The sequence below is a fragment of the Pieris brassicae genome, chromosome 9 (genome assembly GCF_905147105.1).
Source record: "Pieris brassicae chromosome 9, ilPieBrab1.1, whole genome shotgun sequence".
Lineage (NCBI taxonomy): Eukaryota > Metazoa > Arthropoda > Insecta > Lepidoptera > Pieridae > Pieris > Pieris brassicae.
This window is the reverse complement of record NC_059673.1, coordinates 11,082,589-11,154,677: the sequence shown is the minus strand read 5'-3', so window position 1 is coordinate 11,154,677 and position 72,089 is coordinate 11,082,589. Positions and strand designations below refer to the sequence as shown.

Below are 72,089 nucleotides of genomic sequence, written 5' to 3'. Positions count from 1 at the left end.
ATTTTGGAAATAGGTAACACGGATCTCTTAGCTGCTTTTCCAGACTCGAGGGCGATCGTCAACATACGCATCTACTAAACTAATGTAAGGTTGAAGCAAACTTTATTATTATTTATCTGACCAACTTCACAGTTTAAGGAACGTCATGCTCACTTGCTTGCATTGCTTGTGGTAGCGTCCACTAGTCGAGCCTTGGTTTGTTGGCCATGCGTCGAACTCTAGAACTCTGGACTTGTGGTGACTGGTTGGACATGGATTAGTGTATATGTTGTAGGTGTTGCGCCTATATATTGATTAACCTCTACCTTCAACCTTTATTAGTAAGCGCATGAACCGTGCCTTGGTAATAAAGTAAAAAGTTCGAATCTCTTATTAATTTAATCAATTTCTTTTTCATATAACTATATAGAAATAGTTATCTGCTTTAACATGTGTATTATGTAAAGGAAACATTTTGGAAAATAAAATCTTGCCAATTTAAAACAGTCACGGAGAGTTTATTGCTAAATCTTCTCGTCTGTTCTACGGCCTTCATTTGACAACTGATAGTAAATGTTTATATTAGGTCCTTACATATGATATTGGCGTTTTGGAACAAGAAGTTCCTTTTTAATAGAATGTATTTAATTAATCAAATATGTACCATTGCTATGTATGGCACTTTTGCCATTTTATAGGTAGTTCATTGATCTGTCTTGTAAAGGACGGTTTAGATTTTAATTTTTTACCTTGCAAGAATTCGAATTTCAAAAAATTATAATCTGTTGGAGCAAGGTCCAGGGAGTACGGTGGTGTTATTCCAATTGAAGCTCCTCGAATTTGAAAGCAGCCTATTGTGCAGTGTGTGGCCTAGCGTTGTCGTGAAGCGACAGTGGCCTAGAGCGAGCCAGCCTTGGTTGTTTGGCAAACTTTTCCATCATGGTTTCGTAATCATCTGGCCAGATTTAAGAAGGTTATAGTGAACGACCGGCACTAGTCCACCAAATGTCAGTTTTTGCTTGGAGCACGATTTGGCTGGTTCAGCTGAGTTCAGCCATTGCGATGAGAATTTCCGATTATCGTACAGGATGCTTTTTTCATCACAGGTTCTCAAAATCCCTGTAAAGCAGTCGACGCGTGTTTGTCAATATTCTTTACTCAATTCGTGAGGTACCTTCCCAATTTGCTTCAAGTGGATTAATATAGTTTTATAATTAACAGTGGTGTGTGGTGCCACGGTGGAACTCGTACTCGTAAATAACGCAATATTTCACTCATTCAATATTGTTTTTCATTTTATAAAGTAACGAGAGTGACGCAAAAAAAAAATTAATGGGAAAATGAAATGAATCATGGTTTTCAAAAAACGAATACACGAGTTACATATTTGGACCTAATATTTTTTTTTACATAAAATAAAGATTAACCTACTAAACGATTATTTCGAAACTAACATATTTTTAATCGGCTACACAAATATTTTAAAGATCCAAATTAAACGTTAAAATATAAGCCTGAAACTCGTAAATCAATACTGTACTTGTCTAAGAAATGTTTCCGCTTGCTACACACCGGTGACTCTCATCGTTCAATTAACCGTAATGGACTTACGATACGTTCGTACAGAAATAACCTTATATCATTAGTATAAGCTTTTTGTGACTCTGACAACTGTAGGAAATGTAAGGCACGACAGACATGTATCATTTAAAGGAAGAACGTAAGGCGGAATGAAGATATAAAACACATTTTAATGTTACTGTTTTAACTGTTATATAAGCTTTTATTTATGTACGTTAATACGAGTGCTTTTCTCTCTTTCGCTGACTGCATAAGTATTCGAAACATCATCAACATCATCAGTATCATGATTCACACTTTGAAACCTCCAATGGCGAATAAAATAAATAAATAAATCATAGGCGCTACATATACAACCTTTTTAGGTCTGGGTCTCAGATTTCTGTATCTGCTTCATGATCGTGTGTAAATTGAATAGGCAAGTAGGTGATCAGCCTTCTGTGCCTGACACACGCCGTCGACTTTTTGGGTCTAAGGCAAGCCGGTTTCCTCACGATATTTTCCTTCACCGTTCGAGCTAATGTTAAATGTACACATAGAAAGAAATCCATTGGTGCACAGCCGGGCACCAAACCTACAACCTCAGGGTTGAGCGTAGCACGCTAAAGCCACTAGGCCAACACTGCTCTTTCTGTAGTTCTATTACTGGTACTATATCTGGGGGCACGGCAGTATGCTTGCCAAGTCAAGCATTAAAGCGACTGGAACGGCCGTACCATTCCTTTAATATAATTACTTAGACGACGCGCTAATGTGTTATTTATTATATTGCGCTGTACCAAAACTTGTCATGAAGTTGGGATCGCAATTGCCTCGTGGTAGGATACCTCGTGATTCGTGACGATACTCGCACGTCTAAGATTTAACAATGGACAGCGACTGTTACAAGTACGCAGAATACTGACTGCCTACTTGCTTATTAAAAAAAAATAACAAGAAAACAAACACAAAACCGCATACGAAATATCCAAAAGCGAGTACGAGTATGTAAACATAAGAATTATCTCATTTGTCCCGAGCCTAAGAGGAACTTTGTTACAAGAGGTGTTCGTAAAATAACAAGATAAGGATAATATAGGCATACAATAGAATATAAATTCTAGATAAAATGGTTCATTTCAACATCATACACAATTTATACAAACTTTAAATATTAACATATTTGTCAGGGAAAAATAAGTAATCTCAATTTCTAAATTCATCGAAACATTGATTTAGATTTTTGATGGGATTTGTTTTGTTACTAATCAATTGTTTCATAGTTGGAAATCATTAGTTAACGAAAAAAACGAAATCGTTACAACCAATTAGAGTAGAGCAAATGCCTCGAGTGAAGTTGATGCGCCATCTTGACTTTTACAGTGCGTCCTTTCTACGCCTTTGATTTGAGAATTGGCAGAAAATATAAAATTAGAACGTTCATAAGTGTAAACTGTGTTATCTAAATTAATAAATGATTTTGACTTTCGCTTTAGTACTGATTGAGTATTCAGTGGAGAATTGCGTGACTAGACGTTGGACCGAGTTAGTCCGCTCAATCAATCTAAATTAAATATTGTTATTAAATAATTGATTGCTTAGTTTGTGCTTACACTTCTTGACGCTCTCTAAACCCGCTAATAAAAAATAAAGTAAATCGATGGCGCTACAACCTTTTTAGGTCTGGGCCTCAGATTCTGTAACTGTTTCACGATCATTTGTTAATCGAATTGGCAAGTAAGTGATCAGCATTCTGTGCCTGACGCACGCCGTCGACTTTTTAGGTCTAAGACAAGCCGGTTTCCTCACGATGTTTTCCTTCACCGTTGGAGCTAATGTTAAAGCCGCACATAGAAAGAAAATCCAATTGGTTCCAGCCGGGGATCGAACCTACGACCTCAGGGAGGAGAGTCGCATGCTGAAGCCACTAGGCCAACACTGCTCTCGTAAACCCGCTAATATCGATGAAGTGACGATTTTTCTTCGACATATTGTACGATTAACTGTAGTATGAACTTAACGTAAACTTTGGAAATTTTGACCAAGAACAAGAACTACTTTGGTTAACGCAGCTTTTATTTTTTAATACATGATGATGATGTTCCATGATGTCTGACTAAAGACATTACGATCTAGCGTAACTCAACGCTAATAAGTAATTTTAGTGTAACCTAATTAACTAATGTTATACCTTACATAAGTAAGTGTCCTATTAAAAAAAGGCACTCCGTTCTTGAGCCATTTTTTCACTTACTACTGTTTAGCACTTAATACTAACGTGTACTAACATTAATTGACTAATTCAATAGGATTTGTCGTTTTCAGTCTTCTTATTAGGCCCGTGATGTGAAGTAGGGGAATACACTCGACATTCATATGGTATGGGGGCCTATAATCGTGAGCTCCAGTAGTCTTTTTTATCATTGTAGCGACGTCCTCCGCCTTTTAAGATCCCGATGGAGGTCGTTATTGCGGATGCAAGGAGGGGAGCACTATGTTTTGGAATCGTTGTATTCCTTGGATGTGGCTATTACTGGTACAGTACCACAGCTGGCTACCATTAGTCTACACAGGTGTCAGGACTTGTTTGTAGATAAATAATTTATTTTGTACTGATAACGTGGAATGCCTTCGAGCAACCAGTATAATCTTCTGTTATGAAGATTTCTTCGCTTTTCTTTTTAACATGCACCTTTCATCGGAGTTTGGTATCCAGTGTCATACCTAAGTACTTGTACAGTTAAACTTTATATGTATTGAATGTTAGGCGTATCTGTATAGTATATGTAATGTATGTATAAGCAAGCTGCACTAAATAACTAAATGTATGAGAGGGTGAGATGTAAGAACCTAACAACCCTACGGATCCCTAAGCCCTACAGATGTACCCTAACACATAAATAGTGAATAAATAAATAAGTACGGGATGTCTGCACCAAGAGACCTAAGGTAACAGACGGAGCCCTACGGGTAGGATCAAATGTTCCAGGTGGTGGGATTATCTCAAAGCTATCGGGCAGGCTCACCACGATAATTAAGGGATTGAAGTCTTTGCCACTTTGTGAGGAAGCGAGAAATGAATACGACAGAGCAATATTCAAATCTGATTTATTGATCAAACACAATATTTTAAATACTACTTACACCTATTCACAAATACATGATGTTATTTAAATGAGCTGTCGGTGTATTGCGCAACTTCAGCTATTAACATTTTGGAACAAACGTGAGTCGTGTCAGCAATTGGTCAATATTTAAATAAAATATAATTAAAATCTGAACAGTACCGAATAGCTGAAATTTGTATTGGCATTCTGACATTATCAATATACACTGGCTGGTTATTAGGTTATCAGACTGTTAGAAATTCTAATAAAACTTATTTGATATACAACAAATATATTTAACAAAATTATAGTCGAACCAAAACTATTTTTACAAGCTTTTAAAAAATATCCATCTTCTCTGCTACATAAAAAAACATTGTAACTGACAACCAAATAATTATCGTATGAATCTTCAACTCTATGATAAATTTCCTTTAGCTAATTCAAAGTCAAACGTATGTAGGTTAAGATAATACGTATCGTAAAGGACAGGCCTCAATGTGTAATCCAAGTATAAACTATGGGTGTCGTTAGAAGGATCCCAGCCTTAATAGACGTTCTTTGTCGCTAATGTGACCCTCAGCTCATAGGAACCCGTGAAATTGGGCTGAAATCTAAATGAGGAACTATTATTTATTTTATATGCATCTTACAACAATGTTTTTGTGTATCTCTCGAGCTTGTACGTTCAACAGATTTCACTAATTAATTAAATTATATAAGTAAATGGTTATTTATGGGCAAATTTCAACAAAAAATATTACAAATCTTTTATATAACTAATCCACCTTTACAAAATCCACAGAAAACGTTTTGCTATCCATTAATCATCTCTAAGTATGCCCTTAAATCATAATATCCCCATACGCTTTACAAATAGGTCGCTTTCCAGCGAAGAAACGAGGAAACCATTAAGCATTCTCGTCTCAAAACTCAAAACTATTGACGTTTGACCACTGTACAGTGCGAGTCGAATGAACAGTAAAAAGGTTATGTTTCCGGCAGCGGTGATACTTGTGCGGACCGTATACGTACAGTCTCATTATGTATGTAATTACTTGATTACACAGATAGAAACGGGTTCAGTCAGGCACAAAGGTCGATCAGTAGGACCTAACCCGGAGGGTCGGTTCTTTGTTATTCCGGATATAAAGATAATTATACTGAAAGTATAACAGTTGTTATATATTTTGTAGAAAACAGCAGCTCTTTTAAGGTTTACGTATATCTTGTAAACAAAACAGCGAGCTTATACTATAAAAAAGAGTCTCACTTAAGTCCCAACCAATACCGGATATATTACCATTTTGCTCCCAAATTTAATAAATATAAGCAACTTAAATAATTTAACTTGTAAAACACAGATCGATAGAAACAATCTTCATCGTGGGTGCGATGAAGATGTACGCGATAATCTTACTTAATTAAATTATTTAAATTTGTAAGAGTTTTTTTAGAAAGGTTTTTTGATACAAAGTTTAATTCTGGCACACTAACTTAATACTCTACAGGAGCATACCATTTTAATAATTGAATCTCGATTAAAATCTGCACGGTTAATAACCGGTACATCGTTAGTGCTCTAGGAGGCACTCACGTCTGTGTTAAAATTTTTACTTTTATATAAAATTTAAAACAGTATTTTGTTTTATGGATTGGAAATCTAGAACCATTTTGTATTAAGTTATATTTTTTGCGTACTCTTCCTAATTCACCTATAACAATTGATATACTCGTTTAATAAGATAGTTATAGATAAATTAAAGTTAAATTATTCAAATCCAATATTGTCAATATAAATCCTATCGGATTTGGATGATTTGCATACAATGTTTAGGGATTTGGCTTATCAAAATGCTAATGACATTTTTGTTGTGCAGTAGATGAAATAAATTATTTTAATTCTTATTTTTTTGTTTCACATCACACCATGTATTTGTATATCTATATTAACACTGTTTACGTGCTAATGACAATATAAATAAAAAAAACAAGACGTTATGCGACAGAATTGCCACTAAACGAATACATCAACCAAGAGCGTGTATTTTTCTCGATCTCCCTTACTCTCTCTTTCGATATTTCTTACTTGTTTGCTCCCTACTCTCGCTCCATAGCTTTCTCACTCTCTTTTAATCGGTCTCAATCGCTTTCTTAGTTTTCTTCGACAAAACGCCGCATATCTTCGTGACGCAAATAACATAATTATTGCGTTTCAAATTTACCCTCATGCGTCTAAAGAAGTTTCACTTCAAAAATAATAATTACGCTGCTTTAGTATGACACCACCAAACGTCGTTTTTGTAAATGTCGAGTTAGGTTGTACTTTATTAGAAGCTTACAATAAATTACCTAAGAATATTAAGCAGTACTAGTACTGCTGGCTGGCTGGAATTTTGAGCGTGCAGGTTTTATCCCTGACGTTCAAATTCTGCAATATTAGACGTTTGAAAATGAGAATAACAATTAAAAGCAACGCTATTTGGCAACCATATTTTTTTTATTTCCAACCCTATGTCCAAATAATTGAAAATATAAAATACCCCATTATTTTAGATGGTCTCGCCCTAGATTTTGGCTTAAAACTTCTAGATCATATTTCTTTGATAGATCTGTCGTCTGTGCCTACCCTTTTAAGTTAATGGCTTAAATATTTTAAACGGCTCCAGCTTTTCATCACTGATGAACAAGAATCCATGGCACGTATAAAATCATATCGCCGAGCTTCAAACGCAGTTAGGGTTAAGAGTTGTAGACATAATAGCGGGGCTACAAAAACAGTATAGAGTCATTTTACATTATTAAAAAAAAATATTTCCAATCTAAAATCAGTAAAACATTTCTTTTGAGTTATAAGAAGTTATAATCAGGAACGTAAAAGTTTCGGATCTGATAAAACTTTTGAACGATAAAAGGTAAATGTTAGCTATTCCATTAAAGATTGGGATGTCCAAGCTGATTATTCAGTTTTGGTTTTTCTTCTCGTCGTTTTGAGAGAAAGTTTGTTGATAATTTCCTAACCTTTCAATAAATGCAAGAGATATTGTAGGTTTGTAGGCTATTTTTCACATCCGAGATGGAAATGCATTTCCGCTGCCCTGCCCCAAAAGTTGCAGGGGTATGTGGGACTCGACGCACACCAAAATCTGCTATTCAGAGACTGGGTGAGAAATACCCACTAAAACCACTCGAGTAGTTCCTACAAAGCCGCGTTACAGAGGCTCCTGGGACGCTGTCGCATTCTACCGGGACCTCAACGGCATGTTACACTCAATCCTATTTACTACTCGTCTTCTACCCCTAGCATTCGTCCTAAAGCGCTGCGTTTCTCGTTCTAGTCTCTGGCTATAGTATTATTTGCTCACAGAAGAAAACCACTGCATTCCATACCTCGTCACTGTCGACCATTTTTTGGACAACACATGGCAAAGCAAGTTTATCACCCACCACAGAATAAAGATTATGACGTTACTAAGACCACTGTGGACAATCCACCAACTTATGGTGCGAGTATCACGTCCCTAGTAAAACATCTCCTTTACCAATATTAAAGAGGAAACATTGATGAGGGATGAACGATATATATCTAATTTTAGGTGAAAGATACCAGTAATATTTTGTATACATATTTTAAGTTTATTAGTAGGAATTAGTAAATAAATCGGTTCAGAAGTGCTTACAATATATTATTGTTTAGTTTATTTTATTATAAAACAAACGGGGGGCAAACGGGCAGGTGGCTCACTTGATGTTAAGCGATACCCATGGACACTGTCAATGCCAGAGGTCTCGCGAGTGCGTTGCCGGCCTTCTAAGAATTGATTCGCTATTTTCTTCTTCGGTCTTGAAGCACCCTTAGTCGTATAGGAAAGAATTTAATCGTCGGTTAGGAAATACTTTAATGGGCAGCTGGTTAAAAAAACATATTGGCGATGCGCGGCAAGAACTGCCTTAAATCCTTCTTAAAAGGATTAATATTGTAATATTGATGGGGTTTAATATTAATCTTATAAATTACTCTAAACTTTACAACTTTATGAAAATACCTTTAAGACAATATACTATCGTGAAATATATAAAAAACCTTACCGTTAATTAAAGAAAAAAATAGTTTGGAAACACAATAAAATAATATTAATTCTCTTGCAACCAGTTTTATAATCTCAAAACAGACTAATATATAAACAAATTGAATACACAATTGAGTTGATTTTCGGCAACACGGTTGATTTTCTGCTATTCCCTGTTGCAAGCGCCATCGCAGCGGATATCACTTTATTTAAAGTGATCCTGTTTGTTTATCTCCTGTCCCATAACAATAAATCATTACTTATGGTCCTAAATTTTATGTAAATTTGAAAACGTCAGGGATCTGTAGCGCAGCCTAATTTTAAGTGTCAATGAAGTTAGTAGTCGTTGAACATTGGCCTTGCTTTGAGATACTTATATATGTTAGTTAAAAGTTTTTAAATACCGTTTGCATGTAAAAAAGTAATAAAATTAAGAAACATCGTGTGATTTAAAAGTGGGTCATATTTTTATTTATACTCCCTTTAAGCCTCAGAAGCTTCAACTAGAATCTGAATACTGGAACGAAGAGCAATTTAAATCGTCAACGACTAGTCACTTCCCGTGCAGCTTGATCCATTGTCATTGCGTAGAGATGTAGGGTCTCTCTGCATCTTCTACCGCATTTACCATGTATAGTGTTCAGAGGAGTTGTTCGGACTAATCCTGCAGTTCCATCATCGGCTGTCAAGACAGACTACAAATTACCTTCCGTATCACCTCGACGTCCGTCGATTACGAATTTATACTTTTTCTATGATTCGTTTTTTACTACTACAAATTTGTTTAAAAAATATATATGCGCCACCACAGTTACAACTTAGGGTCCTTCGAGAGAAAAGCGTATGATTTGCAACTCCCGGTGATGCAGATTACGATGATATCGTATGGCTGTCTCATAAAAATCTCTTTCTTTGTTGGTCATATTAATGCTATCAATTTACCAAATATATCATAACACCGCTCCCAAATAACGTGGAATAAAAATCTGAGTAACTAGGTTACAGGTGGCAGTTTTTAAAGGCGAACGTTACTTAAGGCCGTTAAAAAAATATGCCGCACAGCTTTAAACGTGATTTATAAATCATAAATTGTAGAAATGCAAACTATACCGTGGTGGTGTACAAAGCTAGCACTAAGTTACTATTTCTTTTCTATACAAACCATATTACTTTATAGGAGTCATAATATGAAATATAGTTAAATCTGCATACATAATATAACTAGTATGTTTATTATTAATAGTATACCCATTTTTAATGCCAGCCTTTGAGGGAGGAGTATACTCTTTCTTCAAACAATTGATTGGTCGTATCTCTGAGGGAAGACCCCCACCGGGATTGGAGTCCACAGTTCGTTAGTTTGTAAAAGATAGTGTCTTGTGAAGCGAACCATGGATGACATATTGTCATAAAGGCTAATTATTTTTTTAATTAATGCGGCTAGAACGATATTGGAACTAGGCAGGAGGGATCAAACCAAACAACTCTTCAGAACACTCTCCATACTACACTTTGTATAATAGGTATAGACACGCTATGTTTCTGTGTAGAGAGAGGGAATCAAGCCGATACTAGTAATAAAATTATTCGTTTTAAATAAAGATACACCATCAAACTAACGTACTGTATTTCATCATGATGGATATTGATTAACCTATATAACATAAATAAGAGATTAATGGATTAATTCGTTTATTATCAAACGAATTCTCTTACTTTTCGTATCTCTATGTTACCAATTATTTATGTGTCAAGAAAAACACTCAACATAAAAATGTAAGCTTATCGAATGGGGTTGTGGGGTTAGAGAGCCGTCCCCTTCGACGTAAACTCGTGTACTTTAGCCATTGTTAATAATGAGAAAAATAACGAGTCGATTACACTTTTCATTATTTTATTAGCGAAGTAATTTCGTATCTTCTGATGAACAGCGAGTAATATTGTTTATTATATTTTATTTATTTATACTTTGTTACCATAATATACATAATTATACAAACCAAAAACAAAAAGTAAGTAGGTTACATAAGTTATTAGGCAACAGGCGGCCTTATCGCTAACAAGCGATTTCTTCCAGGCAACCCTAATATGGCAGAATAAAAAAAGAAACACCTATAGAGGGTAAAGTACAAGATAGTGCATAATTGCATAATTAACTAACAAACAAAAAAACTGGAAATAACATGCAACTATAACTAAAATTATATGATATATATACCTTCGTTATGTTTTCAGGATATAAAATGTTTACGTTAGAGAGCATGAAAATTTTATTTTTATCATTTCTGTAAGCCAATTACAATCTTGTATCAGTTATTAAAAAAGGAGCTGTTCACAGAGGTTTTAGCCGCATTAAGATGTATATACCTAGGTAGAACTGAAAATGTTTAGAAAATGAAAAACGAGTTAATGTTGAAAGTTGAAAGTATATTTATTGTTTTTCGAAGTAATCTCCGTTCCTCTCTACATATCGTCGCATTCGATGGAACCACTGGGTAAAGCAGTGGGCCGATTCTTCCTTAGGGGTATAAACGTATAAACCAATTGTAAATAATGGCACGAGATGGGGCTTCATTAAGAAATGCTAATCGCAGCCTATCATAGCTTTGTTGAGTAAGCCCACAACGAAAGTCATAATAAATCATTGACCGAAAATTTTCTCGCGTTACGTTAATTTTTATGTGTAACAAGAGTTTTAGATTTGCCAATTTACAAAATCATCTGAATGCAATATACCACATTAGGTTTCCAAAGAGTTCTAAAATTGAAATTCAAAAAAGTTTTCATTATCAACGTTTCTAACTGGCTAAAATCAACCATTATTTCAAGGTTATTTTAACATCCATGACATCTCATAAGATATTAATTTATTTAATTTTGTGCATTTACACAGGAATTGGCAGCTCCCGATTACGACTTATTTATGTTTTTGAATAATGGTAGTAGCGTAATATTACGAAGCTTATTAATACATACATATAACTGGTATGTAGATACTGTTACATAAAAACTTTTATCTCTTTCAACTTTTTAATCATTTTGAATTTGGAACACGTTTATTATATACAAACTTATCGTGAGAATTGGAGATTCCCGCAAGGACTCTGTGGCGTATTATAAAACAAGACCTGAACTGACTGGCTTGGTGCTTATCGTCGGTACAGGATATGCCTCAATCAATCTTTAAAATTAAAGAGGGCGGATCGATCCAAACGCCTTCTGTCGCGAAATGCAGGTGAAAAGCAAAGAAATATCCTCTTTACCGATGAAAAATATTTCACGACTGAAGAATACCACAATCAGCAAAATGATAAATAATTGTATGCTCACAGTTCTAAAGAAGCTGCCCAAGTGGTCGGAAAGGTACAACACAAGGTTTAGTGGGACATGTCTTATCATGGAGACACAAAACTACATCTTTGTGAAAAAGGACTGAAAACTACAGTCTTGGATCATGTTGTGAACCTTCTCAGGAATACACTTTTTAAAAACAGAATTCTTCTGCACCTGATCACAAGGCACGAACTACCCAAGCCTGGCTTGAAACCAAGGTTTCGGATTTTATAAGAGCTGACGCCTGGCCCTCATCTAGTCTACACTATCGGTACACAATCTAGAGGTCTACACCTAAACCCTTTAGACTTCAAATTATGATCAGTTTTAGAGACATGGCCTGCTCTAAACGACACGGTTATATTGAGTCTCTTAAAAAATCTTTGTAGGAAACAGTGGCGAAATTTCCTTTAGAAACAGCGTGTAAATCCATAGATTCGTGGTCAAACAGATGAAAGGCCTGTAGTAAAGGCAAAGATGGCCATTTTTTATAGAATATTCTTATATTTTTTGCTGAGACTTTAATAAATATGACGATATAATATATTTTAATATTAATACATTACATCATTTAAAAACTATATATTAATAACATAATCTAAGCTAACATACTAACAAAAATCTATATTTTTGTTTACTGTAATATAGCAATATCGTTTATTTGCCAAGATAGTGGTACAGTGTTTAGATTGATCAACTACAAACTGCAGCCCTATATAAATAGGCATGCCAATATGATATAAATTGTTACAATGTCATATAATAAGTACATTCAACCGAAAAAAAAGCCTATTAAGCTTTCTAATTTAAGTATTGACTTACTGCTATAATGGAGAGAAGACTTAAATGAAATTGACAATTAAAAAGTTAAATCAATTAATAAGTCTTTATTTAAATATTTACCTTTTTGCACTTTAACCAAATTAATTACAGCAAAATGAGACAGTGAATCCTAAGGACGGAAATTTATCCGTCAGTCTACGATATCCCATAAAACTTTCAACAAAGTTATCTCAATGCAAGCAATTTCGACGTTCAAAAGTCAAGACTCCAAGAGACAATAAACACAATTTACACCTGAAAAAAATTAAACCAACTCGGAAACCCGCGGGTGCGTTTAAAAAACTTTACCGACCTTATTCGAGGCATTAATTAAGCGTAACGGGCCTAATTTCGGCCAACGCTTTTCGGAGTAATTGAAATAAATGTAGAATTTTAATCCGAGCAGGAACTGTTTAGTTTATTCATTTGAGGGAATTCCTCAATAACTTAGAGTTAAGACATAATTATGAGATAGTGTGGTTCTTTCTCTTTATTACTGTAGTACAGCTCGTTTGGATATATAGGTTTATACGGACGTATGTTGAAGTTTTAATTATGGTTGTTTTATTTAAAAACTAATAATACATTTACTCCACGGACACAGAAGTATAATATCATAAAGCATATACAGTAAAACAACGCTGTCACTTGGAGAAGGAGGATAAGGATCCCCTCTAGGCACAGAGATAAGAAGAAATGATACAATCGTTAATAATTTGTCGCAAAGAAACATTCTGAAACTCCTACACAATTAGTTTTGTGAAGGCTCTCAAGCGTACTTATATAAGCTTAAGCGTTTTAACAAAATTTTAATTGTAATAGAATGATTACTATCATTCTTAAACGACATGCTATCAGTACTCCGCTGGAGAAAGTACTCTTCGAATCAACCGTGGTAGGGACAAGAGAAGATGACGCGTAGCCGAAAAATGTGACGGAAAATTTATTTCCAATACCGATAAAGAAGTTTCACTTCAAAAACTAATAATAGTTATTAAAAAAATCAATAAGTTTAAATTGTTAAACTATCACAACAGTCTTGCATTTGAATCCTGGTGGAACACAACTTCTTGTATTGTTTGCTAACGTAAGGAAACCGGCATGTTGTATCGGACAACGTGACGCCGAAATATCATATATGATGATGCAGTAATAATGTCTGTCCCATGTGCAATTATGAGACATCAACAAAAGGAAATGCTAGGAAAATTCAAAAAATTCAATATTTATTCATATAGGTATACATTTTATGAACGTCAAAAATAGAAATGTATATGAAATGCTTCTAATTTTACATTTACTACCAGTTATCAAATTAAGGCGTAGAACGGAAGAGAAGAACTGGCAATAAACTCCCCGCCACTCTTTTTAATCGCCAAGTTTTTGTATTACACAACGTTTGTAAGGAGCTGCAACCATTACACCAAGCTCCACGTGACATCATTAGTAATTAATAATAATAAAATAAATTAATAACAAAGATTTGTCCTCTATCAGCAGGAATTATGGTGAAATACGAGCACGCACTTATTAAAACATATTAGCATTGGTCGTTTCTTAAATTTTATAATTCTCCGTTCTGTCTTATTCATTTGTATTGTGCTCTTGCTGAAAATAGAATATTGTACATCTGAGTATACATAGGTACTGCCCGATACTTCCTTGGTAGTGACGGAACGTGAAACAGCTAATGATATCGAAATATTGTTGATTTTACATACAGTTTCCAAAACATGTTTCTGTTTCTGCTCTTATTTGCAATCACCTCTAAGGCTATGAGCGAATCTGTGCTGTGGTGTTTTCATGTAGAGTGGCTTCCCATTGGAAGCATCTACTCATCCACTGCCATATGGTCAAGTTTTAGTCGACTCACATACTATTCTATGGTGAGTTGTCCAGTTTCGTTCTGGTGCAAGCTCCGCTCTTTGTTTTCAGCTGCCAGTCTCCGGATTTCCCCTTTGATTTACTCATTTCTAGGTATTCGTGAACTTCGTCATTGGTTATGTACCATGGTATTGATTTACAAAATGTATATAGGAGAATTGGGAAAATGTATACTAGGAATTTTAAGTAAGAGATTCATGTCATATTAACTTTAAAAACAAAACACAATTATGCCATTAATATGTACAAACGGTGCCCGTCATTACTCTTTCGTGGTACACATTTATAATGGTTAGTTAAATTAGACATAAGCACCAGACGAGGAGTTAAAGAAATCTTCTAAGCGTTGGTCATTTTCCCTGAAACGGTGAACTCAAAATTCAATGTTCGTACGAGAGGCCCATCCATTATCTGCCATTCACCTAACCTCGTGTACGTGTCAGTAAAACCCTTAAGCGAATTTTGATGAAATGTCACTGTAACAAATGTCTTTTGAATCGGTTTATGTGAACTTTGACCGAATTTGTCATATTATGCTGCCTATTTTTTTCTTATAGCACTTGGAGCCATTTCCAAAATCTAAATATATTCTTATAAGGAGTATAAAGTATTTTTCATATTGTACTACCAAATTGTGACACTTTTGCAACGGATATCAATATTACATACTGTTGTTTTTATTAGCTGAATATTTTTATTATTATTTTATATTCCATGACGTTAATAATTAAGTATCACATCAACTGCTTGATTATTGATTTCTATGTATCAATAACATAAATGATATTTCAAAAGTCATCTATTGCACATAAAAATTGTATTCCAAAAATCTACTAAACACAATAAAAGTAAAAAATCTTGTGTACCGTAAGACGTCTTACACGGTTACAGAACAAATTAGAAAACCCTTTGACCCATATTGGTGACTGCACCAGCCCAAAAAGCAAGTCATAATCAACCAATGTTAAAATAATTAAAGATATAATATATAAGTTTTATTACAAACTTGCACAAGTTATAAGCCGTTATATATTTAAATGTGCTTTGAAATCTGACGGTCGATTTTACACAGTTTATGTATGAAGCAATCACGTCGTAAGTGTGTGTGTGTTGTTGTATTCTGTTAGCGACAAGCAAATCGACTATGATTAATTGAAACGTACTGCATTAACGTAAACTACGAATAATTGAACATTTTGTTAATAAATGACTTCCGTTAGTTAATTCCTTTATATTACATTTATTACTAATGAATCGCTCGTGCTTGAATTTTAAAAAAGAAGATAATATGTTGTCACTTTTACCGTTTGAACGTTTGGATCTTCTCTCCCCTTCGTACTATTTTATTACTAAAAGTTGTCTGCTAACAATTTGAATTGTCAGGTTTCATGCGTTAGTCTAAAAAGCCTCTCGGTGGATGTAATGCTGATTCACTCCTGTACGTTCTGCAACCACTTCTTCCTTCTACCAGCCCATATCATGCCTTGAAATTTTCCCATCATTATAATCTGTAATAAGTTTTATCGATGACGCGAAACGTGTTCGAGATATGCAAATTTACTTATTTTAACAATCTACATAAACTTTCGGGTCGTCTGATTCGTTAAAGGTCTTTTTCACTGGTCTTTTACTGTCTTCTGAGGCGTGGGCTGACGGTAATCACATCCCAAAAGCTTCCAGACATCTTTTTGTATATTTTTTAATAGTTGGATATTTAATAACAAGTGGTTTAAAACAAAAACAGTTCAGTATGAGAAAGATTTTAGACTCCGTTTTCTATTTACCGCACAAAGGATTAATGTAAGTGAGTAGAGTAGAGTAGTAGTAGGTAATAAAGTAAGAAATTTATATATCATCTGATGTAAAATGCTATTGACGTATAACATGTAGGTGATGGATTCAGTTACTGGTTATTTAAGTAACTAAGTAAAAGGCCTAAAATAAGAAATGAAAAATATGCAGAGTTGTCCGTACCGTGCTCCATGGTTATAGAACTTCATTTATAAACAGGAATTAAACTCGCTTTTTAATTATTTTCAATAAAAAATGCTCCCTTGAAGTTCTTTTTGCCGACAATTTATCAAGACCCTTTGTTGTGTAATAATTATACAGTTAATTTAATCTTAGGCTGAGTCAGAAAGAAAGATGGTAGCTTATAAATTTCTAAATTAGTAAATAGCTTTAAGGGTGTTCTGTATTGCCGAAACGTTAAGAAATAAACTGAGGAAGAAAAGTGATGTTAAGTGCCTGTTGTGTATAGACGGGCTGGCAAAAACATATTCAGTCCCTGTGCAAAAGCAAGCTTGAAGACTGATTGATAAAATTGACTGACAGATAATTGATTGACGGATTCTGGCACTTCAATGTAGTTGTTACGGTCTCTTAATGTCTGTGCAGTGAGGCTATGAAATTCACTTCGTCTTCCTTTAAATCTCGACTGTTAAAAAATAACCTGTCTACACCGTATCCTTAACTTTTGTACTAACTGATGTGAGACTGACATAAAATTATGGTAATTCATGTGGACTTTTTATTTTTCATGTGTCATTTTTCTTCGTATAATTTTTGTTCCTGTTTTAGTTTTGTATTATGTTTTTTTGCACTTCTTGCTTACCTTATCTATTTTTTTCACAGTGGTTGCCTGAAAGACATCGCTTGAAGGTGATAAGGCCGCAATCTGCCCTTATTTTCATTTAATTATGTCAATTGTTTCTATATATATAATGTATATGTTTCTACAACAAATTGTTAATAAATACATTTTGGTTAGTGCACAACGACGCATGAGGTTCCTTTAGCTGACTAACGTTCCCAGAGTATGATATGTTTGCAGCAACGAAGCTTTGAGTTTAAATTTTAACCCAGGAATTGTTAAGACTAAATAAAGAGAAAATTGGCTAGCTACAATACATCATTCTGCATTATCCAGCAAGATGATTGAAGGTAGCCAACTGCAGTAAAAAACTCCTTTAAAAAACTAGAACCCACTCAATATCTACATAACGATAATAATATTTCTTATATATATTGGTCTTATCAAACAAATTAAATGTATAATATATGATTTATTCAGCTAAAATATCTACATACATAAAAAATACACTTCGAATGAAATGAAAAAATTCTCCTTCGGTTATTTGAAAATAAAAATAAATCAATGGCACTACAATCTTAAGACCTTAAGTCTCAGATTTCGGTATCTGTTGCATGATCATTTGTTATTCTAATAGGCAAGTAGCTATTCAGCCTTCTGTGCCTGACGCACTCCGTGGACTTTGAAAGGCAAACCAGTTTCCTCATGATGTTTTCCTTCACCGTTCGAGCGAATGTTAAATGCGCACAAAGAAAGAAAGTCCATTGGTGCACGGCCAGTCATCGAACCTACGACCTCGGAGATGAGAGTCGCACGCTGAAGCCACTAGGCCAACACTGCTCAGGTTGGTTCTACTTCAGTTATTTGAAGTAGGTTTTAAATTACACATGTATGTATTTGACACGCAATCAGCATCTAGAATATTTGTCTCACCCAAAGTCATATTAAAAAGTCATCTACAGAAGTCTTGTTCCCATAGATTATTGTTGTGGCTACAGAACGCTCAGTTGTGAAACGATTTTTTTTCTATTGTCTTCTGACAATAGAATAAGTGACCTATTCAGAAACATGAATTAGCGCGAAATCATCAATCTCCAATTCGATGTCCTCATCCAATTCCATTTTGTCGTACGGAATTCAGACTAATATAAACATTTTTAGAAGATTTTGCCTTTTTTGGCGCCATTATAGTCAGGATTTAAAAATTCTAAAAAGTAATAAATCAAAACAAAAAGCTCTCTGGCATACAATTTTTGTAACCCGTTGGGATAAAGAAAACTTATATTCTTTATAATCTTAACTTTGTAAGACCAGTTTCATTTGACGGTTCTTGTTAACTGGTCGGGGAGAATATGAAATATTCATAACGAATGTTTCAGAGAGCTCCCGATCGGTTTTATTAGCATTTAGGGTATCGCTTGTAATGCGAGCATTCTTCATATAACTAATCCTTTAGATTTTGGTGAGAAATACTGGGTTGAATTATCCTAGTAGTGTGGAATCATTTCTATTCACATGTGGATGATTTCATTCATCACTTGAAAACTAATTCTTAAGAAACAAGCAAACAAACAACAATTGAGGAGAAAATAATAGAACGTGAATATTATTTGCCATAATAGAAAATCAGTATACTTATTTTTTTAACAAATTATTGCTACATATTATAATAACCTATGAAATAATATACCGTTTAGAGATCAGTATTATCGCTATAAAGAATTTATTTAATATATACATTTTGACATCAATAATATTCATATTTTACAGTTTTACAAGACATAGGACACAAGGACAAGGCACAGTACATTCGAAATAGTTTTATAGAATCAGAACATTAAAAGTAAATAAAAAAATACTATTATATGCATTGATCACGGTCCTGATACAAACCTGCTATGATTACATTTATACAAACGACGGTGGTATTCTAATGTAATAAATTATGATTATTATATAATTAGGTAAAATAAATAAATTTAAAAAAATCTACAGTGTAGTTTCAGAGGTTACTTGGAACGACACTAAAGTCTTATTGATACATAAAATGAAAATAAAGTCGTCATGCAAACTCAACTATCGAAAATTCTATATTTTATTGGAAGAGTTTACGAAACACATTTACCTACCTGAACTCATTACACCTATTCAAAGGTGATAATGTGGAACGAAAACGTTGATATAATTCAGTGAAACGTAACAGCAAGGGACATATTGTTGATCGAAAGAAAGAGATTTAACGAACCAACATACTTTTGAGACACGTTTTTCTTCCGTATTTTCTTTTAATCTGGTTTGTATACGACAAATTACATGACTAACTTGACTTGTTGTGTATTCTTTGAAATGGGCGTTGCGTTCGACATCGTTTTCTATTTCAGCTTCACAGAAACATCTCTTCATTAATCCACATCGCAGCCAGGAGCGTCTACGTTTTCTCTTTTCTTGGAGAGTCAAGCTAAGAGCCTGATTGGAGCTTAGTTATGTCTCCTTCGAAGACATAAGACAGTATATTCGTTTAGAATATACACTAGATCAGGGTGGTCTGAGCGGGTGACTGACGACCGTGGAGTCCTTCAAATCGCGGCTGTGTAGCAATAGATTTCTCTAGTTTTGATAGTGTATGTCAAACAGTAATTTTAAAAGTGTAAAATGTATCTAAGTATGTTTTAATCTTTTGATTGTTGTTTGTTTGTAAAATAAATTTCGTGTGTATTCTTTTGTTTTTAAATTAAACCCGCTTCTGATAACTAATAATATTATGTATATATATATCGTTGAGGCTGCTGTTTAATATTAAAATATAATAATGTATAGCTATGTACTAAGTGCTTTTTATTTATCTGTTTTATAGAAGATTCTGTTAAGAAATAAATTTAAGAAGATCCTAGAACTTAGCTGTATTAATCAAACAAAACAAATGTATTAATAAAATACAGGCAAATTGCTGCGGGGCAGATTGGCAACCCGCTGGTGTGACCAAGTCGCGATTCTCACGGGTCTCACCATAACAGCTGCGCTAAGGAAATCTACAGACCGGACCAAGTGGAGAGATATCACTTGAAGGGTCGCATGCTACACGACCTTTAGCAATGAAGAAAACAAATTAAAAGAATAAATGTTTTAGCTACCTATAAGAATAACCCTCTATTATGTTAACTCACATAATTTATACTTAACAGATTATTCAGAAGAGTTGAGCAAAACAGTTAAAGTGAACTTTACCATTAAAATTGAATTTGTTGTTTGTACTTTACTTGATAAATAATTTAAACGTTCTAACGTAGCAACTTTAAAAGTTCTAAGATTACGTTCTATAATTTATATTTAAGTGCAGAATTAGTATTTATTTTTCGCAAGAGCTTTAATTATTTTGTATTTAATATTCTTCATACTTTAGTATTAAAGTGTTAAGTCAAGTACGATATTTAAATTGTTAAACGTATTGAAATATGAGCTTTGTCTATATATATTGCCACTAAATATAAATCATTTTAATCTACCGTATTGGTAATAATGCAGTGTGAGTTTTACCATGAGTTTCGTTTCATGCGTTCAAACTCCAGCTGCATCCATACATATTTTTTCTTTCAACTTATTGACATAACCTCGAACGGCGAAGGAAAAGGATTAAAAGAAACATATTTCCTTACAGTTGTTACATTTTTTTATTATTTATTTATTTATTAGTAATCTTACAGCTAACATATACTAATGTCAAAAACGAAAACATACAGACATAACACAAAGCCAACACAGATTACATTGATAAAAAATGTATATATGAAACAGATAACGTTAATAGACAAAAAGATAAAGAAAATTGAATTTAAACCCTAAACAAACGACAAATTATTATAAAAAATTTCAATTCTTAGAAATTATTCCTCCATATTATTTATGTTTTCATAATTTTGTTTGATTTAGTTTTTAGCGATTTTCTATGAAATGTGTGATAGTCGTGTGAATGAAAGACAATACATGGATTTCAATTTATTGAAAAAAACACTTGAACAATAAAAAAAATTTTACCCTAACTCAATGGTGGAAATTGTATAGCCTTTATTAGAAGTAACATTTGTTGCGGAAATTTAATAAAAGAGTCGATGACAACACAAAACGCTCATTCAATTTACGATATGGCACAAAATATTTGCTCACAGAATTCATATTAGAGAAAGCATCTAATGTTTACCTATTATCTTATTTCCATGCGCAAACAATGTTATCGATATATTTCCCTCTGTATGCCATTATTTTTAGTCTTCATGACAGCTAGTGAGAAATGCCCTTAAATTTGATCGTACGATTTAAAACCCTATTCAAATACCAGAAGGTCTATATGGATTTCTAAGTTCTTATGTCAAGGTCCCAGGTGTTGCCCTGAGCAAAAATTGAAGTGTAATATTCCGAGTTCCAAATTCAAATTCGGTATTCGTTCATTTTTAAACCTATATAGGTCGTGACTTATGCGTTACTGTGTTGCTCGCTTAATTATTGTTGCTCTCTTTACCTTTGTGGAGACAAAAATGTTAAAATGTTTCGGAAAGAGTATACTATTTGTAAGGTGTAAGGAAATTTATTGTTTCTAATAACATATTGATACTGAAAATTTAAAGGTAGCTTGCAGCTTCCGTTCTATAATTTCAATTAAGAGAAATGCTTCCGTACTAGTAGCTTTGACCTAGCGTATCGGTATATAATAAGTGACAAGGGTTATTTATTAATGAAGTGAAACTTCTTTGTCAGCGTTGGAAAAAAAAACCGTCACATTTTTCCGTTACGCGCCATCTTTTTCTTGTCTAACAAAAATATATAATAACGAGAACAATGATAGTAATAATTCTATTACAATTAATGAAAGTCTGTAATAATCTTTGTAGTGATATACTAAAATGAAATAATTGTATTATTTGTACTCATGTCTATGATAATAAAAGCCTTTTGTTCAACTTTATCTAATTTAACTTTATATAACCAATTTCTGTAAAGTTGCATATGAATAAAAAATGATATATTTTTCGAAAAAATAGGGTCATAAAGAAGTTTCAATTCTTACGTGTGTATACTAGTACACGCACACATTTTTACTATTATAATAATGTGTATAATAAGTCTAGTTACCGTTAATTAGTGTGAAATATTCGCACAATTAAACTTTATATATAAAAAATAATCCCTATTTTCCTTGGTCAGGGAATGAACGGCTGGACCGATTTCGCTAATTCTTTTTTTGTTGTGTTTGTTATCAGAAGGTTCTCACGAAAGAAAACATACCAAAATAGCCTGAAAAATTAGAAAATTTAAGAATACTTTACCACCATAAGTAATCATAAATTTTGTTCCACCAATTTTTTTTCAGCGCTTTTTCAATTCAAACTTCATGTAACCTTATGGCGTTTGACATAACATTGACAAAATGCGTGATTCAAATATCGTCAATGAGTTATTATATTTATAAAATACATATAAAATAATTACAGCCGCTAATTTTCTGTGGCATTAATCTCGGAAATCCATGTTTTTCGCATGTTTTTTTTTTCACTAGTTATATGTTGAGCCTGTTCCCGTGTCGGCATACCAACAAAACTATTTATATACGAGCTAGAAAAACAAACAAAGAATGTTGTATATCATAAAGAATTTTTTGGTAACTATAGTAATTCGAAATTAATATTAATAATTAAGACAGGACAACGTCTGTTCGGTCCGCTAGTTAAAAAAAAAGATTTCTCTATCTGCCTTGGTAACTCAGATATGACGTGACGTGGTCAGTGGTAAAGGGAGTTCTGGCGCGAATAACTGTGCTCCAAAAATTTCGGTCCCGTGCTTCTCGTCTTTGACTTGATTAGACCATCTTGTCCACCTTGTCTCCAGTTGGGAAATGTCCACACTATCTTTAGCCTTCGGTGTTGCCAATCATGAGATTCTTTTGGTTGAATTCTTCAATTTAACAATAACTAGATTACGTAACTGGCATTTCATGTAATTTTTATATACTAGGGTTCAAATGAGCATACATGACGCCCAAAAAGGGCAGTCATCGCAGCCGATAGACACCCATTTTACTGGGTGCGTTGTCGGCCTTTCAGAGAGGAGCTTATAAAGCTAAATATATTCAATGTTTAATTTAATTAACGAAAATTCTGCATGCTGTTTGTAATTTTTCAAATAGTTTTCGATACAACCTAATATTCGTAATAATGTTGTATGGAGTAAAAAAAATCTAAATCGTTTACGTAGATAATAAATACCTTTTCTTAATATCTTCACCCTAAAAGTTTCAACTCAACTAAACTCGTACATGTATAATGAGATTATTTACCAATAATAAAATAAATATATATATATCACCCCGATACCAATATTATAACTACTAGCTTCCAAACTATTTCAAAACTTACACTCTTTACAAACAAATTACGATATATTCGCAAAACGATTTAAAATTGGATATAAATGCTCGCGTCGATAAATCTAAGTGAACCGTTGAGAACATACAAAGTACTTTTGGACTGTTCGAATATCGGTTGAAACTAATACTAGAAATATCAAATGTATTCGAATACATTTTGAATATTTGGGATTTTGATTTTAATTCATGCATTATTATTTTATTTTACAGAATATAAGAAAATGTATTAAGTATATTATATTCATTGACGCGGCTATTAAACGGCGTTAACCATGGGGCCTAGTAAGAAGAATCAAAAGGACTTTCATTTAATAGAGACTGTAAGAGTTTTATTGGACATTTTCTTATGTTAAATATCCTTATTAGTAAATTAGATTATCAGAAAATAGAAAATTACTTATCAGTCTTATGTTAGCTCGATCATAATTGATTTGAGAACTGGCAGTAAATGTAAAATTAGAAGCATTTAATGTATATTTGTTTTTTATTGAAGTTCATAAGTGTACATTGTGGTACCTATATGAATAATTGTTATAATTGGTGACATGCGAAGAGACTGCGAAATATCGTTTTGTAGGTTATAAAAGAATACAAAGAATACTTGTGCAATTTATTTAAAAGTAATAATAAAAGAAACAAAACTTTCTACACATCAAAACGCCAAGAGTTCATATTAAAGCTAGGATATTTTTTAATGAGTGTATTTGTAATGAGTTCGTACCAACTACACTTTCAATCAATTGCGGAGTGACTCCGATAATGTTACCAAATAAATTTAAGAGTATTAATATTTAATATCATCACACAAAAACAATAAAAATAGACATTAGACAATTTTTAGTTTGTCCTTATCCTCACTATACAAAGTTACTTAACTAAAAAACAAATAAAAAAATGCCATACTGCCAAAATCGTTACAAAAAAATTCATTTTAAAAATAGCTTCTCAGCAAAAAATTTGTTTGATTACGGCAATTCCCAGTTGATTTCGTCATTGTATTCTTCGTTATCCTTTAATGGCTCCAAGAACGGCGCGCGGGCGAGAAATCCTGGAACAAAGGGAATTATTCAATGTATTTAAATAATTTAATAAGCTTAATAATACCTTTGCTATTAATGAAGCGAAAAAGGTGAACGATATTCGATTTTTCAAATTGTCATGTCAGAAATGATACTCCCAGAAGATTTCGCGTTAGGTACAGTTATGTACTAAAAAAAAATCAATGGCGCTACAACCTTTTTAGGTCTGGGCCTAAGACTTCAGTATCTGTTTCATGATAGTTTGTAAATTGTATAGGCAAGTAGGTGCCGCCTTGCCTTGATCAGCCTTCTGTGCCTGATGCACGCCGTCGACTTTTTGGGTCTAAGGCAAGTCGGTTTCCTCACGATGTTTTCCTTCACCGTTCGAGATAATGTTAAGTGCCGACATAGAAAGAAAATGCATTGGTGCGCAGCCGGGGATCGTACCTCGTACCGTACAGTTATATAACTAACTAGTATAATACTAGGTATGGCTATATAAATTTAAACTATAAATACAGTGTAGTGTACATTGTGCTGGATTTTGGTAAAGCTACTCGTGTGAATAAGCCGGTTTCGAATAAATCCCTCGCGCCTGTGTTGGTAACTTACATCGCTTTTAAATAAATTTGTGTATAAAAAATATTAAATTTTTGTACAGCGAAACATATACAGATATGTTCCTGCCCATGATTGGTGTATTTGCACCTCAATACCATACTTCAAATTGCCCGGTTTATTTTAAATCTTTAAAAAAATTGAAGACCACACATAGCGTGGTGCTTTTACGTACATTTCATTGCTGAATTCACGATTCAAAAATAATAGACGTAAGGTCTCAGGGCACCTCAATTGTATTAGTCTAAAGGGATTGTTATAATGAATTGATATTTTAAAAAAATTAGCAAACTTGTTTACTTTCGTAGCCTGTTGGATTTGTGACACGATCTAGTTAAACTGGATTTTAGTCCTACATCATAATAATAAAGTTAATCATCTTAACCTAGTTTTAAGATAGTGTTTATGAATTAAAATTTGATTTTAAAGTGGCTTTTTAAATGTTAATAAAATTCAATCGGTATAAAATAATAAAGCAAAAATAAATAAAAAATATCTACCAAATTAGTATGAATATATTTTTCTGTTAAGCTTTTAATTAAATAGTACCCTTTGATAGCAATTTGATTAAACAAAAGTTCACAATTTTGAATATTTAATACTGTATAGTAATTTCTTGTTTAATATTTTGGAAAAGGATTTTTGTTTATATATATAGGCTAAAAGTTGTTCAGCTTTCTGGCCGATCGGAGTATCAAGGTCGTCATCGACGGAGCATGTTCCGACCTTAAGCCGTGAACGCTGGGGTCCCACAAGGCTGTGTTCTATCCCCGACCCTGTTTTCTTCTGCATATCAATGATATGTTGCAACTTAGCAACATTAATTGACAACATAGAAAAATATAAAAAGCGGTGCCGTCCCTATAACATGTGGACACGAAAAATTGGCTTAATAACTATGTGTAATATGTATTTTTGCACTCCAAAAAATGTATTAAATATAAGGTATGCAACCTTATATGTAAAACTTTTTTTTCCTCTTCTCACAGTGATTTCCTGGAAGAGATCGCTCGATAGCGATAAGGCCGCCAGTTGCCCTCCTTTCAATTTAATTATGTTCACTTTTTATATTATATGCAACGTAGTATTAATAAATAAATAAATGAAAACACATGCACTTTTGTTCCAGATTCTACATTCTACAAGATTTATTACGCAACTTTCCCAACATCGATTTTCGATTCGATCCCTTCATTTAGTATTATCATCAAGTAAGAGCTCCTCAATCGGATTGAATGATATTGATGTTCGTATAAATGGCAGACGCCGAATTCCTTTAGATAAAATGTTCGGATTAGACGAGTGCGTAAAAACTTTTGTACGACGAAATGGTCCAGTTTATTTTGAGATTCTGTGTTGAAGATGTTATTTGACCTTGTGTTGTCAATTGTCGTGACGTAAAGATGATTTATGGTAATATGTAATCTGTATTTGTATGGTAATCAAGTAAAACTAATACTCGTAAAAATAATTATCATAAGCTTTCAAAGATCTCCTACTATAGTTTTTAAAAATTGAAAAAATTGAATATATAAAATATTACTTTCGGAAAAATGTATAATTTAATATATATAAATTACGTTCAATCACGTTGTTTGACTGTTATGGCCTCCTAAACTACTAAACTGATTTTAATCAAATTTGCACACCGTGTGCAGTTTAATCTAACTTAAAAGATAGGATAGATTACATATATATAATTCTACGCTACGGATGTATATCACTGAACTCCTCTTATACGCGCTGCAGTTTTTATACTTTGTTTAATAGCCTAATCGCTTGAAATATCATGCAGGATAACGTCTGTCGGGTCTGCTAGTGTAATGATGTAGTGATAAAATAATATAAGAATTGACTATAATGATATGATTAATAATGTAATATTTAACTTATATGTAAAATTCTACATACTAAGACAAATTTTCACGCCATCTGTATAAGAATATGCGGAGTTTAGATTATACCAACATAATATTTTTGTATCATATTCTTGAAAATAAATTATTAGTCTTTATAATTGAATATTGCTTGGTTAGCGTCTCGAGAGATAAAATAATATAAATGTTCTCTCAGTTTCCTTTATTTTAAAATCAAGATAAACGTAATACGATAGTGATATCATAAAATTAATAACCAATGGCAGATTTCAGATTTCTGTACCTGTGTCATTTGTCAACCTTTAACACGATTTTCTATGGATATCTTTAACCGTATACAGTCTTAAATACATGACTTTTTAAGAGCTTACAGTGGTCAGGTGAAGGCCGACCATTGGAATGTTATAATTTAGGTGTAATTTGTATTACTGGCTTAAACCAAAGCACTATTATATGCAGTTGTATATCGATACCTAGAGGTTTGATTGACGTATAGACCATTTCAGACTAATTGAATTAGATTTCCTCTTAGTGGGAGTGACAAGGCCTTCAAGCTTCCATCACATGGGCAGGCATGACAGGGGCGGTACCACTGTCTCTCAAAAAAACCAGCGTGAAGTGATGCAATATGTTTGCCTTAGATAACCGCGTTTCATGCCGTGACTGAGATTCTCGGAAATTATGGTGACCATTGAAGTATTTCAGAACCAATTCGACTTAGGGATAGATCTTCAAGAAAAGACTATGTACGAGCGAGTGTTCTTAAAAGCGGCAACGCACTTGTGAGGCCTTTGGTGAGTGAGTGAAAGTGAGACTGCCCGTTTGCCTTCTGTTAAATAACAAAATATACCGTATTATTCAGATTTTTACTAATATGAATTATGATTGACGTTATAATTAAGCTAAAGCTTAATTAGTTTTCAAAAGGTCGAAATTGTTTGTTAAAAGTTTATCTAAATTTGAATGAAAATATAGTGCGGCGTGGCCAATTATTTTACTGAAAAGAACAGCTGAAAACAAATGATAGCGCACTATCTATGGATAACGACTAATCAACAATATCTCCTAGCATTTTTAGATTCGTGATATTGGTAAAAGAACTTTTAAGTGTAACATTATAAAATGTTAAAAAAATTTAAGTTATTTTAATAGAAAATTAATAAGTTGAATGAACTGAAAATCACTATTAAAACTATCAAATGCGCGAACAAAAGCAATTGCTTCATTGAGCTTAATTTGCCCGGAATGAAAGCTTAAAGGAAAATAATTACAAATTGAATTCTGTACAAAGTAAGACAGATAGTTACTTTGTGTTTCAATTATAAATGAAAATTCTAATTGATAACATATTCTACGGTAAGATGTTACATTACCAAATTTAAAAAAAAATATATTACTAGTCATAAATATAGTTTATAAAAAATAAAAATATTCTTATGGCACCCTTTAAACCACACAGGTGCATCTTATTATGATAGGATCTATCCTACTATTATCTATTGTTATGTTTACAAAAGAATGAGCAAGAGACCCTTGTAGGTCTGGGACGTAGATCTCTGTGTATGTTTTATGACATTTTGAGTCTAAGGCGAGCCAGTTTCTCCACAATGTTTTCCTTCACCGTTCAAGCTAATGTAAAATGCGCTCATAGAAAGAAAATCCATTGTTGCATAGCCGGGCATCAAACATACGACATCAGGGATGAGAGTCGACGCTAAAGCTACTAGGCCAACACAGCTCTTAATATATAAAAGTTGTCCTAGGTCATTAAAGAAATATAAGCAATAACGACTTTACATCTGATTCACTTATTAGGTGAATTCAAAACTGAATCTAGTAAGCCTGTGTTATTTATTAGTTATATCTTATGTTTTAAAATTATTATTAGTCATAACTGTTAACGTTGTATGTTTTTGTAGTATGTAATTGTGTTAAGTAATTATTTATAGAATTTTACAAGAGTCAATGAAAATTAATTCAAAATGTTTCGCGAAAAAGCGCGATAAATACCGCAGTTGTTCAACAATAGAGAAATATATTGTTAAATAAAACTACATGATATTTCACCGAAATAAAGTGAGCAAATTCATTCTTTAGCGGTGTTATTCTCATCAACGTGAGAATATATATGTAAATTAAAAAAAATTGTTCGGCCGCAACTGCTATTAAAATACATAGCAATTACAACCAAATGGGAATAATTAACAACATTATTTGTAATTTCATACCTACATATATATATATCAATAAACAAGTATCATTTCATTTCTAAGAAACATTTGACGATTCAATTTTTCCCGCATTTTTCTGAATAATCATATCTGGGTGTAATTCCCGCAACTTCACACAAGTGAGCGGCTAAAAGCGGTTTAAATAATAAAAGAGGGTGAAGATAGATGGTCTACTCAGAGGCTTTTGTTTCGGCTCCCCCAGTGCGTATCAGCCCTAACGAAGTAAATTGATCCTCAAAGGTCAATAACAAAATGGTGTCAGATAAGGCATTCGTTGATTTACATTCGAATAGCTACTGGGTCCAGTTGTGTTCGAAATTTGAATGTATGTTTAAAATATATGTCTACATCCAATTTCTATTTATAAGATACCAGTCGTGACTAAAGTTTTCTATACACATTTATCTGCCGTTTTTTTATCCACCGATTTTTGTGTTACTAAGAGAAGAGAACTATTTTCGAAGACATTGAAAGTAAAACAAATATATCAAGAGGTTCATAATGTAATATTAAATATAGTTAATATTACAAAGGCAATATGTTTAAATTAATCTTTTATAAGAGGTGTTTTTTATTAACACACATGTTAAATACAGGTTTTTTGCACACATTTTAAATGCAGGTCAGGCTCACCTAATGTTAAGTGATACCGCCGCCAATGGAGTGTCCATTGGCGGCGGTATGACAGACTCAATGACAGAGCGCTCGCGAGTGCGTTGCCGGCCTTTTAAATGTGTTGTTTTGTGGTTATCAAATGTGTACTTATCAGATGTTTACTCGTCTTTTGCACCATAGATAAATAGTAAACATCTATGTATAACCCAAAGAATACTACAACACATTCCATTTGGAACACTTCAAAAAAAATTTCATAGCTACACTTTCGATTGACTTTGAACCCAATGGGCCAGTAACTGGCTCATGTTACATGTAAATTTTGCAAGCATTTATAAATTTCCCACTGAAGCCGACAAGTTTCGCGCTTTTATCTCGTTTCAGTTCGATTAGAATGAAATATCGGTCCGAGTTTCAGTATCAGATTCGAATAAGCGTTTTTTTGAGCGAGTGATTTGTCGATACAAAACTTGTTACCTATTGGGTGATTTATGCTTACTATATGCTAGACTATTTTTTTACGTGAGTTTAATATATTTTTCTTTGTTTTGACAAACGATATTGTTTGTATTTTTACACGATAAAATAGGGATATGTGATGGCCTATGAACGACTATTATACCTGATGTCGTAGGTTCGAACTACGACTGTGCACTAATGTACTTTCTTTTCCATGCGGGCAATTGACACTCGCTCGTACGGTGAAGGAAAATATTAGTCAGAGAAGGCACTACTTGCCTATTAGAACAGAAAACGATATCAAAGGCCAAAACTAAGGGGCGCCACTGGTGTCATTTTCTCTTTACACATAGTCCCACTGGTTTACGTACATGGCGTAAGATTATCTAAATTTCAAAAAATTACTATATGGGAAATATCAGAATACCTATACTTAATCGTTGATGAGTAATAATGTAGTACGTAATGAACAAAAGGAGAGTACCGCTACAAAAACCTGCAATGACGAAAAAGACATCGAGGTTAGATTGAAAAAAAGCAGCTAAAATACAAGACGAAGAATTTGGTGGAGACTCACTCATACCACTGTAATAATGAAAACTTACTGAATCTCAAACTATACAAGTTGAATAAAGTTACATTTTAAAAGTAATATTACACTCATTTTCGCTTTCATCTAAAATATTGCCTAATCTTCCCAACTTCTAAAGCATGAAATCTTAATAAATTAATTAATTCTTACAGTACTATAGGGACTAAATGCTAATCCTTATGCCAGGTCGCTAAACGGATAGTTAAAGTGATAATGATGAAGTTTATTAAGTAACATATTGCCCCTTTATATAATATCTCACGAACAAAGTATTGGTAAGGTACTAGTTTAGAATATAGCTGCGGGCACGTTTTAACATGAATCCGATTTTGATTTATCGATTATATTACTATAAGCGGATAATAGGATATTAGCTGGTTTTTGTCATGATATTATGATCTAAAGCTGTTTAATATTTAATTAACTTATGACGTTAATCTGACTACACGAAATAATCCTGTGTATATAAATGTGTATAGCGATCATATTTGATGTAAATAATTTTTGGGGTATAGTGTTTTTATACAAATGAATCCGCCCCCGAACAAGTATTTTTATAGTTGCCTTTAGCATTATTTAACCTTTGCATTCCTGAAACAAAGTGTTCATAGCAGGTGGCAAATCAAAGCTGCTAAAATAGCGAGACAGCTAAAATAAGGAGAGAAAAATAACATTTCAAGCTTGAATTGCTATATTGAGAGTTTATTCCAACTTTTAAAGAAATTAAAAATGTATGTATAGTACAAATCAAAGTAAATTTCTACCACTAAATATTGACGGACTATTATATATTATAGGGTAGTATTATTATATATTAAAAATAATAAATCAATGGCGCTTCAAACTTTTTAGGTCTGGGCCCCAGATTTGTATATCTGTTTCATAATCATTTGTCAATCTAATAGTCTACTAGGTGATCAGCCCTCGGTGCCTGACAGACGCCGTTGTCTTTTTGGGTCTAAGGCAAGCCGGTTTCCTTACGATGTTTTCCTTCACCGTTCGAGCGAATGTTAAATGCGCACACAGAAAGAAAGTCCATTGGTGCACAGCCGGAGCTTAACCTACGACCTCAGGGGTGAGCGTCGCACGCTAAAGCCACTATGCCAACGCTGCTCTATATTATATATCGGACGGGCTAATATCATGAACCAAAATAAACAAATCCTTCTCAAATCACAATACAACGTTGAACACCCAACTGTAATGAAGTCGGCCGCAGAACAACCGCCGGCCAGCGAAAGCTGACCGAGCGGGAAACTTTGGTTAAAATTATATGAAGTCGAGTCACGATCATAGACTTCATTAATGTTACTCAAAAGTTTCATTTAAAATAAATATTTGTTCTTTTAGAGGTCACCTCTGTTAATTAATTTTACTTGAGGTGTTTAATTGAACTTTGTAGCTATATCAAATATAAAAATATATATCTATAAAGATTTTAATAATCAAGAAGTAAATGCGTTCAGCGAATTCAGGGAGAAAGCTAAAACATTTTATCAGTTTATTTCACAGACCAATACTTAAGGGTATGTATGTGATAAGTCACGAACTTTTCATGACTGAATACGTTTGATACGAAAATGTCAGTTTCTGACAGCACATAGATATATGATCCATCATACAACATAATATTTGAACGATGTATTCGTTATTCCATTTGTTTCAAATATGCTTCTCAAGTATTCTATAAAGTGTGATAATATTATGAATGTCTCGTGTAATACGTAGTTTTTAGGTGATAATATGGGACATAGCAGTGGACCAGTTTCGAATACCCCTGCGAAGATTTTTGGTAGATGGACTCTAATGCAATAACAGCATACGACGGTGGCATGATATATTTTTACTTTTATTCACATTATTATATTTTTTCTAATGTAAATGACATTTTTTTTTAATAAAAATAAAGTCTTTAAACCTAATTCTATTTAATCACAGCATAAACATTTCACGGAAGGAGGTAAATCAGTACTTTTTAGGACCGGCAACGCACTTGCGAGCCTTCTGGCAATGTGAGTGTCCATGGGCGTTTGTATCACTTAACATCAGGTGAGCCTTCTGCCCGTTTGCATCCTCTGACATAAAAAAAAACTTTACGAGTGAATTTAGTGTGCTTTAGTATTTATTTAGTTTCAGGTTAAGTTAATAAAAACCAAAAAGTAAATATTTTAGCGTTGCAAACACAACATATAAGAGACACGTGGCAATGGGGTATAAGGGGAAAAATGAACAAGGAAGGTAACAATGGTATAATGGTACAGTATAGCGAAGGACAGATCAAGATAGCGACATTTAAAGGAGGCCTTTGTCGAAAGACAGGCTGCTCAGTGGTAATAATAGCACAGCGATAAAGGCTTATTTCATTTATAAGGTTCTGAATTCATAAATTTATATATCATTATTATTTTTATATTTTGTTAGCCGTTGTCGTAATTTCAAAAGAGAGCTTGCCTTGTCAGTATACTTATTTAGTGTACTTAAGGGTCGGGTTTATAATCTGGATGTAATGGAGAGACTGGGTCTACGGCTAACAAGCAAGAACCTGAGGCGGAAGTCTCAACTTTTGAATGTACCGCGCACGCGCACTCTCCAACTTGCGAATAGCGAATATTATTATTATATGTTTCACTTGGATACCAATCTCAATATTATAATCACACACATACATATATTATACTGAGTTAATTTACGATCGATATAAATAAGGATGATCTATAAACTTTGATCACACCAAACTATTGAATTTTTACTTTCCAATATGAGGGTGGACCTTCTTCTCCATAAACTTACCAGTGATAGTTCCACCGACAAAAGAAACTGCAAGAGTCACTATCAAGGACAAAAATTGGTTGAGAGCTTGGTCACCTGCAGTCCTTGCCATGCCTTCCTGAAAATAAACGTAGGAGTTAAGTCCGGCGGTTGTTGGAGGGATGTTCAAATGTTTGAAGCTAAGTGTCAACTGCCTTTAATCGTTTAAAACATGAGCTTATAACGTTAGACTAACAAAATAATTGTCTTATGTATGGGTACGCTTAGCAACTATTATTATTATTTATTGGTATTTCTATCTGTTCTTCTTTCTTATTTAGACCCAAACGAGACTAATAGATACGAATATATTGAATGGCTTTTAAACTTGTATTTATTCAGTTATTCAGGTAGGTCAGGTATTCTATACATATAAAGTTCTCGTGTGTAAACACTGCAACTGTTTGGAACCTCCAAAAAGCTTGAAGTATAGGTCTGAGAATATACTCGCCAATCTTCTATTAATCCCAATTCCTAGTTTGCCATTTTATAAGGCAAAACAACGTTTGCCATGTCAGCTTATTTATTTAAGTATGTATACTGTACCTCGTTCATAGCCTCAAAAACGCCGGTTAGATCAGTGCCGTACTCCTCTTTAGTCGCCAGACTGGCAAAGACAGCAGTCAGTATACCAGAGAAGACGCCAGGCATTCCGTGAAGGTTGTTCACTCCACAGGTATCACCAATTCCAAGCCGAGTGAGTAGTGGCTGAGAAAGTTTAAAATATTGTATAATTTTCTAGGATAAGGTGCGTACTACACATTTCAATATTGGTACAATAACGGTGTTATCTGGGGGGTGAGAATGAAAAGATGACGGATGAATTAAAGATGTAAAACGAAACGTTCCGTCCGATGTTAAGTGATATGCCCATTGACAGTTGGGCTCGCAAGTGAATTTCTGGTCTTCTGGTTGACCAATCACAAGCGAACGGAGTGCACAAATATTTTATAAAAATATTGCATAATAATATACATCACAAATATATTTATGAATATAGATGGCGTTAATATAATTATAATAATCTCTTTCTTTAACGTGAGCAAACACCTCTTCTACGAGGTTCTTGAAATTAGATTTTACTCTTGTGAATAAATAGAAAACAAGACGTTACAACCCAAGATTATAATCAGTTATGTTAACAAATGTATATTTGTACTCACTGTTAAGTATTGGTACCCAAGCACGCTGAGCAATCCAGCCCCGATTCCAATAGCAACAGCAGTTCCTGCCCCAATAAACATATTGCACACTGATCCTACAGCCACTCCTCCAGCCAATGTCGAGTTTTGCACGTGCACCATATCCAGTTTACCATGATGCTTGCTCAATGCTGAAGACATGACGAAAGTCGTTACCTAGAATAATATAAACTCATTTACTTAACATGTGATAAACATATGGCGGCAATTGGTATTATTAAACATTTTCATATTACCACAACAATTATGATTCATTTAAAAAATATAACCGATCGAAATGCACTGCAATATTAAACAGTTAATATCCTGAACACTATCTGCATTCAATTGTATTAAAGAAAAGCTGTGTAAAATGGCCTGGGACTAATGCTAGACAGGCTATTTCTAATGTGTGTCTAAGTGTTTTTTGCCATTTTGTATGATGATTTGCTATTTTAAAAGAGTATGGCGTTTTTTTGAGAAATAATGTGATACAAATTTAATGACGTGGAATGAGTGATACTCCATAATAAACATATTCTATTCTATTTTATTTTTATTTTAATATATACATATGCGAACCATTTAACATTTCGTTTAGCCATATTCGCACAGTCCGTCCTTGGACGGAGGCGCTTAAAATGTACTTTGAACAAAAATTTGACATCATTAAGTCGACGCAACAAATAACAATCGGATACCACACGCGCATGATTGTTTCCTATGTCCACAACAGTAATCTTTCAAAGACCTAATGAACCATTTAAGTTGATTTTTAACAAGAAATATATTCAAATTTGCTTATAAATAGATTTTAATCCAGTCTAGCCTCTTAAATATTTCATTTATTTTTAGATAAAACAATTGTTATACTAAAAGTAATTAATGGTTCTAATTAATGAATTACTCGGGATAGCGGCTAAATAAAAACTAAAGAACTAATTCACAATTCATTAATGAAAATGTTACTTGCTTCTTTCTTACTTAAAAGAATAATAAAATGTAGTTCAATTAATAAGTTTTTTTAGATAAGAATGTCGATGTTTTTACACTAGTTACGTATATATTGTTCAACATTTAGTCGAGGATAATTATTTATTTATTTATTTATTTATTGTTGTATAAGTGTTCTTAATATAAAGGTAGTTGATGTGGTGGAAACACAAACTGTGCACAGTTTTTCTATCCACCAGGACGTCGAACATAATTAAATCATTAACACACATATATATATACTAAGGCCAATGACATATAAACTGTAAATTTATAACAATCAAACCATTCAAACGATTTAAAATTGCACGTAAAACGTCATAAACACATCTAAACACTGACGCGCATAGATAGCCGATGCAAGAAACCTGTTCTTGTCGAGAATTCTCATTCACATACAGGATGAGTTCCTATATTCGAATATATATATATATATATATATATATATTAATGACGTATATGGCATAATTTATGTTATGCATAATTTATAATTGTTTGACTTATGTAGTATTTTTTTAATTTAAATTTAATATTGTTTCTTGTTATATTCGTAAGAAGTGTAGCTGGTATCGAGTTTATTAAATTTGGAATAATGTAATCTAATGTTTTTTTCCCATATAAATTATTGTATTTGGGTAATAGAAATTCGTTTTTTAATTTTCTACGTGTTGAGTAGTGATAGTGAGTTTTAATTGTTTTGAGGTAATTTTCTGTAAAGTAGTTTTCATTTAATAATCCTAGTTGTACTTTCTCGTGTATAGGTATAATTTTGAAAAATGCAAATAGCTTTCTGTAGTCCGCTTTATATTGTGATTTTAATTTTAAGGGAGCAATTGTTTTTAAAATACGTATTTGTATTGCAAATATTTGATTTAGATAAGTTTTGCATGTTCTCCCATAACTTGTAAGTCCATATGTTATAATGGATTCGGCTAGTGCTTTGTATAATAGTAGCAGAGTTTTAAGTGGTATTTTATTTTTTATTAAAGTGAATTTGGCAAGTATCGCTCTTAGCCTATCACAGACAGAATTAATGTGCATTTTCCAGGACATTCGGTCATCTATTGTAAGCCCCAGGTACTTATGGTTATGAACTAATTCTAAGGCGTTGCAGTTGCAGCTATTGGGGTACAAGTTATAAGAATGTGCACATGTGTGGTTGTGTAAGATTAAGATGGGTGTACGTGAATTTAGATTGTGACTGGATCGGATATGCATGAACTTTGTTTTGTTAGGATTTAGTACAAGTCCTACGTCGTGGGACCATTTAGCCAATGTATCGAAATCAGATTGTAGCTTTGTTTCTGCTTCTTGGATGTTAGGCCCTGCAGCTACTAGGCATGTATCATCTGCAAATTGGAATATCTGACAATACTTTATTATGTTAGGTAATGTGTTAACATAGGTAAGGTAGTGTAAAGGCCCAATGACTGAGCCCTGAGCCGTACCTTCTGTAATAGATATTGGAAAACTTTCTTCGTTGCACACTTTAACACGATAAGTTCTGTCTTGCAGATAGTTTTCACACCACTTGAGTAGGTTTCCTCGTACTCCGCAGTCATTTAAGTTCTGCAGGATTACGCTGTGCTTTAATGTGTCGAATGCCTTACTGTAGTCAATAAACACTACTAGAACATGATCTTTTTTATTTAAATGTTTATAAATGTGGTCTGTGAATGCGGATAGCAATTGTGTGGTATTTTTATTTGGTTGGAATCCATATTGTTTGTTAGAAAGAATATTGTGTTTTTTATAATAATTTTGAATTTGTCCACATATGTATTTTTCTATTATTTTGTTAATTGTTGGCAATATAGTTATTGGACGATAATTATTATAGATTTTTTTGCTACCATTTTTGTATATTGGTCGAACTATGCCTGTTTTTAGTAAGTTAGGATATTTTCCAGTATAAATGCTCGTATTAATAAGGTTAGCTATGACTACGTTGATTTTATTACATAATGTTTTAATATCCATAGCTCGTATTTTATCTGCACCTGGAGACTTTCTGTCGTTTAATGATTTAATTATCTTTGCAACTGATTTAGGGTCTGCTGACTGAAATCTCATACTAGTATTTTCTGTATGCTGGTAGGAGCTTTTATCTAACAGTGGATTTACACAGTTGGTTGCTATATTACTAATACTATTGTGGAAGGAAGTTGCAAAATTATTTGCAATATCTTTACATGTAATATTTTGGTTTGCAAATGCGTTTTGTATAGCTACGTCCATGGATGTTTTAATTTTTCCTGTTAGTTGGTTTAATATGTCCCATAGATTTTTTAGATTATTTTTATTAGCTTCTATATTGATTCTAATTGTTTTATTTTTAGTTTTATTTATTAATTTATTGACATAATTTCTGGTTTTATTATATTTTTGTTTGAGTATTAAGTTGTTTGGATCTTTTATATATTGAGTAAAAAGTTTATCTCTGTACTGACATCCTTTAATAATTCTATTATTAATCCAATGGTTACTATTTCGAAGAGAGTTAGATTTAAGTTTAACTGTACATTCAGATTTTTTATATGCTTGTGTTAAGTTATTTTGTATGAAGTTATATATACCAATAGGACACTTCATTTCTAATGTCGGCTTCCAATCAATTTGCTCTAGAAGGATCGTTAATTTATTATTGTCAATTAATGTTTTATATGTTGGAACATCCTGTGACTGTGTTTTAGTGCAATTTAATAAGTAAAACGTATTTCAGAAGAATCATTTATGAGTAAACTTCGAATGAAACACCATTAATAGCATAGTAACTACGCAATACATAATTCTTCATAACAGTCACGAAGGTAATTCGACTTCTAGCCCGAAATAATTATTGTCTTTAAGAGATCTCTTCATAATGGCAACGCCGTGCATTGACTTGTTTGTTATTTCGTGCGTTGACAGGTATCGTCGAAGATGGTATCTTACCGTACCGATATAACTTTATACAGTGTAGTGTCGTTTGAGTGCGCGAACCCTGGCAGTTCACCAATATTTCTGTCTATGTGCACATTTAACTATCATACCTTAAGCAAAAATTTATGGCGTGTATAAACCACGACTAACCTGTAACGTGCATATTAAGACGAAATTTGTCAAGAAATAGATAACGATATCAGAAACCAAAGGTTGTAGCGTCACAGGTTTTTTTTTATATAATTAATTATCCAAGCCATTTTTATAGTAACTCATAATATTTTAATATTGTTGATTAGGTATAAAAGTACTAATTTTGGTTGACATAACTATAACATTTAATTTACGATAGCACACAATGAGAAAATTCGCTAGGCCGTGAACATATAAGCTGTTTTTATGATCTTCCATTTTGTATTTATTAAATGTTGTAACATTTATCCTCCTTACTTTGTGGCTTGCGTGTTTTCAAACCAGGATAACTAAGAGACATGATTATTTACGAATAAAAATCTAGTACTCTATACCATACGGAAGTCGCGTCAAGTTTTCAAAACTTAAGGCTGGCAAAGCTGTAAAATAATTCAATGGTGAATGAATTTAAACTTTTAGCATAAGCCCTAATTATATATTGAAGTAAATCAAATTGCGCATGACCACTTTATGGAACTAGCTGCCAGTTGAAGTGTCTTTAACCGATACAACTTAAAGACTTTTAAACGCGTACTAAATCTTTGAAAGTTGGTTACTTTAAATCATCCTTGCGAATACGTAAATCTTTTTTCTAAAAAAAATTAATAAACTACAGCAAAAGACTCTAATTAACATTCACTCGAGCGGTGAAGGAAAACATCGTGAGGAAACCGGCTTGCCTTAGACCCGTATTCTTTTTAAATATAAAGACGACAAACGGGCTGGAGGCTCACCTGATGTTAAGTGATACCGCCGCCTATGTCAGAGGGCTCGCAAGTGCGTTGCCGGCATTTTAAGAATTAGTAAGACTCTAATTGGTTTAGATAATTTACTAACCGGAAGTGCGGAAGAATGTGATATAGGAAAAGTTCACCAAGTCTCGTGAACCAATTAAATCAGATATGACTTACTGTAGCAGCTGCTAGCGACAAATACGTATTGACGACGGCCCGTTGGTATTCGCTGTTGGAATTGGTGAGTGCCGAGTTGAAAGATGGCCAGTAGATCCAGAGGAATATTGATCCTTTAATAGATAAAAGTAATAATTTTTTCTAAAACTTTTCAAATAAATATCTACTCTAAAACTACGACTAAAAGTAAAAGAAAAGTATAATCAACATGTCTCTATCTTAAGGGATTATTCCTATTACCAGACAGCCTAAAGTAGCTTGAGTTTAATATAATATTTCCCAACGATGACCAAAAATATTTAGTGTCAAACTGAAAGTAGCAGTGAAACCAATAAAAAACAAACATTCTTTCCACCTTTTCAAATGATTAATGTTGAATATAAAATTTATATCTAAACACAATATTTGTAATGATTTTATAAAACATTTAAATAATTATACTTTATATTTGTATTGACTGGCATTATATTACTAAAAGAAAAATGTATTGAGTGTTGATTAGTTTATGTATAAATTATGAAGTGCAAAAGTTTCCAATCCGTAAGTAAGGATATTTGTAGCTCTGATAATCTACAATCAAAACATTCACATACCAATCACTAAAAATATTTTTTTTATCATAATGTTGGTGAATTTTAAAACTATAATTAATTTTCTTTTTTTATTTATAAACTTCAAGAAGAGTATATCTTTTTAGTATCGTTCTGCTGGGATCCCTATGAGGGTCTAACGAAAGATGAGCGTTGTAATTTTCTATTTCTATAACAAACCCTTTCCTTGTTTGCAAGAATAAGTGTAAAATACGTATACAAGGAAAACTGTGTTAAACTGGGTTCAGTTGGGTACAGGCTAGCACATCTCAAATTTATGAGACATACGATACAAAACTTTATTCTTTAATCTTTACAAATAGACCGCAACCTTGGTCTTTTTAAATGATGCCATAAATACAGCAACATTACAGTTATTATCACCCTAGCCACGCAATCTTCGTATTTCATACAACGTTGCGACGTATAAAATTTCCTTTCTATTAGTCATAACTTGTGTAATGTGTGGAGAGACCCACGAACAGAGATAAAGAAGATATTTTATACTCTTCCTTATGTATTATCCATACAAGCTGTTAGGTCTGACTTCTCAGGGTATTACAGATAAATAAGAAGGGCTAATGTATGCATAGTACTGCAAGTATAAAGCGTACCGAGAAATTTATAAATTACTAATGATACGCTCTGCTTCTTACGGGAAACCGTGATCAGTAAACATTAATATATGAAATATTCAAACTTTCCTCTGGAATCAATCTACATATTGTTGACAACTACTAAATTTCCTGCAGTAGTGTTTGAGTTAATCGCGAACAGACATATAGACGCCGCGGCGGAATTCTTTTCCAATAATACTAGCAATGCTCAGCGGTTTCACTCGCGTAGGTACCGATGTCGTGGCAGTGGAAAGTCTACTAAGTTGGACTATATATATTTTTTTGTTATCATAAAAGTTTTATTTTACATAGTTGTCTTAGTTTTTTAATTGCTTCAGTCATATGATTTAGATACACACTTACATTCGTAATCTAATAAATATACAGATTTTACTTTACAACGAATATATATCTAATACGTTTTTAAATTCGTAACTAAATTTACGTAAAATGTCCGACATTATTAAATTTAAAAATAGGTTATTAAAAGTAAGTAATGAAAGAATTTTTTTAATGAGTCCAGGCATTTTTAGGTTGTTAATTCAATTATAAAAATAATAATTGAGAATGAGAAACTTTCTAGTTTCTATATAGACAAGAAATTTATTTGTAGAACTGTAGTGTCTAAGAACTTCCCAATACACAAAATTTCACGTAATTTTGTTTTGTCGCAGCAAAGGAATTTGATGTTCTGGAGATCCAATCTGGAATAGGCTAACATACAATTGTCTATGAGTTAAACATTATTTTCGTTGATACGTTCTATACAAAATTTTATTGTACATTTCTGTACAATATTTTTCTATCATCAACAGTTTACACAGTGCACGCGATGTGACAGATTTTTATGGATAATTTTTTCACACCTTGGGTTATATTGTTCCATTTTAATAGGGATTCCTATGAATATAGCTCATATCAATCAGTGAAGATGCAGCTTTCTAATGGTGAAAGAATTTTTGAAATCAAAGATATAGTTTTTGTGTTAAAACATTACAAACATACATACAAAGACATAAATATATCCTCTTTATAATATTAGTATAGATAAAAGACAAGCTTTCGTCGCATGCCTATTGGGTAAACTTGGGGCAGTGTTAGTATTCTACCAAGAGACCCTGTGACAATTTACTCCAGAAATCCTCGAACTAAACTATCATAGGTGTTAATTTTCAGTTTGCAATATTCTGCACCCAATATGTGACCGACAAACATTTTGTCACTCGCGATTTTAAATGTACATTCACCAAAATGCATCTAATTATTATTATTTTTTATTATTGCTTATAAGTAAGAAGACTCCAACAAAAGACTAAGGGGTTTCACCTTGGTACCAGAAAAAATATGCATTTACCTTCCACAATTATTCTTGCAATTGCAATTGGGAATTGTAGAAGAACACTTCTTGTTCTGTCTCTCCTTTGAGTGTCTTTACACATTGCTGCTGCAAAGCTTTATTTTCATTAATTTACCGCGGAACGGCCTTTTCTTTATTCGCTTTACTTTCTACCTGCCTCCTGTACCTGTTGCTGCCTATCTGATGGTTGTCACTTAAATCAAAAGATGTCATCTATTGAGCAAAAAGCATATTTCCCTTGTTCAATCCGATACAACTGGCGGATGAATTTTGTTCTTGTGTAAAAGCCGATTATTAATAAGCGGCTCGTTATTCTTCAGAAGTTCCTCCGTTGAACACATAATTTTGCTGTTCAGATTCTTAACGATTTTAAAACCTCAGTAAACTCTTCAGTACCTTTAGATGTCTGTCTGTATAGGTGTATTTCGCATTAATACGAAGAAAATCCTTCGTATGATTTGCTAAAGGAAAATATTCAGCCTTTAGTTGGATCCTCACTGCTGCTTTCTTTTTCTTAACATATGTTGGATTTTCTGTGTTGTGATTTGTCTGTTTCCGTGTCTGAGCCTGTCAGCCTCCATATCTCTGAAGGGAGGATTAGACTTCTTCTGTGATCCATCATTCATCTTAATTTTCCTCTCTTCTGTTGTAAACAAATATGCGATACAATACAAATTACACAACAATATTTTATCAAACTAGTTCGACTTCATGAATAATTGACGGTACATAATGCCTACCCACATTTTAGTCCACTTAATAATACCCACTCTACAGTATACGCAGACACGTATTCTGTCCGAGCGCCCGACGTGAACGTGATTACCTCTAACAACCTAACAAATTTTATAAGTTTAATATAGATTATGCATAAGAAAAATAAAAGATATAAAAACAAAATTACTTTTAGTACGTAAATCAACCCAATAATCTGATTTCTAGAGAATTGTATTTAAAAAGAAGACAAACTAATCTAAAATGTATAAAAAATATTAACTTTAAAAAATAATTAAAGAACGAGACTATTCAGGGATTTTTTGAGTTTTCAATGAAATAAATAGCAATACACAAGATCTGAAGAAGGCTGATCACTGAGTAAAAAAATCACAAAATAGATAATAGCCAATACCAAGAGTAATATCATCACTGTTTCGTACACTTTTATTAAATAAATCAAAAACAAAATCTACTCTGTACTGTACGTCCCAATATAAATACGACCCTTAGAAGAAAAATATTTGAAGGTTCGCTCGTATTTTGGTTATTTGAGATCTATTTCATGTTTGTGTACACACGAGAATGCCTCGACGAAGATATCAATTCTAGTGTATAAACTAAGCTTAGTTTATAACGTCTTAATATTTTGTTTTTTAATTGTATATTGTATGCATGCTCGTTGCAAATCTTGTGTGACGTACGCTTTGTATAAGGAAAAAGTCCCTGTTTGTATAATATGCCGTTAACGTTTGTTTTTAAAATGAAATTATTTAATACATGTAATAAATTGGAAACCAGACGGAACTTACAGTTGGTACTGAAAGTCTTGTGTCAGTGTGCAACCCAAGTGTACTACAAGAACTGGGTTTCTTTGTACCTATGGGATATGTGCGATGGCGAAGGCCTAGGTTATTTGCAAGGGTCAGAACCAGTCTTGCTCAGATTCCCGTTATCAAAGACATTGCTACCTACTAAATGCTGTCTCCGACACTATCAACATATTTATATGTCCGCAGAGTGAATTTTCAGTAGCGATATTGTGTAAATTTTTATATTATATACTTTATTATATTTTTGTCAACATTATTGTATTGTGTAAACATAATGTATCTATTTCTGTAATAAATAAATAACTGTTCACCTATATTTCATTACGTAACGTACGTGCTTTAAACTCGTTAAATAAAATCAAGCAATTACGAAAAACAATTGCCGTCTAAGAAAGAAAAGCTTAACGTGTAAGTTGTTACAAAAAAACATTACAGACGACTTATGATACACACTTTTTATGTACGTATTTAATAAGGTGCTTAATGATTTCTATTTTGTATACTTCAAAAAACCTTTCAACTTATGTATCCTACAAAATATAAATTTTGAAAATAATCCTTTCATTACATTATATAATTTTAATAATTTATTTCTCAGTTAAGTGTTATGTTTAGAAACGTTGTCAATAACCTTAAAATACATACCAATCATGGCTGTTACATCCGAAATATAGCTCGGGCCATTCAGGTCGACTACATTTTCCGCAGTTTCAGATTTTGTTTTCTTCCCTTTCAGAGCCAAGCTCACACCCAGGCCGAAATAAGCCCCAAACGCATGAATTGCAATCGATCCACCGACGTCAGCTGCCTTTAGGGAAATTAAATGGTTGTCAATATCTTTGAGCCATCAAACTAAAAAACTGTTAGATATAAAAGAGATTTTTTAAAATATTATATAGTTAGTACAGTAATACATAGTCATTATATAGATAGTGATTAAGCACTTCGTTTTCAATACTAAGATTATGTATTTCAATGTAAGTCCAGACCTTTTCTATGGACACCACTAACCCTTGCTTAAAACGGTATGTTTTAAACCCAAAAGTGACGACGTTTGTCAGGCACAGACAGCTGATTACCCACTAGCCGATAATAGGCCTATAATATTACCTGTCACACAAAATGAACATACAAAGCATAGTACGTGGGTAACACTGAAAATGTTTAGAGCGGGCCAATTAGAAACATTGCTAATGAAAACTTTTTTGAATTTCAGTTTTAGAACTCTTTAACCTAATGTAGTGTATTGCATTCATTTGTCATTTGTTTTTGTGAATTGGGGGCAAATCTAAAACTCTTGTTACACGTTAAAATGAACCTAACGCGAGAAAATTTTCGGTCAATGATTTATTATGACTTTCGTTGTGGGCTTACTCAACAACAAAGCTATGATAGGCTGCTATTAGCATTACTTAATGAAGCCCCATCTCGTGCCACTATTTACAATAATTGGTTTAACGAGTTTAAGCGTGGACGTAGCAATCTCAATAATGATCCGCGTGAGAGACGTCTTTTAACAGCGACCACTAAAGATAACATCAGTGCTGTGGAACGCATAATAGAGGAAGATAAGAGAGTAACCTACCAGCAGATGCGGTAAAGCTTAGGAATTGGTATGAATCAAGTTCAAAAAATATTACATGAACATTTAGCCGTCAGGATGCTTTGTACCAGATGGATTCCCTATACTTTAACTGACGACCAGAAAAACCTTCGCATGAACTGGTGAATATTTGACTATGGAAAATGTCGAGATTATGAGTCATCCGCCATGCAGTCTTGATCTGGCGCCCTGTGAATTTCTTTTAAACCCAAGAACTAAAGATAAAATTCGAGGTATTCGCTTTACAAGCATTGAAGATGCGGTGAAAGCGTACGAAAATGCCATAGAAGAGACCGCTATGGAAGCATGGGCCCTCTGTTTTTCTCAGTGGTTCCATCGAATGCGACGATATGAAGAGAGGAACGGAGATAACTTCGAAAAACAATAAAAGTATTGGCAACTTTCTACATTAAGCCGTTTTTCATTTTCTAAACATTTTCAGTGTTACCTAGGTGTAATTGAATTTAGTTTAATCAAGAAATCTTTCCTGATATAAAAAAGAGAATTGGAATGGCGAAAGATGACTCCTTAGCCAATCTCCGGAAGAAAAGAGAAACTGTAATTGATAACACGTGATCGCAGACGTTCGCCAACGAGACGGACCGCTAAAGAGGAAGAATTTTACCGGCAACGCACTCGCGAGAGAGCGCCCCTCTCGCATTGATAATGTCTCTAAGAGGATCAGGTAAGTCTTTTCCCGCTTGCCACCTGTTTCTTAAAAAAAAAGACGTATCCCTCAAAATTATACACCATTATAAAGTTATAAGTGGCGTAGGACAGAAACCAGTGGAAGCAAATTATTTGTGTCAGAAGGGTCAGGTTGAGTTGGAACTGTCTGCGATACACAGGTATAGAAAGAGAGACTGAGAAGCAAATCTAAATTGGCGCTAATCAGAAAAAATGTATCGTGGACTAGATTTTATTTAAAACGAAGACATACATTTTGATATATATATGTCGATATAATGGATTTTTTTCTCATATATGTTTAATATACAAAATATGATAAATATTTTTTTAAATATATCCTATATAATAATATATACAAATAATTATATCCTATAATTTTAAGATAAATGACTGAATGAACTGAATGAGATATACGTTGTTGTCGAAGAGTCGAAGAATGATTTATGCAATTAATCGTGATTAAATATGTTCTCAATAGGTTGAAGGTGAAGACGTTATTATCTGCCTTATTATTCAAGTCTGTTCAAGTCAATTATTAACCAATCAGAAGTTAGAAAAGTCTTTGAGTAGGTTATATAATAATCTATATACACAATCTGATACTTATCATTGTTATGCCAATTTAACAAAGAGATCCATACATCCATATAAAAATGCTTTAACAAACAATACAGCTTTATATGACGTTTTGAGGATATATTTTTAAAATCAAATATCATTTTTACCATACGTTTTCCTTTGTTCGGTGGTATACCAATGAAAGAAAAATATTATGCTCTTGTGTATACAGTATACATGTTTTCGTGTACATCGTTTGCGTTCGTTAAGCCGTGTCGTTTCCAGTTTTTGCAAGAATTTTGAGGTATGTTTTTCTACCGTTTATTAAGCTTTTCGCATTTTCCATTTAAATTTTGAAACGTTATAATATTGCATCATAGTAGTGAACTTTCACTATGTATAACGAATCTTTAAAACGTATTATATACCTTGCTACGCTATATATTAATAAGAAAAAATATTTAGATGTGACGTTTTGAGTATATATTATTTTATAGACCTGTGTTTCACGTCATACATGTATTTTATAAATAACAAAATATTGTGATAAATCCTTCTGAAATCGCTTGTTCACTATTGACTGATGCTCTATGTTGTGATAAATATAATTGTAAATAGCCTATCTGTTCCGTGGTCTTTAAAAGGAAAGTTATTTGTTAAAAATATGTTTTACTATGTCGCTGTTGACAAGCTACAATAGAAAACAATGTCTATATCTGTATCGGTCCAATAAAATTAAGGAACTGAGTCTACTCAGTGAACAATCCCGGGGTCGTGAGAATATAATATATATAATTTAAACATATAGCTGTATTTACTAATAGAAATAAATTCTCTATATAATTTAATTAACGAAATTACTTTAAATACATCCGCAACCAGCCAGAAGTTGAAGCAACCGACGGCTGTTTCAATAATAGCTATGAAAAGCAGCTGAAGTCCACTTGCGACTCCAAGGACGGCACCAAATGTGATCAAAACTGTAGCTGACATTATATCTGCCTCTGAAAATTAAAAAAAGGCATTTTTATTAAGAAATAAACTTTAAACACACCGATGTTTTATTTATGTGTGCAAAAGGGCTGGAGGCTCATATTGCCATCATCACACTCTAAATGCCAGAGGGCTCGCGAGTGCGTAGCTGGCCTTTTATAAATTGGTACGTAGTTCTGGAAGGACCCTTAGTTGAATTGGTTCGGAAATACTTCAGTGGGCAGCAGCTTCGGTTACCGATATTCAAATTGGCTTCACAGAATCATTATGCTCTTGTATATTACACGATTATTACTCAATGAGTTTATTAGTTGCCTATAAAAATAGTAATTCTCTTTACTCTGTGATATTTGTTGTAATTTGTCAATCTTACAGTAAATTAGTTTTTGATATTTGACCAATTAATTGACTTATGATTATTCCCAACAGTAAAAAAGTTTCACTCAAGTAAAAACCAAACTGAGAGGGACTTATCTTCAATTAGTTTCAGTTTGTTATGCTTACAAAGAAACAAAGTATATGAGTGTGATTGAATTACAAATATAGATCAAATAAAATTATAGATGCATACATTTTTATAAAGGAATAAGCAAGTAAGCTATTTTAGGAGAAAAACATCAAAAAAGAGATTCTCAGCGATATAATTATCACTTTAATATAAGCGAAAATATTTATGATAAATGTTGGTAATATATATTAGACTTGACATGTAACTTTGAAAATGCAATTTACGGGTTTACGCAAGATATTAAAGTCTAATTTGTACCGAATTTAATGTATCTAAGTTTAATATTAAACTTTATACTTTATATTTTAGTTCAAATAATTAAATATATTGTATTTGACTTTATGGCTATTGAGTCAGCTCTGTTTAAGAAAGTTAATTTTACAGAAAATATCTGATACACAGGTCGTAGGTACGATCCCCGGCTGTGCACCAATGGATTTCTTTCATAGGAAAGAAACTCATTTAACACTCACTCGTACGGTGTAGGAAAACATCGTGAGGAAACCGGCTTGCCTTAGCCGTAAAAAGTCAACGGCGTGCGTCAGGCACAGAAGGCTGATCATCTGCTTGCCTTTTAGATTAACAAATGATCATGAAACAGATAAAGAAATCTGAGGCCCAGATCTAAAAAGACCGTAGCGCCATTGATTTATTTATTTTATTTTTTATCCAATGCACAGTACGAAATGAATGACATAATTTTGTTTTATACATTTCATTGAATCTGAAGTCGAATTTAATTTCAGGGAGAATAATTTGGAAAGGACGCCGGAGTCTAATCATCTATATTGTACTGAAATTCATCAAGAAGGCAAAGCTAAATATGCCTCTTGCCACAATACTTTAAATTAAAGGCTCTATCGGTCTTATTACAATTTAATATTAAAACAGACAAATAATACAATTTAGCTATTTTTTTAAAGAGGTAGTTAGAGGCCACGGATATCCATTTACTACAATACTGACACATCCCATTCCTTTATTTTACTATTATATTATTTACTCTTACATAACTGGTGACTTTGAACTCCTCTATTGCAAAAAAAATAACGAACGAACGAAAATGAATAACGAACACGTGCACACGCCAAATCTGTCCCTTTTAAAATTAAGACATCAGAGTACTCTTTATAATGTCCAAGCCAAGCAATTAAAATAACCTTTTTCCAACAGAAAGTATTCGGAAGCGAAACAGAAATAAAGCAATTAGCTTGGAACTCAAGAACACATGGGTAACCGTATGCGGTAAGCTTGTTTGGAATTATACAAAATTTGCTTGTTTTATATCCCACACACAACCCGATTATTGAATGGTAAAGGGATGAATTCGAATTGTGGTTTAAATATTCACGGATGATTTCAAATTTACAAGGAATTTCCGTTATTTTTATGTTTTGTGATTTTTGGTTAGTATTCTTTTATAAAGAAGTACTTAAAAGTAAATACTTCCCAATAGTAACTAAGAAAAAGGTGTTGAACTTATGTATCTTACTATGTTAAGTACATACACGGTTGCCAGTCTTGGGCATTATCTCAGACACATCTTTTAAAGTTAAGGAAAGCCAAAAAGGAATGGAAAGAAGCATGGTGGGTGCACTGGGATATCGCAAAAGAACTCAAGAGATAATATTAACAATCAAAGTATAGCACATTATTAAGAAAATAAGACTATTAAAATGGCGCTGGACCGGGCGCAAGATGAGAGATAGGAGGTTGAAATGGACAAAAATTAATACAGAATGGCAACCACGAGATGGAAAAAGGAAAAGAGGATGACAGTGCAGACGATATAAGAGGCACAACTTGACAAGAAGACCTAACATTAGACAATGATGTAAGCAGCTAGAAGAGACCTATGTGTCACAGGACACGCTGATCATCAAAAACTGACACATCTGAGATATTAGCTTGTTTCTTAAGAAGCGAAAATGTAAACGTTCATGTTTTTAAAATTTAAACCAATCTTGTAAATGTTACAATTACCATTCGTATATAGCTGGTTAATTTTATAATCGCGCTAACTTGAAATTCTTAGACACTAAATCACTTTTACCAAAAGTTGACTACTTGATACTGTAAGATCCTGAAATTATTCTCATATTTTCTGCTAGCACAGATTTGTCCTTTCACATAATATTGAAAATGAATATACGGGAAAAAAATATGAGATATTTTAGTTAATTTATATGGTATTATGTCTGGCCTAGTAAGGTTTAGTTCTATGAAAAATTATTACGGGTTAAGAATAAATTTATTTCTCATAAGAATTGCTTACAGTATTCGCTTACTGAGAAATAATATGTAAAATAAAGATTAAAAATTAGAGAGCACAGATGTGGGTATATAAAATAACAAAAGCAGCAACAAAAATGTGGGTAGACATAATAAACTCGATCAGTCAACTAAGAAAAACATAAAACATTGTTCGAATTAGAAAGTGTAAACAAGAAAGTGCAGCGTGTTTAAAAACTTACCCAATAGCAATTTCTTTGTTACGTATATTGTGTTGTCCTTCATATGGTAAAATGATTGGCAGAGTAAAGCCCATTGTATGACGAGCGCTGCAAGGAACCAATTAAAGCCAAGTGCGCTGTAGGAGTATTTCTTCAAGAATGTCATAAGGAAACCGAAACCGATGAATATCATCACATGAGTGTCTTCAAAACCTGAAAAAATATACAATTTATAACGCATACAGCTCTATATCACCTGCATCATACCACATACACACACTCACGTACATACCCACACTTTCACACCATCACCCAACACAGCCGAATTACTTAGTTCAAATGTATTGAATTTTTTATTGATTTGTTCCTTTGAAATGTTTGAACTTTTTTGTAAATATTACGTATTCCATCTGTGGCTTTATATTTAGTATAATTGTTTTTGTTTTAATTTATGTTAAATTTTGGAATACAATACAAATAATTATATCAATATATATTTACAAAAAGCCTCAGTTTGCCTGATTACTTTACCCTGGGTTTATATATAATTTCTTACGATACTTTATGGCGCTTCACTTCGGTGTTCGCCACGGCATTCAACTCAAGGTTAACCATTAGGCTACAATACACGTAACGTATTTATTTATCCAGCCGTTAGAAGACAGTTCTAGTATTATTAAATAGACTAACGGATGTATGTGCCACAACTTACAGTCCTTCAAGGCAAGAGCGTACCAACTCTTAATAGGCCGGCAGTTGCGAGCCTTCTGGCAATGTGAGTGTCCATGGGCAGCGGTATCACTTAGCATCCGGTGCGCCTCCTGCCCGTTTGCCTTCTATCACATTACAAAAAAGGATTCTTAAACACGCCAATCTACTATGCATTCGTGTGTTCGCACGTAACACACTCTGGACAAATTCCAAATTACATTTTAAAATGTCTTGATAAGCTTTAGTACGGTCGCATTTCATACTCAACTATAAAAATTTTGCTGTTTTTAAAAGTGAAACATTGTTTAAGCTAACGCTATAGTAGACATTTTTGTTATTACACAATATGTTAACAAATGTATGTTTAATTTTGAATAGCAATATAACTGATGAGACGGTCTTACATGTCCGGGCCAACTGTCCAATGTACGGATACAACAGGTATAACACTGAACAATCTATGGCAATCAAAGTAGCAGATGCGAACGTAAAAGAAATAAAGTTCAACTATAGGTTATGAGGCTCCATTCTGGAATTTGCTGTTAATGTTATTCAAAACGTTTATAAAGAAATAGGTAGTAAAGCTTAATAATCCGTGTAGAAAATATTTAAAAAAAATGCGTTATTCACGCTAAAACGTCAAATTTAACCCGTGTCTGTAAAGTTAGAAAAACCAGCAGATCAAAAATAATTGAGTTCTAGGAGCACATATAAAAGTTCAATATTCCTTATAGTTTTAGTAAGAGTTCTGGCCATTTATTTCATATTTTTTTATAAGCGTAAAATTCACTGCCAACTGATGACAGCAAAGCATTTCTTCCGGGTTTCAAAAAATTAGGTCTATATTTAAAAAAAAACTGTTTAGAATGAAGAGTGAGAAAAACAAAATATAACGTATTTTTCTTAATTTTTACAAAATTAAAAAAAAAACTGTGTTGTACAGGCATAGAAACTCCGTGATTTATATTAGATGTATATCTAAGCAAAACAGTAAAATAATGAAGCATTGTAATTCTTTATAAATATTAAAGGAAACTATATCGTTTGTATGTGTTGTTTTATTGAGACGTTATGACAATGCTCTACTGTGATCAGGAGGCTGGTAAAACATTTTACGAATCAGGCAGAACTCTTGCTAAAACTATCAGAAACTTCAGAACTATTAAGAAAATTCCATTGTTTTATGCTCTGTTGGTAAGTGTTCTACTATCTTCACATACATGATACCTGATTTAGTAGGTATTCTTCAGTTCTGAGTCTAGCAGATATAGTGATGGGGTTCAAGTACCACATCTTCCCGCTATCTATAAGAGCATGGGATGCGCAAAGGCATTTCCATCTAGGAATAAATAAGCCTTTCTACGTGATCTTACATTGTATTGCACCTCAAACGGGGGGTTACGCGAAACTGCTGCGCCGTTAGTATACAGTCTAAAGTCTAATATTTATACGAAAAAGTAAAAAATATTGTTTGATTCCTGCTATGTAATTGGAGGAAGTATATCTATACTTCATTCAATTACGTCTCATTCGGTGGAAAACGAGAGGACGCCCAGCAGAAACGTAAAACTTGAAATAAAAGAGATAGCGGGGAATTAGTGGAAAATAGTTGACAAAGATTTGAAGGAGACCTTCACTCAGTCGGAGGTTGTATACTAATGTTAAATATAATATAATCCATATTATAGTACTTGAATGTAGGCTATTTTTTAATTTATTATATCTATGTTGCATTTTACCGACAAATAAAAACGACATCTAACCAGTAACAGACCCAAAATATTTATAATTTAAATGTTAAGACTTAGTTATACTAAATTTAACTTATACAACTTGCTCGGAAAGTATCATACTAAAACATGGCAATATTTCAATATAATGTCAATAGTATCTGTCAAATGAGTTAAATAAATTCGCGTTTATGTGCGCAAAGTTTTACATAAACCAAACATATACTCTTTATCAAACATTATATATGTATATACATACAAATATAAGTACAAAGTAAACCTTTGATCAGATACGAAAAATATTAAATGAAAAATTGCTCTCGAAATCGTACAATGATGGTTAATGTGCCTCCGGGGTCTGATGAAAAAAATTATTCACGTGAAAGCATCATCTATACAGTTTTCCAATTTATTGCCCACCGCATTTAGGTACGAAAACCTTTACCATAAAAATATAACATTACATTACTGACTTTGTCTGCCCAGCCTTGTTCGTGCCTTTCTTCAAAGGTCAGTATTTATCACTTCATGCTTCGTACTAAGAATCTGGTAACTTAAATGATCAGAAGCAAGGGATAGCATTGCTAACAGCCTTTTTCAGACAACTTGTGTAAGGACAAAAATTATACTTTGAGGGGAATCAAGAAGAGGGCACTTGTGCCATCCATGTGCCTATTTTATTTTGGTATAGAAGTTTTTTATTCTAGGTAAATGTATACAATGTATACAAAATATTGTTAAAAATATTTTAATTAACTAAGTATAAAAGTATCTAGTCCATTCTTCTCCATACGAAACTATCCGACTATTCTATACAACTAGAGTAATTTTTTAAAATTATTTTATAAGCTATTTGAAATAAATGATGTATATGTGGTACCTTATGAAAATGAACTTACTACAATAAAACAAAACACGAACAAGATAATAACAAATTATGAAAATGTATTGTAACACTTTTTATCTACCTACTTACCAGCAAAAAATACAGCGTTACATTCCATGTAAATTCACTCGATTTCCGTTTGTCTTATTGTCCATGATGCGTTGTTTATTCATGCTCTCAAATAACACGTGTTAAAACGAAGACAATCAAACATTTATGTGTGAAAATGACATGAGAACTTACGAATCGGGCGCTAAACAGATCCATGCAACTTCCTCCCAATCGAAGAAGTCGCATGGGTCCGCCAAACGTTCGCAGATATACAAAAATAATGAAATGTCATAATAGTTCCATATAAAAACACTGTGACTGCAATGTTGTTTCCCAAATATACGTAATTCGCAAATAGATAGAAAATTTATTAATGCCGGTCTTTGAGAGTTCAAAGAGTCGTCAAGAGTCAATATAAATTGTTAAATACAGAACAGAAAAGTGACCGCTTACAGAAAAATGACATTGTGGTCCCTTATTCATTCCCAAGAATCAAAATCAGAAGAATTTTCCAAATTCTGTCTGCAAAGTCCAATCTAGGAGTTCAGGCACCTCTTATTCGAATTCTTCGCAAATATAACAGAATAAACACTATTTATTTACACTTCGTTACACTACAATATAAAAAAATTAACATAGTTAAATCAAAAGGAGGGCAACTGTATATGTGTATTTATCCAGAACTTGATATAATCGGTAGTGGGTTGATCCATTAAAAAAAAAACAGCAATGTTATTGTTATCGTTAAGTGCATATGTGATACCTAAACAGCATTGCTAAGCATAAAATTACGATAAAATTTTCATATCCTATATTTTAGAATATATAACATATACTGTAGTAACATATATGATGTGGTAAACTTTGATAAATAAATGAATAGAGTTGAAAATCACAGGCTTAAATCAACTACAATGAAGGGCGTACAATGGATGAACAGAACTGGCAAATCTCTCCGACGTTCTTTTAAATTGCCAAACGTTTGGTTTTACAAGCTTGTAAAGATACCAAAAAATTTACTTAAAGTAAATCCAATAACTAATAAGTACTTTATTTGTTTCAAGTGGATATGGGATACGTAACTGATCAAGGAACATCTCAAAGTTACAAACTACAGCCTCTTTAAACTTTATCTCAAAGGAATCTGAACTTCGTCTCATCTATATTATACACTTTTGTATAATAAAGTAAGGTAAGACTTAATTTACAACAATATAATCACACGATGACAATAGAGAAATACATTCGTTTGTATTTGAGTTCCGCGTTCATTCAAATATATACACACGGCTGGACATAATTTAATAATACCATATATATTAAATAAAGATATTCTAATATGTGTTTAACAAACAGTTACATTAACAGGGCAAGAGGTATGGTCACACAAATAAAAGAAGACTGTATCTTGCGGCTTCTTGAAATCACGCACGTCTCTCTCAAAAGAACGCTCCGAATGGCCCATGTGTTGTTCATATAACCTTTGTTTTTTTTTTGTAGTCATTTGCATTTTTAGAGAATCGTGCGCTCAGGTACTACTCTATCATCACTAATAGGCGATGATGAGGTCCCGGTTTGCTGCGTCCAAACTATGATCTTTCGTAACATTTGGAACTTTTTAAAAAATATTGTAATGCATTTTAAAGCTATTGTTGGCTTTAAATAAACATTTCTAACTTAAGTGAGTCAAGTACCAAACAATTACTATGGCAAACATTAACTTGTAACACAATCTGACTACATTAGTGGATTTAGTTCCAAAGTTGAACTGTTCATACGATTAATAGGCAAATCAGAAACATAGTAAACTAACTGGAGGACGTGGAAGTTCAAATACAATTAGTTAATAACGTACAAACTTTAATATATGTTTTTACTATTTAATAGTGAAGAAGTTTTGCATTTATTGCAACGAGTATGCACAAACTTGTAATAAGCTTTAATTGAACTTTTTTTATGTGTATAAAAACAAAAATGGAGAGGTTGTTACACTTCTAAATAACAATAATAAAAAGTAAACCAGTTTCAAATAAGACGGAAAACAAAGTTGTGATCAAGTCAATTATTTCTTGTATATCGGTAAATACTACTGTGTTTTAAATTACACCTTATGACTGATATATCTTCTGCGAAATAAATAAACTAAAAAAATATCTTTATTACAACTTACTTCCTAAAATTTATACCCATACCTAAAATTTTGTTAACTTTGATGATTATTCCCTAAGTGGCTATAATATTTTATTCATTAATCATTTCTAACAATATCGAATACATTCAGGGGTTTTTTTGAACCGGTCGAGACAGAAAGTATGTCGTTGCATCGCCATGGGTCGAGCGCTTAGACAATCGACATGATTTTACAATACTAAACCATTTGCTTTTTAAGTACAAACAAAATATTTTATGACTTGTACATTTTATATATTTGTAAGACGGTTCATACAAATGACACTAGTTTCTAAACTACTTTGATAGTTTTAATATTCTGTAAATTAACTCTTGCAACGTGGACTTGCATCCGACAGTATGTCGGACTATTAACAAAGAAATGGAATAAGTGAATGCTCCAGGTTCTTCCAGGTTATCATACCTGGAACGCAAGTGTGTTGTCTTACAAATAGGTCTAAAAATCGTGAATCAAAAGTTATATATAGTCAGTTTTAAACAGGACTACTCCTGAAGTTGCAGGATAAGTTGTAACATTATTGTTGAAATGTGCATAGGTCAAAATGCTACAGTGTAGCAGCTGCTTCCGGCTCAAACTATACTCCACTCCACGAAAATTAGAAAATTTATTAAATAAGTTGGTTACTTTTGAAGGAAATGTCTAGTATATTTATTTATTGCTGAAATTTCAGAGTTCTTTTTCTGTAAAAGCAGATGATTCGTTAAAAGCACTTCTACGTAATAAACTTATAATAATGGAATGAAATAGATTCCATGGTGATACAACGCAAGTTTAAAAAAAACTACTGCAAAAGTTAACAAATAGTATTGATTGATATTTTCAAATAAATAATTATAATTAAAATTTAGTTCGTTCATGTAATGTAAATCAACTTGATTTAAGTTATTTTCTATTCTTACAGTAACATAATGGTAATGTAAAAGCAAAGTTTTTAATACAATAATTTAACTATTTACATACCAAAAAAATAATTTCTTTATAACAATAATTAGATCTCACGTACAATAGTATTATGGATGGATGGACATTATCAGGTAAAAGTCTTAAATATCTCAAACGATAAATAAAAACAAGATTTCATTCTGTAAAAAAAGCATTAGTATGCCTGTAGAATACGAGTATAATCAGAGCAAAAGCGATGATACGATTTTGAATGAAGATTAATAAACGCTCGATCTCGATTTTATTCGAAAGCTTTCAATGCTTTATAAGGGCCAAACGTAGCTTCATAAAATAAAATTTAGGGCACAATTTATATTTAAAATTTTCATTGAAAAATTGCTTAGCTTAACCCAGAACCATAGTACGACTTCATTTGTTTCATTTCAACCCTTTTATTTTATTGACAATCAAACTATGGCAACGCAATTATGATAAGTTTTTGCGGGCCTTGGAACGTTCATATCTGTTCAGATTAAGATTTTACATCTCGCAGCAAACATATGCAATTTATAAATTGAATGCCAATCTAAAATTTAACTTAAAGCTAACACTATTTAGTGTATAGCTAGCACTATTTAATTTCGCCTCATTGGTTTTAAGCCACCCATGGACACATACAATTTCAGTACGTCCGCAGTGCGTTACAGATCTTATAAAATATGTCTTGCACGCACTGTTCAAATTTGTTATAATAGTATAACCTATTTTAACAAAAGAGTCGTTCTAATTTATATTGCATATACAACGATTATTTTGTGTATGGATATGATTCATTTATGAGAAGTTTTTTACTTCTTTTACTTTAACGTCTAACTTTTACTGATGTCTAAAAAAATCTATTTGTTGTTAGCAAGTATTAATTTACACTTGTTTGTACCTATAGTTAATAGGTGTTTGTATTCCAAGGTTCTTAAGCTACTACTACTATTATCCCATTACTTATTAGACTCAACATCAATACACGCGCACAAGAGATATGCGCGTGGACGAATTACATAACCAGTTTCGGTCGCGACTCAATAGGTTAGCAGGGCGGGTCAAGAGATAGAAATATATTTCCTTACTTTTCGCACAATAGCCTAATACAAAACGGCAACGTCGCGGTCGCTTGTAAAAAATATCAATGGGAATTAACCATTGTATTTTACTACATACAATGTGATGCTTTTTGTAAAAATCAAATAAAATAGTGATGAAATGGCTTAACAGATTTAATTCAAATTTTAAATATCGTTGAGCCCTTGTGCGGTATCATTTTAATGTGATTACATATGAAACACCTGGTATTGATGTGATATCGAAAAGTATTTATAATGCATTTTTCATTATAATATATGAAATGACTTAATATGAATTTCTACTCGTACGTCCATCTAACTTCTGTTCTATCCTTTAAGAAATGTGGCAATGCACTTGCCTTCTGTAAATGTGAGTGTCCAATTGAGCCTCCTGCCCGTTTGCACAATTCACAATATATTGCGTCTATTATTAACGTATCCTAATGCTAAATAATTTCTAAAGTGCTTTCAAATGGCTTCATTGAACCAAATTAATTAATTAAAATATGTCATAAAATATTTTTCGCCTCAATTTATTGCACATTTATTAAAGTACACAAAGGATTCCAATAACCGTAATTATATTACTTCGCTTTATTTACTTTATAAATTAAACTTATTTCACAATTAATGAATACAAATGGAACAACTTGATTAAATTTTTGAATAATCAAAAGAACCACAGAGTAGTGAATTTAAGGTTTGAAAAAAACACTTACTTTTAGTGTGTACGAGACTAGCTTTTTGGGTATACGAAAGTGACGGCAGCAGGCAGCGTTGCGTTGATAATAAATGGTACTCTACGACACACTACGACATATAATATTATCTTCTCATTTTAAATACATCAGATGCTTAAGCTACTAAGATGAAAATCTTTTTTCAATATAGTTATAAAAAAATTAGAAAGACGTAATTTTTTTATTCTTAAAATATATCTTTATTATTATAGTAGCGCTCTTTGGATTAAATACTAAAGAAATTTGTATTAGGAAAGGCTTAATCCAATGAGAATGAAAATCAATACAATAAATCCCTAACTAAACTTGGGTTTTCATGAATAGGGTACAAATACCTGAAACCCATTCTAATGCACCCTCCTGTTAAATGTATCGGACTATTGTGCCCTACCGAACCCTTAATACAAAATCATCGACGATTAATTCGATTCACATGACTCGACCCCGTCTGATATTCGATCATTCCATAATATCGTCAGATGAAATTACCTTAGACGTAGGGTTACCTACTTGAATGTTATAAAACTCATACGAAATTTTACTGTTTACTCGACGTTTTTAAATGCGTGTAGGATGCATGACGATTAATTCGATTCACATGACTCGACCCCGTCTGATATTCGATCATTCCATAATATCGTCAGATGAAATTACCTTAGACGTAGGGTTACCTACTTGAATGTTATAAAACTCATACGAAATTTTACTGTTTACTCGACGTTTTTAAATGCGTGTAGGACGTTATTTATGTCTTTTTAATTGGTTATATTAACCAAATATAATTTGTATTTATGACATTCGATTAAAGTTAGAAATCAAATATATTTTTTACATATATAATGTGATAATGTAAGGTATAAGGAGATAAATCAGTCAGAGCAGGAGAGGAATTGGAACTTTGTGTCATTATCCACTTGATGTTTTATCACAATCAACTTTATATATTAAAAAAATCTAAGGCGCTTTTTAGGTCTGGGCCTTAAATTTCTATATCTGTTTCCTTATCATACGTTAATCTAATAGGCAAGCAAGAGATCGCATGCCGCCGACTATTTGGGTCTAAGGCAAGCCGGTTTACTCACGATGTTTTCCTTCACAGTTAGAGCGAATGTTAAATGCGCACATAGAAAGAAAGTCCATTAGTGTTTGAACCTACTAACTCAGGTATGACAGTTGTACGCTGAAGCCATTAGGCCAACATTGAGCATAATTCGCAGAATTTGATACCTCATTGAATCATGTAAAAAGGATATTTGAATGAAACAATGATGGGCACATATCTGGTAGCCCTATTCAAACGGGATAGTCTGATACCCATAATAAGGCCCGATTGTTCTCACTAAGCCAGCCTCCGCACATAACGCTAACAATGGGAATCTTAAAGTAATTTGTATTATGTTACGTACAGATAGCAATGGCCTCATAAAACCTTTTCTTATTACTGGACAATAATAAGCGGACTGTATTGATATAAAGACCCATTTATAATGATTTAATCAATATCCGTTGTTATTTCATAGAATTATTTACTGGCATTTTGCGGTATTATCTGCGAAATTCATTGGGTTTTTCGACTTGAACAGAACCGAAGGAGTCGTAAGTTGGTGGTCATTAAAGCCCCTTGCCTGAGAGGAGAGCTTAAAGTATGTTGCCTGATTTCGAAATGCTTCCCTAGAGCCATGGAACTTTAGTGATATCCAATCCGGGTGATTAAAAAATAAAGTTAAATTTAGAAATACGTTGCCTGAATTTGATAATATTGATTATGCAAATATCTTGGAAGACCGTAATTGAAACCCTTCCAAGTAATTTTGGCTGCCGGAGTTGCGTCTAAGTATAAAAAAAAATCAAATATAGTTTTGTTTGTTATATTTAAATTCGTTAAACGAAACGTACATTTTATACTTTTTTCTTAATTATTATAATATCGTCGACGTATTTCTAAATCGTTACCAATCAATGCACCATTGTTTGCACTCATGTCGAAATGCGCGAAATTCATACGACTTCATTAATTGACGTTAATTGTATATTATTTAGAGAAGAGAAGTGTTGGCCTAGTGGCTTCAGCTTGCGACTCTCATCACTGAGATCGTAGATTCTAACCCAGCTGTGCACCAATAGACTTTCATTCTATGTGCACATTTAACATTCTCTCGAACGGTGAAGGAAAACATCGTGAGGAATCCGGCTTGCTTTAGACCCAAAAGATGGCCTGTGTCACGCATAGAAGACTGATCACCCAACTTGCCAATTTAATTGACAAATGATCTTCAAGCATATATGTAAATCTGAGGCTAAGACATAAAAAAGTTTTAGCGCCACTGATTATATTGGATTACTAACTATTAACTGTTTACTTCCGGTTTTCTCTGGATGTTTTTCTTGACCGATTGAGCGAATCTTAAATGCGGACATAGAAAGAAAGTCTATTGGTGGGATCGAACCTTCGACATTAGGGATGAGAGTCGCACGCTGAAGCCACTAAGCCAATACTGCTCTTAGAATTACCTATTAGATCACTTTAATTAATATATCAAGAAACGTGATCATTATAATGAAAATAAGGTCGAATCTATTACATCGCAATTTATATTAACACTAAATTATTCAATAATCCTGTTATGAAATACGATATTTGACGTACCAAATGAGTCTAGACTTATTGTTTTCTATCACATTGTTCGTGTGAAATATTAAAGGCGTGAAAGTTGATCGGTGCTTTATTTGATGATAATGTTTCGTTCTCTTTCATATACGGCCATTGTCTTTAATTTTGTACTAAGGGCTTTGGTTATTGAACTTAGAACTTAGAATGTGTTTTAAACAATAACGTGATGTTTTAGACGATACATATTGTCGGCAGAAAATAACAAAAAGACCTCTGGCAAAATCTTTTTTTTATCATGTGAATTTTTTTCCCTCCAATTTTTCAACACAGAAAGAGACATGTATTGTTAAAAAAACTACGTATAAACGGACATATACAGTTGTCCTTGTGCGTCGGTAAATTCGGGAACGGCAGCTGTTATAAACAAAGGTATCAGCTGCTTGACCGTTTTATAAAACTTTAAATTTAAGATTGGTAAGCGAAGTATTTTGCGTCTAGTGCAGGGTGTTCTAGTGCCAATCATAATTATATTCGTTGTTTTGGTGAAATTGGTTATATCAATAAAATCACATTATATAATTTAAATAGTTAAAGAAAAAATAATTATCGGGTCCCAAGTAGAAAAGATCTTATGGCAATTTCTCTGTTATCGGATTTCTTCGATCGGAGTAGTTAAAGAGACCTACTGTATTTTGAAAAATAATAAAATGTTTGACAATTAAATATACTAATTAGTAGGTAATATTCTAATAAATAGCAATTCCAAATTTGAAGAGGATATCTTTGTCATTGTAGAATTTATATTTTCTCCATTATAGCTCTCCTGAAAACTAGTAATTTTATAGATGATCTTTGCTGCCATCGAAATATCATATAATATCTGTTCTCTAATGTGCGCTGAAGGCACTTTTAGTCAAAATTATTTATTTTTGTATTCAGGAATATTTGAATACTTAATTGTAGAAGCATATTTTTGTGAGAATAAACATCTGAGATTAGTTTTTAACAACGTGAAATAAATTTTTGACAATTGTCTAAATCTTTGTTGACTACATCAAATTTCATTTAGGCATAATATACCTTTGTTCTGTTAAATAAATTGTCGTTATTAATAAAATCAAAGTATAATCATTTATTTGCCATTTAAAATGCAGCAGAAACCTGAATTATTACGTAGATACATGATGCTGTTTGCAATATTGCAACTATATATTTTACATTATTCTTAATAAAAAAGGAACATACAGTCAAACAGTGTGTGAGTTACGTTAATTACTTTAAAGTTATAGTATTTAAAAGTAAGCTTAAAGTAACTAAATAATATTTAACATGATATTTAATTATCAGATAGAAGTACCTCAGAACGTTGATTTAGAAGCATAAAAATATATATTAGCGAGTGTTAAACATACACGTCTATGTGTGTGTTTAACACACTAAAGTCTAATGGTGCACAGGCGAGGTTCAAATCTACGACCTCGGGTATTACCAGATCCAGACTAGACTAAATCAACTCTACCCGAATATAGCATTTTATTAATATATGTTAAATAAATCGTCCCAAGAACCCAAGAAAAAAAGTTAATTACTAACAGGAACCGCTATTTTTCAAGCTTTATACAGCAAACTGAATATTTATTAATATTCTGTCATCTACTATCTGCGTTCAATATTCCTTCATAGAAAATTATTCTAGACTTTAATTGAAGCGCTGAAGGCAAGGAGGCACTTTTAGCGATGGCAAGCTCTTTCGTAGTGAATGTAGGTCACAAATCAGAATCCTATTTCAATGACGTTAACACATGTTGTCGGAAATAAGCTGAATGGAAATTAAATTTAAATTTATTTATTGATTTATATTTGTATATAGAATACTAGAAATGCTTCAATCCCAATAACGAGGCTAGATTGTTTAGAACATTATTCGTTAATGCTTCGTATACGTAGCAATTTAATATTTTGTCTTAAACTAAATAAATGAAGAGAACATTCTTTAGCTAATTGAGGCGGGAGTTAGTTTATGAATATGTCATCTATTTGTATTTGCCGAGTATTCTTAAGTCATAACGTTACTGTAACATATGTTTTTTTAGGTCATTTGTTTACTAAGAAAAAATATCCATTCCAATATAAACATATTTTGAATATGAAACTTATGTGTTCTCCGTAAATGTCACTGTTTGTACCCGGTGGTGGGTGAAGGTTTTTTAATTAATATAACGTCTGTTCGACTCACAATATAAAAAATCCATGGTGGTTAAGAATTAAATTAGAAATTTTGTCGCCAATACATTGTACAATATTTTTCGATATTAAAATGTAGTGGTGATAAAGAGAACCGAATGCTGTGATGCATTACACAAAGTAGGGAGCCATATGCAATTTTTAAAAATCCATACGCTTGGTATCAGTTAAATTTTTGTGTATCGGGATATTATTAGGTACAACGAGAAGCCCATTGTTTGTGACAGAAAAATATCTAGCCGTCCACGTAGTGTTTGTACGAAAAATGTGGTCAAAGCTGTAAGGAATAGAATTGGAAGAAATGCTGTCCGAAAGCAAAAGATTTTATCTCGGGAGATGAAGATAACTTCTAGAACCATGTCGCGTATTTTAAAAGATGACTATTATGGTCCTGTTAGACATGTTCTAGTCATTTTTTAACTGATATTTTAAATGGGTAAAACGTGGTAAGGTGGTAAAACCTAAACAACTACTGAAGCGGTACGCAAAGGGAGGTCACAGACATTTTTTACAATTGAACATTTTAACAAACAATATGACCGTATTTATGCTCAAAGCTCTAAGAAAGCTTTTCAATTAGTCGACAGAGTGATGGTTTGGTGGGGTATTAGCTATGAAGAAGTTACTGAGCCATACTTTTACGAAAAAGGTGTAAAACGAACGAATGAACGTTTCGGACTTCATCAGAGCTGAAGACTGGCTCCCGATCTTAATCCGCTAGATTATGATTTATGGTCAGTTTTAGAGAGTAGGGCTTGCTTGCTTGCAAGAGTAACGCCATGATATTTTGGAGTCCCTAACACAATCCGTACGATTGGCAGTGAAGAATTTTCCCATGGAAACGGTGCGTGCTCCTATCGATGTCGGGCCTCAACGTTTAAAGGACTGTATTGCAGCCAATGGAGACCATTTCGAATAAGATTTTTATATTTTCAATTGTTTTATATTTATGTATTAAACTAACACATTGTAATAAATGTTATTTGCAATAGAAGTTTTTTTTTAGTTTGTTTCAGTGTTAATGGCTAGACTATATTAACCATATATACCTGTTGCAAAATATTTATTAATATCACCATAACGATTTTGATATTTGCCCTAAGAAAAGGTTGTAAGTAGAAATTCAGTCTCATAGAGTAATGATGTGTTAGGTTTTACTACACGTTCAATGTACATAAATCAGTATTAAGTTAAGATACCTCACCTCGTATATTGTGGTCATCCTCGCCTCCATATTTCACGAATATAAAGTAAAGTACCATTAGAAGTATTTGGAACACCAGCAGCGGCGTGTACTTCATGTTGGCAAATGTGAAGGCCATTATGAGGATCTGGAAAAAGCAATTAGTACATTACTAGTTTGTATATTTAGTCCTTTATATGTTTGACTCGCAATTCAACTAATCACCAAGTCGTAATGCCTTAAAGGGGTCGATAGCCAGATAAATTCACGTGGCTGGCGCCTGTTTTACTCAGGGGTAGTACCTACAAATGCAAATATTTTCTCTTTATTATATTTTCATTTTTTGTAGGTATTCGGTTTTCTATGTCTGATCAAGGATAAAATAAGTTGCCTTCACCATACTAGACGTTTTTTGTATATGAAATAATTATCTATTAGGACATAGCTGGGGATCGAATACACGAATTCTGGTATAATAATTTCACCTTTTTTACCGACAATATAAAATTCTCAATATATTAAGTATTTTCTAATACCTGAATCACTTTGATGTACCAATTATTCAAGACACCAAGAGCATATGTAACCTGTTGGATTTACATTTGCTCCTAATAGCGGTTTCCAAATAACTATTCAGACATCGTAAAATTTTACAAAAATTTAAAATACATTTTGAATTGCCTTCACAATGACAACCGCTAATGACATGCAGATAACACATTACAGATAATTATAATTTTAATCAATGAAAATTCATCTTGATTATATATTATCAAGAAGTAGAATAATTTTGTCTATAAATAACGCGTATTTAGCAGTATTTCACAGATTTGATTACGAGATGGTGGGTTTTACTCAATTGTAATTTGCTGACAGTATCAAATTATATAACAAATAAACATTTACATATATTATTTCTCACAGTACTGTCTTTTGTTAACATAGCTTTTATACATTGAAAGAACACACCTTTTGTCTTCAGTCACCGTGACCACGCATGCTGTAAAGCACGCGAAACATCAATTCAAATTCAAATTATGTAAAATAATTATAAATTTATAATAATACTAATAGCTTTAAGTCGGTTAACAAAGTGTTTTCTTTCAATATATTATAGCATTGATTTTATTTCTACAGTTTAAATTTTTAGAAAAATGTAAAATTCAGAAATTACTCTACGTAGTAAATACTCTTTTCACAGACAAGATGTTGCTAGAGCAGGCACCTATCTCTAATTCGAATGACGTGAAAAAAATATATTTTGTTACTCTAGAAGTATGTATTATATATTAGTATTTATGAGTGATATTTTATTTAATTTCCTAAAACGTAAAGTTAGTTTCACACACTTTCACATAACTTCTTCCCTTTTATTGTAAATTATTGATTGATAGCGATGTTTTTTTGTAATCAAATTATAATAGATCTTAATACTGTATTAAAAATGAAATTGATAGCATAATACTTCAAAGGGCCTATTGAAGATTGAATATTGAAGGATGTTACAAATTCTAATGTAAAATATGTATCAACAGAATAAATAATATATTAAAGAACGTGTAGAAAATAAATTAATATTCAGAAAAATTAGAGCGATTTTCGATCGCTTACACTTTAAAAACAGGTTAAGCCACGCAATTTTCAATCCTAATTATAATATAAGGCAAAGTATATATCGTGGAAATGTTTGTATGCATACGTAATGGCGGATGTATTGAAACTATTTCAGCGCAGAGTCGCAATATTATTTCCAAACAAACTGCGAGAGAAAGTCTAATAAATATGCCTTGTGCACATAAAATTAAAGTAACTATATTTGAACAGAGAGCAGTCGTACATATAACGAGTTCTTCCAATTTGCTTTTATAGTGAAGGGGTACCCAAAGGTTAACTTGTTATAGGTAACGTCATCTGTATCACCTGTCCAAAGAAAACTGCTCATCAAACGCAGAATTGAGTATACCTGCATTGAAACCTTAAACCCCAGGTTTTAAAAAATAGCCTCTGGAATAACGTAAATATTTGGCGAATTTTTGAAATCTAATAGTTTCATAATCTACAATATGATGTATATACATGTACATATATAAAAATATATGGATGTCTCTAACATAAAAATATTAAGTCTAATTTTAAAGTTGATAATAAATAAACTAACAATACAAAAAACCTGACATTTAAATAATTTTTCAAACAATTTTCCAACGATTAATACCTAATCGAGTGCTTCATTTTTTGCAACGAGAGGCAAGGTAATTGAATTTCAAATCCCTTAGGAGAGGTTGATAGGAATATAACCTAGATTTTATCGCTCACTTATTCATTTTATTCATTTGTATATGACGTAACTGGTTGTTTGTTTTTATTAACTTTTAATAAACAATTTTCAATTTAAAATGTGTTTATGTCGTTCTTCAGGCTGTAGTAAGACTCTTAATATGCTTAACTTTGGTGTCGTAAGTTCAAACGCCGACTTTAAACGGAATTGGCACTGACTTCATTAAAAATAATTTGATCCTTGTTAATGGTTGACTTTGATATATTACCAATAAAACGATATGAGTATTGATAACGATACGATATTAAATATAGCCTTCATCCTTTTATACTTGAATATTCCAACTCATTTCCGTAGAGAGTTTGTATTATAAGGTTATGCAACATATGAAATTGACGATTTGTTTTACGAAAACCATAATTCATTTCTTTTTCCCATTTTTTTTCTTTGCGTCACTCTATTTATAAAACGACACGAACGGTGCCGACTTCTTCAAGTCATCACGATGGGCAAGGTCTAGGGGAAAAGACGCGCTGGCAGAAGAATGAAGTCGTAGGTCCGCAATATCGGAGAATGGACGGGAGTGGCCAGCGTAGAACAGCTGATGCGCTTGGCAAAGAAGTATGACAAGCTGACCGCCAACCTTCAGTAGTGGAGAGACAAGAAGACAAGACGAAGAAGAAGAATTTATAAATAAAAACAAATTCTTATTTAAAGCAACAAACATATTCCTAATAAGTATTATTTGATATACATTCAAAGTCATTTATAATTATTGAAAGCCATATTACGATTTCAGTGTATGGAGAAATTGTCTGGTATTAAATCGGAACAACCAGCTGTTAGAAATGCAATCTAGTCAAGACATCGCCTGATTCTGCACTTTGATACTTCAGCAATTTAACGTGACGTCACAGCCCTGATTGGTGACGTATTAGATTGTTTCTCCAATTGATTGGATTCACTGTTCACTATACAATTTTATGTTTAAGATTTTAACGTATCTATGGAACGGAACAATTTGGTTATTAATGAAACAACTAGCTAAAATGTAAAGGGTTGTGGCGCCACTATTTTTTTTTATTAAAAAATAATTATTTTTGTTACATTACCTTATTCTTGTCTATTTCGTATTTTAATTTTTAGCACAATTGGGGGAATGCCATCAGGCCTGCTTGACCTATGAATGTCCAGGGAAGATTGAGATTTGCGGACAACACGTTGCTAGGACATGATATCCAGCGTCGAAGCATCGTGAGCGAGGTCCCTGGGCGAAGAGCCCCAAAAGGACGGCTTTCTAGTTACGCGATATGGGCCAGCGAAACATCCTCCCTGTGTGGGACGGAGGGCTGACCGAAATTCCCTTAGATCGATTTGGCGCCTTTTTTTCAATTATTTCATATAACATCTCTAAAGTACTACTTGATCGTAGTACATCAAAGGTGTACATTTATTACAATATTCATAGCGTGTCGTAAAAACGATAAAATGACATACTTAACGCGAAAGGGTACCTTTTTATTTTCTTGAAATAAAGTATAATATCATTTAATGTTGACGTATAACTGTCACTTTAACCGAACGCCGTATATAATAAACAGGGCTGTTTTTAATAAATCTTATAGTCAAATGTATTTTTTTAGTCAAAGTCAACAAAGGTTACATTGTTGTAATATACATTGTAATATACATTGCACACTTATGAACGTCAAAAAAAATACATTAAATGCTTCTAATATTACATTTATTGCCAGTTCTCAGAACGCAGGCGTAGAACGGAAGAACTAGAAGACATTTATTTACTTTTTCTGTTATGGACTATTATGATCTGTTATTAGAAAGGTGTATCAGTTTTGTTTTATATCCAAATTCTATATTCCAAACACTAGTCGTAATGATTACGAGTCTCTTAGAGATCTTAATTTGCCACGAATTACAAAGAACTTATCAACCAAATTAACGTGAAAATAATATACTTAAAATAAATTAAATTTATGTGTAAGTATCACAAAATCCTATATGTGCAATGGACATAGGGACAGCCAGGGCCTTCACACGTTGAGTGATTAGGCTAACACTGCACAATACCAAAGTAAGAAAAAAAGTAAAGATATCGAACGAACTTTCGTTTACGTAACTAAGTCTGTCTGAAATCCTGGTATAAGTAATATCAGTCTCTAATTGCACAGCAATAAGAGTTAAAGTATGGCATGTTCATCAATCATTCATGCGATTTTGGAGTTCGAAACTCATGCTAAGAAACGTAGAATTGAAAAATTCGCATCACCCGTGTTCAGGCTGAAAATTGCGATAACAAGCGTGCTGTTTGGGCATCGCTTAAATGTCGAATTAAAAACTGGTCATGATGGATTTTGAAGTATAATTTGAAACTCTAGTATTGAAATAACGATTTTCTTTAAACGCCATTTTTTTTTTAAATAGAACGTAAAGATTAATTAGCGAAAATGTCTCCCTTTTCATTTCGGACATTAAAAAAATAGAACAGTAAAAATTAATGTAGAGAAAATATGGACCGATGTTATGATACTGAAAGTTTTAATATTAAACGCTTTAATGCAATACGAAAGTGCCTGTCTAATAGGTAAGTAGCCTCCAATCGACGGTGTGTGTCTCGGTAACACCGTCAACTTCTTGGGTCTAAGGCAGGCCGGTTTCCTCACATTGTTTTCCTTCACCATTCGAGGGAATGTTAAATGCGCACATAGAAAATCCATTGGTGCACAGCCCGGACTCAAACCTACGACCTCAGGCATGATAGTCGCACGCTGAAGAAACAGTGTTGGCCACTGCTATTATAATAATAATTTGTATACAAGAGCAAACAAATTATTATTATATGATACAAAAATGTTGTGGTGGTACAATCTAAACCAATATTATAGAAAAGCAGTTGAGCCTTTCGTACCCGACACTCGTCATCATGTTTTTCTCACGATGTTTGCCTTAAGTAATCTAGAAAATAAATTACGAAATATAAAGAACTATCTATTGATCCAACCGGGATGAATATTACGGTTAAAATTCACATGATAAGGCGATATGCGTTCAATAACGTTTCTCTATTATAAAATGTAGGCCACTGGCTTCAGCTGTCTTAGAGGCAGAAGTTTAGATTGTGCACTGGACTGTCGCAAGTGTGTCCATCCAAGACTCGCTGGTACGGTGAAGAAAAACATCGTGAGGAAACCGGCATGCTTTAAACCCAATTTACAGCATGTCTGACACAGAAGGCTAATCATTTACTTGCCTATTAAAAAAATGAGAGATTGCGCCACTGGTGTCATAAAACAAAGTCATGAGCGATGAATATTTTTACGATTACCTTTTCAATTAAAATATTAATCGGATGGAAACTCCGCTACCCTTTAAAGTAATGAAAATGTATTTTTAACATCGTAATTATTCTTTTATAGTCGATTAAAACATTTAATATTGTTAAATTACTTTTCTGAAAACTCTGTTAATTGGTGGAAAGTTAAGTAGGAAGCACACAATAACATTTAACATTGGGGAAATTAATTTTTAACAAGCAATCGTGTACTATACGTTATAACTTTTTTTATAATTAAGATTCTTTCACTCAACAGTTTTATTATGGTTGTCGGTTTGAAAATATGTGCTAATTGTTTTTTATGCTTGAGGTGATGAAAACATTGAGAATAAATCCAGCTGTATGACTCGAAAAATTTAGAATTTTTCAATAATTTTGTGGTCTATTTTTACATTCATAAATTTACAAGAAATCCAAAGAAAATAAAAATTGATATTTTAAAATCAATCACTGTCTTCACTAATGTATATCGTAAACTTAAATGTCAAGAAAACTTTCATTTTGTATATACATTGTAAGGTAATCAAAATATTAAACTCAAAATACAAACAAATAATTACCTTGTGCAACTAAAATCTATTTTGAAAATCACACATTTAATATAAAAATTAGTTTTCAAATTACCAAATACTAATTCAAGTAAATTCAGTGTAACCACTTTTGCACTCACGTAACGACTGAATTGCTATTCCATATGACACTTCACACACATCCGTCAAATGGTATGTCGCGGCTAGATTAACGAAATGCGATGTTCAGTAAAAACTCTACAATTATAATGAATTAAACAGCTTAGTATCAAAATCTAGAAGCTGAAATTATTACGTACAAAATTTGATCTTTATAAATGAAGTTAACGTACAAGGGATCAAATATGCTAAATGCGGAAATTGAGTCCATACTACTTTGAAATGTAACAATAATATTTACAGTCTGCATTGTCTTGTATTTACCGAATCATTAAACGAGAAACAGTTTAAAGAATTGAAACGCAATTATCGCAATTTTACAAATT

At 32.7% G+C, this 72,089-nt stretch overlaps 1 protein-coding gene across 3 annotated transcripts; it reads right to left on the bottom strand.

The window, feature by feature from the left end:
* Positions 1 to 24,356: 24,356 nt before the first annotated feature.
* LOC123714502 (ammonium transporter Rh type B-B) lies at positions 24,357 to 71,843 on the bottom strand. 3 transcript variants are annotated; one of them, XM_045668772.1, is made up of 10 exons: positions 71,745 to 71,843; positions 65,466 to 65,592; positions 51,119 to 51,310; positions 48,005 to 48,147; positions 44,938 to 45,100; positions 40,182 to 40,294; positions 35,146 to 35,340; positions 34,529 to 34,690; positions 33,965 to 34,061; positions 24,357 to 24,811 (listed from the first exon to the last, which is right to left on the bottom strand). In XM_045668772.1, the coding sequence occupies exons 2-10, from the start codon at positions 65,581 to 65,583 to the stop codon at positions 24,729 to 24,731; spliced, it is 1,266 nt and encodes a 421-aa protein (XP_045524728.1). In that variant the 5' UTR covers positions 65,584 to 65,592; positions 71,745 to 71,843; the 3' UTR covers positions 24,357 to 24,728. The 3 variants fall into 3 exon arrangements, with proteins under 3 accessions (XP_045524728.1, XP_045524726.1, XP_045524727.1); XM_045668770.1 differs by having other exon boundaries at positions 71,635 to 71,784; XM_045668771.1 differs by lacking the exon at positions 71,745 to 71,843 and adding an exon at positions 65,981 to 66,130.
* Between the last annotated feature and the right edge of the window lie 246 nt (positions 71,844 to 72,089).

Coding starts and splice junctions, on each gene's coding strand:
- LOC123714502 (XM_045668772.1), bottom strand. CDS start 65,583: ATGGCCTTCACATTTGCCAACATGAAGTACACGCCGCTGCTGGTGTTC. Junction 45,101..48,004: donor TGGTTGCGGATGTATTTAAA/GTAATTTCGTTA, acceptor ATTTCCCTAAAG/GCAGCTGACGTCGGTGGATC. Junction 34,062..34,528: donor TTTTTGAGGCTATGAACGAG/GTACAGTATACA, acceptor GTTTATTTTCAG/GAAGGCATGGCAAGGACTGC.